General features: G+C 40.4%; 2 protein-coding genes across 2 annotated transcripts; one reads left to right on the top strand and one right to left on the bottom strand.

Annotated features, from left to right (window-relative positions):
• Nucleotides 1–8707: 8707 nt before the first annotated feature.
• Nucleotides 8708–13052, top strand: LOC139220297 (G-protein coupled receptor 26-like). The gene is made up of 3 exons (XM_070852373.1): nt 8708–9375; nt 10282–10395; nt 12824–13052. The coding sequence occupies exons 1-3, from the start codon at nt 8708–8710 to the stop codon at nt 13050–13052; spliced, it is 1011 nt and encodes a 336-aa protein (XP_070708474.1).
• A 9926-nt stretch (nt 13053–22978) lies between these two features.
• Nucleotides 22979–53300, bottom strand: cpxm2 (carboxypeptidase X (M14 family), member 2). Its single transcript, XM_070851546.1, has 14 exons — nt 52785–53300; nt 49614–49715; nt 44294–44403; nt 41595–41734; nt 37002–37086; nt 35799–35949; nt 35109–35197; nt 30695–30818; nt 30305–30501; nt 28537–28716; nt 27405–27702; nt 26938–27077; nt 25806–25905; nt 22979–23880 (listed from the first exon to the last, which is right to left on the bottom strand). The coding sequence occupies exons 1-14, from the start codon at nt 53065–53067 to the stop codon at nt 23624–23626; spliced, it is 2256 nt and encodes a 751-aa protein (XP_070707647.1). The 5' UTR covers nt 53068–53300; the 3' UTR covers nt 22979–23623.
• Nucleotides 53301–53859: the final 559 nt, after the last annotated feature.

Raw genomic sequence — 53859 nt, 5'->3', positions numbered from 1 at the left:
TTTGTGTGACAATAACACGCTCCATCAAATTCCTTCTGAGACTTAATAGAGCTTAACCTTAAGGGATCTGAGTTTCCAGCAGCAGAGCTTTGCATGTATCTTTAAAGGAAACGGTTACTTTAATGATGCATTAATGGTTACATCACTGCGTGAGAGCTGCATGCTGGAGAGGCGACGCCAGAGGTTAATTGCAGTCTCCTGCTAGCTAGATAGGGCAGCTCCTTGCAAAAAGGGAAAAAAACAAATTACACTCTTATATTCGTGTAATCATGCTGATATGAAATTAATTTTTTGAAGCCAAAATCTGCTGTCACCCGCTTGTTGCATTCTATCCATGCTGGCTGCGTTATATATGGAAATAAAAGAATAATTAGGCATTAGCGTTTCTAATTAAGGTTTCTCTCAAAGGTGAATGGAAGACTGATGAATTCTTTGAGGGATTTATTAAATTACTGTTAAATCAAATTAGGGGAGCAAATTAATCCTTGCCATGAATTAGATCAGTGAATGAGAAAATTGACTTTTCAACACAAAGCGGGAGATGAGAAGGCAGGACCGTATAAAACACAGACATGCTGCAGGTTGTTGAACTCAGATGATTATCAAGGATGGATGGAAACAGCTGTTGTCCAACTGAGGATGACCACATGGGCCACACTTACATGTGGGTGGGTGCGGAGCATCCATAAAAATTCCAGAGGACCAATTCCCAATTTCATCATATATTTGTCTCAGAAGGAGAGACAAATGTCTCTGGATCCTCAGTGCACATGGCTTTTATTCCTAGATGCTCCTGTAGCTTGATTTACCCTCTCAGCGACATACTGTACTTATTACAGATAAGTACAGTATGTCCCATAATGCACTCAGAAATATTTTTGCCCAAAGGTACGCTTTTTCCTGAGTGCACCAAAGCGTTGCAATAAACTGTTCTTGCCTTTTCACCAAGTACTGTATATAATAAGACTTTTTATAGACATAGACTTTTATACACTCTTTGGTTTTAACATTTTAACAAACACACTGTTTTAACAAGTTACTGCTTGAGAATGATGTTAATGAGGATGTATATGAGCTTGAAGGTAAACACCGTGCTAATTTAGCTTGATATGTACATGTCCGTTAAGTGTGGCATTTTGGGTAATACATGTCTTTGTCTTCTTGCGGAGGGTTAGATGAGGAGATTAATGCCACTCATTGAAGTGCAGAGCTTAGCTTAGCTTAGCTTAGCATAAAGAGGAAAGTTGACTCTGTTTACGCTTCAAAAATATGCCTTTGCAGCACCTTTTAAGGCTTTTTGATATCGTTGTTTGTTCAATGTTTATGTTTTCAGCTGCCTTTAACGAACACAATGAGACAATAAGTCCATGAACACGTTGAGGCGTCACAGTTAGTTCAAACACGACTGTCGTGACGGAGGAGTTAATTAAAGAAAGTTGATGTATTTTTTGAATATGGAGGAAACCAATTATGATGTGCCAGCACTAACAAAGCATTAACAAAATAATTATTAAACTTGTTTTGATTACAAAGGTTTCACTTTCTTTTAGCAACTGCTACAGTGGATGTGGATTTGTCTTACTTGTGAGTATACCTCCTGTACACACACACACACACAAACACACACACACACACCCGTCTTGCTCTCTCTCTCTTTCTTGCTCTCTCTCTCCCTGCTTGCTTGAAGCTGAGCTCCGCAGCAGTGGTGGATTGGACTAATTAGAAGACAAGTCAGGTGTTGGTGTTTTCAGTCAGCAGCTCCACAGAGATGCTGTGCCTCCACAGCGGTTTTCTGTGTGGTATTGTAGTCCTCGGGAAAATTGAATTGTGGGATACTGAGTTTGTTTTCACTTGTGAAACAGTAAAAATTTGGAATACTGATCATCAACTCCGAGGCACTCTTTACTGCATGCACACAATTTAATGTAGCCTGCTGTTGGCGTTTGTAATTTCCGAAAGTTTAACAGACTTTAGCAGCTCTCCTATTTGATTTCCAGGGTTGCTGTCATTTAATTAAAAATGTATGAGCCTAGTATTCATTTTGACTGATTATTTATTCAGGAAGTATCTGAGTAATCTTGCTGCTGCCTTATTACTAGGTTTGAGTATGGTGTGAACACTGTTGTTGCTGTGTTAAAGCTGAACCCTCTTCTGTAATTCAATTGCATGATTTTCTTTTAATTTAACTGTTCAGTCAGCATATTAATGTGAAGTAGACCAGTATTCATTGCCTACAGTTATATAGCACTTTTATTGTATTGTCCTGTTTGAGTGATTGTTGATTTTGTTTAATAAATGTACAAACCCTGGTGTATGTTTGCTCTCACTGAGGGGTTCTACTCAATGGAAAATTCCTGAGAGGCTGTGATTTGTTACAGCAATACAACATTGTATGGGTTTTTTTGGATGCCTGCTTTTACAGTCTATGAAGCAGGTTTCAGTTATAGTTCATTACTTAGCGTTGGAGGGTAGAAAAGTTAATATTGAAAAATACTGATTACATTTCCTGGACCAAAAATCCCTTCAAGGGGGAATTATTTTGCCAAAATCTTCTCTTTGAATTCTCTATTAGCTTTGGATTGCGCTGATTGGCATGGATGACTCATCTGTAAACACAGTGAGCCTATTAGAAAAGAGGGATGCCATTACCCTCTTCAAATCACTGCAACATGATATATTTCAGTCACATACAAATGATTTAACTGGTGTCAGGAAGAGAGACTTTAATTCACATTCCAGTGTGGAGGAGAAAATCAAGCTCAACTTAACTTCATTAGAAAAAATACCCTTCATGCATTTCAATACAATGAAAGCGTGTGCCCTGGAAACACAAGACAACATACGAATCTCTGCCGTATGTTTATCCAGATGTTACTGAATCCCAAACCTCGGCAGTTTCACGGCAAGTCTGACACTTTGTACCCTGCTGGAGAATTGCTAATAAGAAGATCAATACATTGCAAATTGGTTGCTTTTGCTGTTTGATGTAACGCAGGCTTCAAAGAACAGCTGATAATGACACTGTGAGCTCATCTGTGAAATAAAGAGATGAAAGACAGACGGCCTCATCTTTCAGTTGCTGCATGGCCTGGATTGACACCTTCAAGGGTGAACGTGCAAAAACATCTGTTTTTTATTTTGCAATGTGGCGAAAATCCCACTGGTATCAACCTCACTGGCTCTTTTTTTCCCCTCTATCAACATTAGCCAATAATACAGCTCATTCCAGCTCTCGTCTGTAAGTTTTAAATAATTATGTTATAATTGATTCTTAGAAACTGAATGGCAAATATTTGCACAAAACTATCGAGATATAAATATTAATTGCAGCCCTATATTTTATGGTCCAAATGTTAACAAGGAGGCTACGTTTGTCAGCAACTACAGTAAAACTGTAACACCATGTCATACTAAAGTCCTTTGGTTCTGTACCTGTGACAGTTGCCTATTTGCAGCATTGAGCATGTTGTCATGCTGCCCAAACCCTCCTGGATCCTTAATAAAAATTAGCTTGTGCTCCATAGTCTAGTGCCTGTATTAACAGTGTTCTGATTATAAATTGCTGATGGCGAGCTCCAGCCTCGGTGCTGGGTTTCCTCGACATCAACACAGCTAATGTGAAAAGACAGGGGCCTCGGATTGTTCAGTAGGGTTTTGGTGGTGCTCTGCCCAGCCAGGCATACAGATGGGGGATGTGGACAAATGCCTCTTATCAGGGAGGCTTTTCAAACATTCACATACAGAACTCACAGTTTTATATCATTACATTATTGGGTTTTTGTTTCTGATGCATTAACATGAGCAGCATTTTAATGTTGTAGCTGGCCCAGGTGAAGCTAATTTTAAGTACTTCTGGGTCATCAATACACTAATATATATATGGTGATGCAATGTAACTATGGCTGTCACAATGGAAATACTAACTCACAATTGACATAAGTTGGGTTACTTTCCACCACTGGGAAATGGATCCATATTTGAACAATGCAATGGGTACAATAGAGAAATATAGAAGTGCTGTAGGCTTTATATTATTATTCATTATATTATTTATTTATTTAGCCATAACATCAGCTTTGCTCAAGGAATGACAGTCGGTCGGTCAGTTGAGCCCCCTCATTGGTCCAAAAATGAAATATCAACAGCTATCAGATGGATTTTGGGGATATTTTGTTGAGATATTTATGGTCTCCAGAAGATGAAAGCTAATGATTTTGGGGATCCCATGGATGCCCTTGCAGCACCACTATGAGACTGACATTTTTGGTTTCTAGTGAAATATCTCAACAACCAAGTTATTGGTTTGCCAAGAGATTTAGTGCAGGCATTAGTGGTGCACAGAGGATGAATCCCAATGACTCTGGTAATCCCTAAACTTTGTAGACTTTTGACTTCCTTACTTATAATGAATTAGTATAGTAAATGTAAAAATATATCAACTAATCACCTGCCTTGTAAGGTAAGCCTTAGGACCTAGGACGACGCACTTTTGCTGAACATGAGAACAGCCATATTCAATGAGCTTTAATGGTATGTCAGCACACATATTTGAATACTCATAAGCCTTTTCATCTCCTGAAATATTTATCTCACTCTCATTATCAATGTAAATAAGTGCTTTTCCCAAAGTGTATACAGTAAGTGTGTAAACTAGAAACACAAGCTAGTGATTTTTTAGAATAAGACATCAATAAACGCTTTGGAAATTGTTTGGCCTTTTATGTTTTTTAAACATATGTGCAAGCTGGCATACCAAACTCTGTTCAGTATCAAACAGGTTGCATTGGTGATGACTAAGCCTGGGGTAACAGGAAGCTGGCATCTCCTGCATTATTGTTAGCAGTGTCAACACCTTCCCTTGCACTTGCAGGTTGGCATTTCACTCTCGTTTCTTGTGTGAGTGAGTCTCCACCCGTGAGACCTTTTTGAGCCATGAGATGGCTGTGCTACCAGTCAGCTCATACAGTATGTATGAACTCTCCTGAGTCACATAACACACAGTCTCGTGTCCGAGTTTTACAAGTTTTCCAATTGTCACATTATCACCAAAGTCCCCATACTGTTCCCTAAACCAAGCTCCTCTCAACACAACATAGAAATCCTGCGTCACTAGTTGAGATATGTTCAAAATATAAATGACAAGTCTATTCAGAAGGTGAGTCTGCAAAGCATAGGAGCTACATCATACATCTAGATTTAAAATTTACACCAGCCTGCCAATCTGAAAGAAGTCAAGTGTGGAATTAGAACTGGCAGCGAATTCAAATCCACACTGTCACAGCAAAAAGCAGGAGTGCTGCAGGCTCTCACTCTCGTCATACCGTCTCTCACAGTCAAGTCCTGCACTTGTTAAACCTTCTGACAAGAGGTATTATCTTCAAAGTGCAGATCTGTGGACTTGAGATGTGTTGACTTGCCTCAAAAACAGTAAACACGAAGGACTTCCCCCCAAAATTCTGATTTTAGGTGATACAAATTCTGTCTTTATAAATGTACACAGTTGAGAAGATAATCTCTAATGACAATGGTTGAGAGTTTTTCACTTTAATGAAAATGTAGCCAGAGGCATGTCCTCCTGTAAAATGGCATGCAGCAAGAATGTTTTTTTAAAATACTGAACAAACTGCTGAACATCAAAAATGGATTATTATCTAAGCTATTAATCATCCTTTATCATGCAAAAATACAAAAAAATCAGCTCTATAAACCTGAGGATTTGCTGCTTTGTTCTATTATTTTTCACTGTCTTTAGACATTTTATAGACTAAACGATTATTCCATCCATCCATTTGCTGCAACTTATCCAATAGATCACAGTCTGATGAAGCCAACAGAACCACATCATCTGCAAAAAGCAGAGATGGAATTCTGAGGTCTCCAATCCTGACACTCTCCTCCCCTCGGCTGCACTTTGAGATCCTAACCATGAATATCAGGAACAGAATTGATGACCTTGGTGGAGTCCAACATTCACTGAAAACGCGTTTGACTGTGTCAAGAATACAAACACGGCACTCACTTTGGTTTTTACAGGGACCGGATGGCTCATAACAAAATCCCTAGAATTCCATAGTCTCACAGTGTCCCCATAGGATTCCCCTGGGGACACGATTGTAAACACATGAGGATAATCAGGAAGAGCCTCCTCCCTAGCACCTTGGAATACATTTTCCCGAGAGGAGAGATTGACAGATGATAAAAATCATTGTTTGTTGCCGCCCTAAAGTCAACAACATTGCTGGTAAATAAACAAAGTGAAATATGCTGCTACACACAATATGCACAAACTTTCCACTCATCTGAAAGCTTCAGAAATACGTCTGTAACTCATCAGTGTTTTGTGATGAGTGTATGATGACATCAAGGAGTGCTAATGGCTTTTACCTGGACTGACTTCATTAATGATTACTTCATAGAAGTATCTATGTATTGTATTGTATCTCTATGCGGCATTAATCTGTGAGACATATTCTACCAACATCAGACAAAGGTGCTGCTGTGCTGTATTAATTCAAGGTGATATTACCTGAGGCCAGGAGGTGTCAAAGCCCATGTGTCCACCAAAAATCAGGCCTCATTTACATGGATCTGCATTAACATAATGTTCTCCTCAAATAAAGCCTCTTTCAGGTGGGATGAAAGAGGACATTCTGCTGTTTTGAAAAACAACATCCATATTTATCAAAAGCTATTTCAATGCATGTCTGTCTAATGTGGCATGATGCTTAATGGGGATGTTTGTGTGGCTTTGTTATGACTGATGTATCTTCAGCAAAAATCTTAATCTTTTTGAAGAAAATTTGCCAGCTAGAACAACAAAATCCATCAATCCTCTCACCCATGAACATTAAACCTCTTTCCACATCACTCAGTCCCCTTGAAGGTATATTTTTAGAATGACTTTGTTCACAGACGTTATTGTCTGTGGTGCTGGCATTTAATTATGAAAAGAATAATTAACATGATGCCTACATAAAGCTGCACTTGTGTCTGAGATCAACATGTGGCTCTGTGCTGATAAGTCCTCTGAACTGACAGGACAGAGCTTCACAAGCAGTTGCATGACAGCGCGTGAGTGTGCCTTTCTCTCCAAAGGCTGATTGGCCCATCACATGTGAAAGTATAATGCTGGGAATGCATCCATCATAGCCAAAGCCTTACTCGGGGCCAAGATGGAGCTGCATTTCAGCTTAATAACACCCAGCAGCTGGCAGAGTTGTCTGTCCTTCCCCCTGCAGCCGCCTTCTCTTTGCATCAGGAGCAAACATCCGCCAATACACTCCACAGACAGGATGGCATTTTAATGAGGCCCACATTTAAGGCAATCCTCCCTTTTTTTTTTTTCCTCCTCTTCCTGTTTTGCCACCAAGGAGAGACTGAAGAGTGGCCTGCATATCTCCACAGTCAAATACCCTGTGCATGTGTGTTGCAGTAACAATAACTCTTTCCGCCCACACACTCTCACTCTGACTCCCCCCCTTCGCCTTATTGCAACCACAACCACCACCTCTCCCTGCTCCAGAGCCTTCAGTAGCTCACGTGCCGCAGCACACTCCGATGAGTCCCACGCTTCAGAGGAAAAATTCTCCACAGTCAAGTCCAGAGGGGCAGCAGAGTGTGGGGGTGTCATCCGGCTTCCAGGGGAACGGAAGCTGTTACTCCTTATCAATCTGATGGAGCAGACTTAATTTATACAGATGTTTGAGTAAAGCAAGAGGGGAAGTGATGCTGCTGGAATGTCATGATGTTTCAAAGCAACGAAACTTAATATGACAATCCTAACATGAATTTATTTGTCTTTTATCAATCAGATGAAAGATCTAGAGTGAAAAAAGAATCACTTAGCTGTTGTTTTTTTCTTGATTACTGAAAACATAAATATGTGCTGGGTGTGTGTGTGACAGTTTTCTTAACCTGAATATGTTGGCTTTATGTGTTTATTGTCATTGCACTGCTGCCATCTTAGCCAGATCCCCTTTAAAAGAAATCTAAATGAGACTTTAAAGACGAAAAGAAAAAAAACACATACACCTTGATTTCATTAGACAGCGCTGGCAAAATGTGATGTGTATGAAATTCATGAATAAATTATGTATGAAAAATAGTGTTCCACATAAAAATAGCACAAAACAAAAGCATTTTCTAGATATCAGATCTGTCATTTATATATATTTATTTATCTGTTGGACTTTTTCAGCAGACATAAGTTTATATTATGTTGAAAGAAGGGAATCAACTCAATTTTCCTTTTCCAGCAGGAATCCCCACTTAACTCTTATCGTTATTCTTTGTCTTTTGCGGTTTCTCAGAGGAGACGGGGGAGAGATCAAGTAGCCCACACACTGTGCAGTGTGTGCGGAGGGGTGATGCCTCGAGAGCGCATCACAGGACGACAAAACCCCACTGCAAGACGCAGTGCCAGAATAGAGCAGCTCTGGCACGAGAGCTGGTTTCCCGTAGTTTTTAGGAAAAAGGGGGAGATCTTCCCCTGCAAAACCCCAAACATACTTCCTATCATGCCGGACGCCTCCTGATCATCTTTGCTGGCTGAGACAATGTAGTGGAGAGAAAACGGGGATCTCCACCGGTGGAGAGATCTGGGCATGCATGGACACGGTTATGGGTGATTAATGCGATCTTGCTGCTGCGAAACAACACTGGATATGCACACAAAAAGTGGAGATAAGTGAGTTTCGGGGCCCACATAATGGACACTGCGGAGGTAATTCTCTCTGTGTTGGTGGTTGTCATTATTATAGTGTCGTTGCTGTCCAACGTCCTGGTGCTGATCTGCTTTTTGTACAACCCGGAGATCCGCAAGCAGGTCCCAGGTCTGTTCAACCTCAACCTCACCTTCTGCAACTTGTTGCTGACCGTGTCCAACATGCCGCTCACTTTGGTGGGACTTGTCAGCAAGGCTCAGCCGGGAGGAGACGGCTTCTGTCAGATCGTGGGCTTCCTGGAGACCTTCCTGTCCACCAACTCGATGCTGAGCATGGCAGCTCTGAGCATCGACAGGTGGATCGCGGTGGTGTTCCCCCTGAGGTACCACTCCAAAATGCGCCATAAAGACGCGGCTTTCGTGCTCGGGTACACGTGGGCGCACTCCATGTCCTTCTCCACGGTGGCCACCTGCCTCTCGTGGGTGGGATACCACCGGCTTTACGCGTCCTGCACCCTGTCCAACCCGAGGGCGAGCAGTCGGACCCAGTTTGTTATCTTCACCGTGTTTTTCCACTCCTTCACCTTTCTGCTGTCTTTTATAGTGCTGTGTGTCACATACCTCAAAGTGCTTAAAGTGGCAAGGTTTCACTGTAAGAGGATCGACGTTATTACAATGCAAACTTTGGTGCTGCTGGTGGATATACACCCCAGGTGAGCTCCACTAACTTATTATTCCTGTTTGTATCACTCCTTCATCAGGCACCTACTGCTCTATAGCAACCTGCAATGTACATTCACCTTTAGAAAGAAAATAGGGACACTTCAAGATAGATGAAAGCATTTAGCAAAAAAGACCAAAATTGACACATCAACCCTCTGATCAAAACTCCCTGGGAGCAGTTAGTGTAGTCGGAGCCATCATTCCTTTTCATATTGATGTTAAAGCCTGAAATTGCACTGTTCTCTGTCTGGAGTCAGGACAAAACAGTACAGTTAATGATGCTCTGCCATCTTTGCACTGACATTTGAATTGCAACCTCAGTATTCAGAGGGGATGCAAAAACGGATTCTATTGAAATGTCATCCAGAGTGATTGCTTTACTCTGCCTCCATATGGTACAGCTAAGAACCAATATAGTCTGTGTGTGTGTCTGTGAGAGAGAGAGAGAGATCAGTCAGTGTCAGCTACATACAATAGATCACAGCTGCTGTCTATAAGGTGCACGGTGGTGTACTAACTCCTGCCTGTCTTTGCCCACACGCACACGGTGACCTCCATTTCATAAAATATTACTTGAAGCAGTGTGACATCATGGCATCACAGTCGTGATGCATTCAGGCTCACACACAAAGTCACACATGCACACACGAAAAGTGTTGAAATCGTTATTTTTGAAGTGGGGATTCTCACTTTTTGTTACACCGTCGGTCTTTTGGATGAATCAGTTATTTTACCTCTGCTCAGCCTCTGCTTGCTCCTCTTTAATTTAACCCCATAGACAATAGCAATAAAGAGGCATGCATCCGCTCCTTGCTGTCTTTTTTCTGAGATGTCCATGAAACACTTTGGAGTGTTTCCCACTGATTGTAATCAGTTTGAACTCGCTGTGTTTCTAGTGTTCGCCAGCGTTGCCTGGAGGAGCAGAAGAGGCGACGACAGAGAGCGACAAGGAAGATCAGCACCTTCATCGGCACCTTCATGCTCTGCTTCGCTCCCTATGTGATCACAAGGTGAGAGTTGGAGTGAGAGACCCATGCAGGCTGGGAGAGGGAAACCACGCTGGCACACTGCGGCGAACACAGCCCTTTTGTTTTGCTGGTGTCCCCCCAAACCTCCCTCCTCTGCTGTCAACCCCACTCCTTCCCCTCCCCTCTGCCTCCTCTCTGCTTCCTCTCCACACCGGCCGGAGTTGGAAGATGAGATTGGCTGACCTTGTGATAAGTAATATGCCTCTGCTCTGCTGCTGCTGCTGCTGCATTAGCACTTTTCTCCTCAAGTTCGTTGGGTGCATCGGTTAGTCAGGTAGAATCCGCTCGCATCAATCACCAGACAAACAGACGATGTCATGTGAGACCGAGTGAGTGAGACACACAAGTGATGTCCGTGTGAACATGTGAGGAGGAAGTTTTATTTGTATTCGTCAAAATCGTAAAAAAGGACATGATGATATCAATAGTGTGCAGCGATAGGAAAGAAACCCAAGAAAAACCCAAGAATGATGTGATTTTATTTCTAATATAAACTGTGTTCAAGATATCCAAGATACATGTAGAATACATAAACACACACACACACACACGCACTCACAAATCAAATTAGATGGTAATTGGACTGTACTTCCTAGTCTTTCTGACCACTCAAAGTTCTTTAGCACTGCATTCACACACCACGCTATCTGGAGGTTGACAACCGTGTCATCGGGAAGGAACATTCACGCACACTCACAAACTGAAGCAATGCTTGAGACACAATTTGTGGCTTGAAAAGGAAAAAAGAAGTCATAAAATCAACAGACTTAAAAAGAAAACAGACAAAAAATATTTGGTTAATAAAAGCCAAATAAAATGTCAGAAAAAAAATCCAATTATGAAGATTATTTAAAGGAAATAAAAGGCAGTTCAAAGGAAATAAAACTCACATTCAAATCAGGAAAGGTATGTTAAAGAAAGGATTTAATAAAGGAGATCACTGACTCAGTCGACCTGATTTCCTTGGGCAGATCGTTCCACAGCCTCAAGGTCCTGTCTGCAAATGCTCTGTCGCCTTGTATTGTGGGAAAAGAGTATCCATCAGCAACTTTCTGGTTTGACTATATTTCATTTTGTCACTTCCTCAGTTTGAATACACTATACACTAAAACCTCCTTTTGTTTTGTAATTTCAGTGAATTGACCCTTTAAGATACAATTTGAAATGAGAAAAAGGTTCCCTACATTTATATCTTAAAATGGTGATTCTTCTTGGAGAGATGAAGATGAAGATTAGATAGAAACGATCCAGAATATTTTGCTGTTGGAATTTGATGCTGTAAATATCATTAATCCAATGACATCTTTATTGAAGATATTACATTTGAAGAAGTTGGGCTCGAAGCTTGAAATGTAACCAGGTTGTCATCAATAAGGCTCCAGAGGTCCTGACGTGGATTTTCTTCATCCACTCGGACAGCAAGCCCTGAATTTGTGGTGCTATCAGTAAACTGTCAGTAATGAATGATTATAGCAGCAGTGTACATGCTCTTATTCTGCAAATGGCAGTTTACTAATTACAATCTGAATATATTACGCTAAAAGCTCCTCCACAGCATCGCTGGTGCTCATTTGCTGTCAGGGTCATCGTGTGTACAGTAAAAGTACCGCTGTGCCGTGTGGCAGCCGACTTAACCGTCTGATCATTCCGGTGCTGTTGAGTGTGTGGGCAATTGCCAGTGATGGCTACTGGCCCATGTAAGGCCAGTGTTAATGTGCTGACAGAGCTTGATTGTGGACAGAGTAATCATAAAGAGTGCAGGAGTAGAGGATCAGCAATCTTTTTATACCTTTTATGGCACCGTGTATGGTAAAACATTTTCACACTTGACAAAAACTAGTGTGAAGGCACCAGTTTTGTGTCTTTATGAGATCACCAACGTTGAGATGCAGACAACAGGCAAGCTTATTAGGAGCCCCTTTAAATCAAATATACCGTATTACGGAAGAGTATTGTATATCTATGGACTGCTGGAAGAACTCTCTGTCATCTGTCCTTTACAATTCTCTGTCTAATACTGTATTAAATAATGATCAGAGTTAATTGGCTTGTTTCCATATACTCATTACTGCTTAGACAGTCCCATTTTATTCTTCCTACGGTTCTGCATTTGCCTTTTTCTGACATGAAATGCTGGTGGCTGCAAATGAGAAGTGAGATGAAAAGTAGCCTCACGCTGTTAAGGAATGTCCTTCCGTAGTAGACAGCTGCCTACATTTTATGTTGTGGCTGGATTGCAGCCAATAACTGAGAACACCAATGCAACAAAGTCTTGCAAAATGTATTTCTATTTCTGCATAATAAGCTCAGGGCATGGATATCTTTTCCACTTTGTTGAGTTGCTTTTCCTCCACCCTCTCTCTCTCTCTCTCTCTCTCTCTCACCGCCCTCTCTTTATGCTTGCCTGCAGGATCGTGGAGTTATTTCCAGCGGTGCCTATCAACCCCCACTGGGGAATTGTCTCCAAGTGCTTAACTTACAGCAAGGCAGCCTGCGACCCCTTTGTGTACTCCCTGCTCCGACACCAGTACAAGAAGACGTGCACTGACATCATCAACAGGCTGCTGAAGCGTAGCTCCTTGAACGCGTCCGGGCGTCAGCACGAGAACCAAGGCAACAGCTTACCGACGGCAGAGTGACAGGGAGCAAATAGATGAGGGCTGACCTGGCAAGTGTCGGGGAACTATGAAGCTGATTTATCGTCGATGAAGAAGAGAACAAATATTGGTTGTTCCTGTCCACGTCTGCTTGAATTTGGTCTGACATGCCAAACAAAAAAAAGAAAAAAAAAGAGAAGTCACGACAGACAAGGGCAAATCCCAGCACAGGAATACCACTGTGCTGGCATACTGAGTGCCCAGAACAACAGATCAGTGCAGTGAACTTGTTTTGAGGACAATAAGCAACGGCAGACTTCACATCCACCTGGAGAGACAGATGTGCTCATCCAAGAAGAACGGCCAGTTCATAGCCTCATTATTTTACTAGTGTGGCTTTCAGTCTGATATAAGATATATTTGACATTTACTGTAGTATTTAGGCTATTCACATTCTCTTTTAACAAAAAGGATAGGGAATGGCTGTAAGTCTGTTTTAGTCTGTGCAAAGTGTTTGCAAGTGACAAGTTGATGCGTTCATACTGTATGTAGCACTGAAAACTAGTCTAACCAAAACTTGACACAAAACCATGTCCCCAAATTGTATAATGGATGACAACACACACACACACACACACACACACACACACACACAGCAGACGGTGCCACCGCACAGTTCGGCTCAGGTTATTTCAAACTTGACGGGGAAAAACACACTTCCAACAAACACATTTTAGGGTACTTTTATTTTTGTAGTACATTGCCTTGTAGGGTAAGGGCCAATGAAGGAAAAAAAAAGCAAGATTATGTGTTTGTTTTTGTGTGTGTGTTTCATGTGCTTAAACACATTGCCATCTTTTGTGCTCTCAGCACCCATTTTGAAGGTCTTACTGACCCAAGCAGAGTTTTAATGGTAAAGTGGGCCTTCAAACCGGCCGCCTTTGCTGTCATGACTGACATGTGCCCCTCAGGTTGTTTAGTCAAGTGGAGCATGATTGACTGTACTTACCCGGGCTTGTACTCACAGAGAGGAGTGACCCGTAGGGACTGCTTCATGCTTTCTCACACATTTGGGCAAGATGGACAGGGAAGGTAAATGTATACGATGGCTTTCTTTTCCTTCACGCTAACATGTAGACTAATGAAATCAAGTGATATTTAATAGCAGTGACAGCAGCTTAAGCATGGATGCAAACAGATCTTAGAACAAAGCAGCTCTGGAAGCAGAAATGATCTTTTTTACTTAAGTCAATTGTAAAGCTAAAGAATTAGTCTCTGCTATCTAACGCACACTAAATGTGAAAAAGGAGAAAAAGATTTTTCTGACAGCACCTCGAAGGCACCGATATTTGCTTGGGTAATCATGCCAAAAATAATTGAACATGCTAAATCTGTTTTTAACGCCAGTCACACTCATAATCAAGACAAATCCCCAAAAGCAGGACAAGATTTTAAATCTATGATCCAAGCAGTTATGCATTTTATGGGCTAGTATGCCTACTATGACTGTGAACGGTCAGTTAAGCTAACTAGCTAATGTAGACGTCCTCAGTATGGCAAGATTGCAATATTTAACGTACTTGTACGAGGACAGGATTAGATAATATTGACCATCTGCACTGATCCAATAGTTTCAAGAGTTGACACAGTAAGACAAACTAAACAGAGTAATAGATTGTGTTAAAAGTCATTGTTGAATTGGAACGATGATTACAGACTAAAACTCTCATAAGTTTATGATTTAAAAACTACTTAAACAACGGCATCGGTTAGAATGAATGAATGAATTAGTTAGAACAGACAGTAGTTTGTTGGCTTTATCTCTATTTGAATGATTTTGTTTTCAGAGCAGCTTTGCTTCCCAGGAATATCTCTAAAACTAAATCTCCATCTGCATAGATATAAGAAAAACAAAATTACACTCACGGTGTTTGTAAGAAAGATGCTCGGCAAGTAATGGCGATGGATGGCTACAAAAGGATGGCAATACCACCTTTACGTTCTCACACTGACTAGATACATGTTCTGTATATTTATTTAGTCTAAGTGCTTGTGCAGTACAGTAGTTTCCAGGCATTTCTTGAAGACATGCCTAAGCCCAAGAGCCTTCCTGACTGACAAAGTGTTAATCCAACCTACTACCTGTTGTACCTATTATCTTAATTTCTTTCTGTATCAGAAGACAGGCAGCTCTGTATCAGAGGGCTTTTGACTGGGCTCCACTTGTTATATAGTTGACACACTGTAGATAGAGGTGCTCTAACGCCTTAGCTCAGAAACGAGAGAAGAAAAACATAACAAATATTGTAAAGGTTTGCTTTATGGGGTTCTGTTTTTCAGTTTATACTGTTCAATTAGGATTTTTGATGGATTTAGATACACAATGCATTTGGACTGTGTATGCAAGGGGCCAACAGTGAGATACTGTGTGTATCTACGGTTAGTGCCAAAATTAGTAATGATACCCAGTGAGCCAAATATTAGTAGCTGCAGTTCATTTTCCAAAAATATCACAGAAGGTAGATACAAAAACTGTTTAAGGATTTATGATAATACAGAGAAGAAATTGTTGTCTTGGATACATGATGCATTGCGTAGTACTGTATGACGCTCCAAGACAACTGATGCCTTAAATTCTGTGATATATGATGGCTTAGAGATTTTCCATTCGCGATCACATCACATATGGATATTTTGAACAACATAGACAGAACATCAATCAATCAATCATTGCCTTATTCACTTCTGTTCATAACACATAATCATCTAGAACATGCCTCCGTATTTCTGTACCCTGATTTTGCTTTCAGTCGTAATTTCTTGCTGATGTTTTGCACTGCACTGAGTGGTTATTTTTCTCATAAATGATGACAATGGTTATTGGTGAAAAACAACTTAAACATGAAACAATATGTGTTGACAGATTTAGATAAATGACAATGTGAAAAGTATTTTTGTGTCTTTTTGATATACGTACATGTAATTTATGGACACTGTACTTGTTTGAGTGTTACAGAATGTGCTGCTTCAAATGCAAATTAAGTTTAAAGTGTTGTTGATAGTTGACAGTGAGTTGAGTGTAACATACCTCATTTTGTTATGGTGACTGACTTGACTGCCTGAAGTGTTTTTTGTTATGTACCTCCTAATTTATTAAAGCTTTGGCTTGACGCTGCTGCTGCTAAGACGGCTAAGATGACAAACAGTTGATGATGGTGGTGATGTGATGAAAGGTGATGGCGGTGATGATGATGATGATGATGATGATGATGATGATGATGATGATGACTGCTGTTTCCATCTGTTCATGATGAGATAATTTGGTTCTGAGTGTGATTGTAACTGTGATGTTGGTGAAAATGAGGATGATGACTGTTAGATTTTGACTATGATGATTAAAGTAAACCGTAGACTTTACCTAAGTGGTCTGGTGCTGCAGCTCTCACACTCTCAGTATTCAAAGCTGTGTTAAGCATTTTTTTTTTCAGTTTCGACAAATAGGAGGCACAGAAACTCCAAAACAGCTCCTGTAACAAGCCTTTGTTCTCCTGACATTTATTCAAACAGAAAGCTGAAACTTGTTCCAGACGTTTTGTGTCCCTCTTCACAGGTCGTTCTCAGGTCCTAGTGACAAAGTCTTAGTTCCTAGTACGGGAGACGTGATCTCGAACCCGGGTCGGGCCGAGTGGCAAGATAACACCTCTGATCACATAGTACATCATGATCACTGTAGGAGAAACTTTTGTTTTTTGAGGAGAGATGGATAGTGTGAACTGTGGAGTGCGGGGACAATGAGGATTCAAAATAACTTCAACGATTAACAGTCCACACTAAGCTGGTTACATTTTTCTGTGTGACCTCCAGAGCTTATACATCTTAAAACACAGGCTCAGTGTTTCTCTTGCAAAGACAAAACTGAGCTTTTGCTATCTCAAACCCTCTTTTTTTGACAAAAGAAGCAGAAAAATGTGGAAATCAAAACAACTATATTGTCATTTTAGCTGTATTAAAGCGTAGTTTAAGAGATGATGGACAGCAGCAGGGGACACAATGTTTGTAGCTGTTCAGTCACAGTGGTACCAAAGTTAAGGGTAAAGGCCTAAAGAAAAGAGAATTTTACAATGAACGCTGGTGTTTTTCTCAAAATAAACTGTACAGGTTGTATTCATTGTAATGAATTAATAAGTCACCCAAAAACAAACATCCAATTAGGTTTTTAATAGTTTTTTTGACACAGAGTTATAAGCTCTATCAGGCTGACACAGAAAACACCAGTTAGTGGAATTAATTTGTTCCTGATTTAAGTCTGTGTCGGAGATTTGGTGATAACAAAATGAAAATAGATCAAATAACACTGTAAAACAAAATGTACCATTCACTATTCAGATAAAGGTGTTGTTGAACCTGATCAGCTTCATCGCAACCATGGGCGAGTGATAAATCAGACATAATCACGTCTTTAACCCTCCATGGATTTAAGGTACAACAAATCAGTGTGGAGCAGGACGAGATAAACGCCTGGGTTGACTAGACTGATGAGACTTTCAGCTTTTGTATCCGCAGCACTTCTGACTGTTTCCACCTGCAATCAGTCTGAGCCAGAGGGAAGCGATTTTTGTGTTCACACCACAGCGCAGGTGGTAATGGAACAGCATCAGCAGCTGACTGAGATGGCCTCGTCTGTAAATGACTGAGATTCTGCACACTGATTCACACCCCAGGAGCCAGCGATTATCTTCAGGTGGGCGGCACTGACCGTAACACACAGCTTAATCATGGATGGCCTCAACCCACTCCGTCAACTAACAACCCCCGAGTGTGAAATAAACCACAATTCAAAGTGAAAAGTGGACACCCCGTTCTGTAAAACAAAGCTATGTTTGTTGTTTTTCTCTTCATAAATCTTTTCCTTGGGAGCCGGAATCAAAAGAGGTTGGAGCTTCAGCCCATGATAGATATCTGAAATCTGTACAAGGCTGTACTCATGCTTTCATGCTCAGGCTTTTAGTACAGTGGTGCAGTGAAGAGTTATTTCCTTCTTAAATGTGTGAATGTAAAATGTATTCAGTCATTGGTAAAAAAAAAAAAAAGAGTTGAATAACATTTCTTTTGACGGTTACTTGGAAAAACTCAAAAAAAACAAAAATAGAGTGTATAAAAAGATGAAGAAAGAATGTGTTTGTTGGATCACAAACCACAAAAATATCAAAATCCACAAAAGACTTAATAAAGACAATGAATGCTGCATTGTTTTTCATCCAAACTCCAGAGACCTCAAACAACCTCACCTTGGCGCTCGTCTCCACATCTGAATGACATGTAGTTGAATTGGTGAAAATCTGCTTTGTGTACCAGGAATGAACAAAAAGCATGTGGTGTTCGTTATTCCACTTGTACTCTTGTTTCTCTGCCATATGTCACCATGAGCTCTGCGTTTAACTCTGTGTACTAGGAAATGTGTGACGCACATTGTCACTGTTACGACATGAGGCTGCTGCCCCTCGGTATCATTACTTCACTTCCACCAAGCAGATTGATACATTTGGTTTTGTTTGCTTTCGGCCCAAACATCTAAATAAGCAATATATTTTAATGAAACTTAGAGGGAAGTCGTGCTGGTTAGTTTTTGGTGCAGATCAGGGTCCTCTTGCACACACAGCCGACCCACATTGGTGTCAGATATTCTGTTAAGACAGGACTCTCAGGACTGTGTGGGAGAGTACAGGCTGTGCTTGATTGACAGCTCCCTCCCTCTGGTTTGCACCTTTATTATTCTTTTGGGTTGTTTCCAATTCATTTTTATTGTAATTACGAGCATTCACGTCAATTTCAAAGTCATAATTACACCTGGGGAGCTTTCATATATTCAACTTGGAGCTTACTGGTACAGAGGTGCCAGAAAACAAAACAAATATGGACAGCTCACAACCACCAAAGATCGTCATCCAGTGTAATTAAAACCAAATTTAACGGGCATGGCGTTATATTATCAATAAGTATTTCAACCTCATACGACCATCAATTCATCCTCCATGACACTTAATATTTTATCGTAGACTGAGCCGTAAACTGAGATTTACACTTACATTCTTCACTCGTCATGATTTTGCATCATAACTGAAAGGTGCAGCCACACAGTGGAATGTTTCATATCTGGGACTGCTGGTGGAAAGTTTTCTTAGACACACCAGAGAGTAAAATGCTGGACTGAATAGAAATAGCGAGTGATTTCGGACAAAGCCAGGCAGCTAAATATTATCTACAAAACCTCCCATGTAGCAGCACTATCTCATGTTTCTGAGTCCAGAGCTCCCGCATGGACCAGCTGTGTGTGGTGACTCCCACCGCTCTGCTTCTGCTTTGCAGGCTGCTGGTGGGTGGAACTGGTTTGTTTGTTACCTAAACCTGTAACATCTGTGCTGTGCTACAGCTAAACAGGACTGTCTTAAGTTGATTTCAAGATTTTTAGGGTTTGCACCTTGGTTGACTTTTATTTGGAAATGTGATAATATTTTACCCGTTAAAGGCAGGGTATGTAATTTATTTTTGAAGTAGTTGTTGCTATATCTTTTGAGATTCTCATAACAGCCGGACAATGATCAATAAATCAATTGGTTTGACAAAAAAAAAGGAACAAATCAGGTGTCTTTGCCTGTCTTTCTGCGTGCACTCATTATGCTTGACTAGAGTCTTGCACTAGGCTAGGCAGACTTATGCTGCGTTCACATGGATTCAGGCAGACTGTAGACAGCAAACCAAATATCATTTAAGAGGACGAGAGCAGGATATTTGAATGTTTTGCCATCTTCCATGACAGAATTTACAGCTGAAAGTTACTACCAGCTCCCTCACACTAGGAGAAAACATGCAATAATGCAAGATATACTGTATAATGCTATATGATAATTATATGCATACAATTATTCTATGTAATATGTTTTACACCAGTTTTCGTAAATAATACGTCATCACCATAGCACCATATCATCATGCATGTTTCGTTTGCTTTCCCGCTATTCTTTCAGACTGTTGGTTTGTTTTTCCACAGGCTACATGAAACTGGCATCTCCTTGAGGTTTAACTGGAAACAATTTTGAAACCTTTAACCCTGTATAATGTGTCTAAACATAGCGAATTAATCAGAAATTACAGACTTTTCAGCCGCCGTCCCTCTCTTTACTGATCTGGTTGTCGTCTTTGATGTCCATTGAGCAGCAGTGAGTCTAATCTGTCTCAGGCTCCGGAGCAGCAGAGGCGAGGGAGGTTAAGAGCTGGTTTACCAACGCTGCATGGCGACTCACTCCTGTGATATCCAGACCGGTACTCTAGCACTTCAAAGGCTGGACCGACTTCTGAAGAAACATTGCCCTTTCAACTGCTGGCAAGGTCAGCTGGTGCCTGTGTCTTCCCACACATCTGAACGGTATCACAGCTGCAGGTCACAGCGGCTTCACTGCACAACCTGCACACTTTACAACCTCCTCCACCCATCCCACCATCCATTATCACCATAACTCACAGGGATTGTCTGAAGTCCATATGGAAGATGTTTGGACCTCAGTTTGTCTTACATGCTCTTCTTTTCGATGAACATCACCGGTGTTTAACGATCAAATCTGCCCCTCCATTTTTTTCCCTAAAACTGTAAGTTACTGGGGAATCACATGAATGTAAGTGAAGCTAAATCTAGTATATTTATATGAATTTTATAACCTACTGTATCAGACATTTTCTGATTTCTCAAACCTCTCATATACACTATAACAAGCAAAACTGCTTACTACATCTCTTCACCACGCTACAAGAAAATGACACGTCACCAGTAATATTAAACCATCTGTGGAAATTGCTTATAATCTACAGGAAATAACTTTTATCTTTTCAGCTTTCTAAACCAGACAAAACAGGCTTTATATTTGTTATGTGTGCTCAATTCTCCCTGCCTCTTCAAAGTAAAGAAGCAAAGTGGTTGTTACACTTTTTGGATGGATAAGAAACTCATGTATTAGCAACATAAGCTATTGTTGTTTTTAGCCATGCTGGCAGCACTGATGTCAGTCCACTTGGATCCAGAATGACATATTTCAACATCTATTGGATGGATTGCCGTGACATTTTGGAAGGACATTCATGCTTCCCAGATAATGAGTCCTGATGAGGTTGGTGATCCTTTTACTTCCACTCTAGCTCCACCGCAAGGTTGACATCTGTGGTTTTGCATTAAATGTTTAAACAGCTATTGAATACACTACGGCACACTATGCATGGCACGCTCCCCACACCTGATGTTTCATATAGCACCATTATTTAGTCTGTGCATGTTTATAATAGTGAGTTTATTCCAGAATCTGACTCCTCTTGATCATGACATTTCAGTTCCACAGTCGATGTAATAGCTTTCATAAAAGGTTTTGACTTTAGAGGTCGATTAAGATGCACCATGATGAGGTGGTTGTAGCTTTCCAGAATATCAATAGCTAATTGTAAAGCTAGTTGTAAGTTAAGTTTAGCCTGACCTCATTACTTTACTTTCAATTTTTTACATATTCGTACATATAAATACAAAACTGAAACACATGAAAACACTACAGCACTATCTACTTCTACATTTTGCTGATTGCAAAGCCAATACACAAATATAAGATGCTTGCCTTCCCTTTAATGCATCACAAAGAAGACTAAACAATCCCTGCATCGTCCTCTCAGCTGAAACGTATCATGAGAGTAACCTTAATAGCAAAAAAATAAAGAGTTCTGGAGCTAAAGTCAGTTGTTTGTATTTAATGTATTAAAACCCGTAAAATCCGATGTAACCCATATGTATCCTATATGTCACACCCCCGTCTGTATGACTTACATATACATTTCCTCCGTTTCACATGCAGAGTCACTGACTATGGCATAGAGCTACAGAAAACATGGTAATTTTAACACTCCGTGATGTGTCTTATAACGTCGGTGCTCTGAGATGATGACAGGTGTGTGAGTCTCTGTTCAATAACCTTTGGAGGAGGAGATAAGAGGCTGAGGTCTTCCTCTAATTGCATGTTGGCCAGACAGGAGGAAGGCTGGTGCTGTTGTCAGAATAAGCCAGTGATCTGTAAAAGGCCCGGCAGAGCCCTGATAATTAGAGCCTTTCCTCCTCGGCACTCCCAAGATCCAATCTCACTGCTGCAGAAATCAAATGAGACGATGCTTAAAATCAACCACAGTGATGATTAAGTTATGGGATTGAAATGGAGTTTATTTTCCATTAGGGACTTTCAATCAAGCACGAGTGAATGCAAAATCAGAGTTAATTTTCGCATTGATCATACAAATGACCAAATAACAAAATCCTTGTAAACCACTTCCCACTGCGAATGCTTTGACTTTATTCTGCGTGTTGACTCAGCTGATAATTCTTCACTGCCAATGCATTTGAGGGAAAGCGTGTTGACACTGTGCAGGAACGACATATCCAGGGTGTCTTCAGCCAGATATGCTGCAGCATCCTGTGGCTTTGAAAGAGATCAATAGCTAAAAAAGAGAGCAACCCATATAACTCTACTGTATATATTGCTATTCTATCATATCCACCTCTCAAGAAAGCACAGAGATGTTGTAAGCGCTGATATTTTTTGTGTATTATTAGGTTGCTCATTTAATTGCATTTAACTGTTTAACTATTTAACTGAAAGTGTACAAATGTTTTCTTTATAATCAGCACAATGTGACGTAGTTCTTTCCAGGAAACTTCTTGGAAATCATAAGAAAATAAAGTAATCATAAGATAAAGGACTGTCATGAATTAATGAGGAAATGACATACAATGCAGCATTGAAAGTCGCCATACAAATAAAGCTTGAATGATTTCAAGAGTGCTTATCATGAATAAAAATCCACACATTTCCACCTCAGCAATTAAACAATTTCAATTTGTGCAAACATAGTCTTTATTTAATAACTTGCCAAAAGCAAAGTGTATAAAAATCTAATCGATGAAACACAAAATCACTGAGTCCAGTTTAAAGGACCGGAAATCATACAGGTGCAGATAATAAAGCTTTTGTAATGGTTTACATAACTGTGTTACATAAGTTAATAAGTATATACATAATGACAGTCATGGCCATTCCTCACAGTGGCTAAAATTAGATGCTAAGGCAGATTCCTTATTGGTATCTCATATTTAATTCTTTTCTTTTATTTAAAAAAATAAGTTCTAAAGTGATTCGATTCTGTTATCTGCTATATCAGCTGATGTCAGAAGGAAGGTCTTAGGTCTTAATATCTCTTATGAACTGGAAAAAAGGGGTCATAAACATAAACTTGGCCTTTGATAGAGTAAAATGCTTAAATGTTTACAGTGGATATGAAGAGAAGATGAGATGAGAACAGTGAACAGAGACAGCTTATGCCTTGGGATGAAACAAAACCGAAACCAAACAAAAGAAACCAAACAAAGCATCCCATTTAAATTAATCCACATTTTCAATCTTCAAACGCTAATTCAACTGACAGCTCCTCTGGAGGAATCTGACAGCGGTCCAGACCCAGGCTTGGAGTTCACCCCAGTCTGATCAGAGCAGATGTTTGTTTTTAATTCTTCCTCCCTCTTCTTCATACAGTCATTATGTTCCCAGACGTCTCTCTCTGGACCTGCGAGCTTGGAGTTGCCTGACTGGCAATCTGATGGGCTGCTTGTTGAATTTTTCCATTATTTCTTTGATTCGTGACAGGTTGGTACGGCCAATGACGAAGTCGCACCTAGTGGCGCCCATCTCGTAGCCCACTTCACACTTCTTACTGGTGAGGCTGTAGCCTTCGGCCCTGGCTGTTACTCTGTACTCTCCGGGGTTCAGTAAGCGCCAATAATCACCATCGGCAGCTGAAAACACGCAGGAAACAATGTTTTTAGCACCCATGTGGGCCATGTGATTTCACTGATTTTTCACTGACTTTTCACTGAGTTTTCACTGCCAGATATAAGTTTCAACTTTATTAGCAGTATCCTAATAAAACATTTTGTGCAGTGCAAAAGGTTTTTGATAAAAAGGTGTTAAAAACTAATGAGCTCCATGTTTTAATTAGGGATGTGCATCGCAAGCAAAAACACTATTTGATAGTTACTGTTAACTATTCGAAGATTATTTGAATATTGTCCAGTAGCGAGAAGATCGGCTGGATGAAATGGGTCTCAGGCTGCCTCAGCAGCGTGAAATCAGACACAAACAGGTTGGGTTACCCTTTAAATCTAATTTGAATCCTAAACCTATATGCGAAATCTAATTACTATAACAAAAAGATACAAACCGTGGATTATTGATGGATTATGATTATTCACATGGGCAGTTATGCTGGCGGAACAAACATCATCAATACCCACTTTTCTCTCAGGTAACACATTGAATTTAAGTTAAACCACAACAAGCATAATAGTCACACATTATTGTGCAACCGCAGCAATATGCAAATCTTGTCCTAGAAAGCTGAGTTTAAAGAGCCCACTAAGCAGTGGCAAAAAGCAAGCCTCGCAGAAGCCTTCATCTAAAGCCTGAAATAAAAGTTGGAGAGTTCTTTGTGTTCTACTTTTGAGAAGGGGGGGTGCTCTATAGTCCCATTTCGATTTTTAAAAATAGCTCTGCTTTGTCATGTTGGATTTTCTTGGTCTCTCCCTGCTGAATGCTGGCTTCATGTGACCTGGGAACACGAGTGCATTTGTGGTATTTTTAGCCTTTGACTCACTCACAAAAACGACAGTTTCGCTTCCATTCGGTCATCCAAACACCCACCTGACACGTCTGAATGAACACTGAGACAAATGAAATATGATGGCCAGTCTGCCTCTGCTGCTGATCTATAGTCGACCCAAACAGTTCCACACGCACATCTGTGCTCAAATTACTCGCGTTCAGATGGTAGAGGGGAATCTAATTGTTTCCTGAGATGTTTCAAAATAAAATGCTAATGAGCTGATCATTTCTCAGTCTGGCAAAACATCTTCCAGATAGCGATGCACATCAGTAGCATCCAGACTGTCTGTCCTTCCCTCACGGTGACTACAGCTGATGGAAGAGCAAATTGCAAATGTCTGCTTTTGAAGGTTTGTGCGGTTCCAAAGCAAATTCAAAGCAGCTGAGAGGGTATAATTTTCAAAATGAATACCCTAAAATCTTTCTGGACTGCAAGTGAGAATTGCAAGGGTTCTGAGAGGAAACCGTGACTTATACTTACTTCCAGGAATAATAATGGCTAATGTCCTTTTGGACATTCGATTTCACGCTCGAAGTACAAAACTACTTTGCCTTTGAAGGCTGCATTTTTTAGACATCAGCAGAGATTGCCTTGAGGACTCCCAATCAATAGTCAAATTCAGAGCTGAAGGCCTCCCTCGCACTTCCTGTGACTGAGAATTGAGTCTGACTCCAACCTACAGCTCTACTTAGATACATCAGCTGCCTTTGTTTATGCTTTGTATACCATCTTACACTGGAATATTAACTTTCTTTAAGAGTGACTCATTCCTGAGGAATAGTCTGAAGTGTAGAGACAGTCGAGTCAATGTGCCCTGAGGTAGCTTCTACTGCTTTGATTGTAAAATCTAAGCTTACTCACGTAAAATTTCAAAGATGAAGGGACAAAAATATCCACATGCTGCTGTTGCAAAAAAAATAACTACTACTGCTTGTTTCCAGACAAACTGACACTGAACAAATATTTAAAGTGAGCCTGTCTGTTTTCCGTTGGTTGCTTACTCCAATGAACCCTTAATAGCTGAAATTATTCATAAAAAGATGAAATGTGATATTGTACCTGTGCGAATATCATGGCTGATGCCCTCCACAGAGATGATGGCATTGGCTATTCCGCGACCTTGCATGTCCCTCACCACACCTTTGATCCCACGATGCACCTGCATACGAAAAGCATGACCCACGCAACCATGTGTGCATCCTGTCCCATATTTCCCCCTATCAACTTTTAATTTGAATTTAACGCATAAGTACATTGCATGACGTGATGATATGATGTATAATCTATGATCCTCGGTGTAACAGAGCAGTTAAGCGTTGTTTCATATTTTTTCTCTTCATCCAGCATCAATATTTAAATACAGGCTGCAATCAAACATGGGGCTGAATCATCTGAAGTTCATATCACCAGAGAGAATACAATATAACAAGCTGACAAGCCTGTCACATTCATGTCTTCTCAAAATATGGCTGAGAATGCAGAATTATTTTGCCTGAATTTGGAGGACAAGACCTTTGAAATCCTCAAAACCGATTATTTAAAGAATTTTTGCAGCCACCTTTCTATAGACGAGTGTCTGTTAACTGTGCCTAAACTGTGCACTTATTTAGTCTCATTAATAAAATGTGCAAATTGTTATCGATGAAAAGAGATAAACACAATGAAACTGCCTCTGAATGCATTTATTTGGTCTTTTTTATAAATCATTTAACATGTGTTAATGTTTTCAATAATGTGCATGAAGCAAAGTTGTGATCAAACAATCAAATGTAGCCTGTATCTCTTCGAAATGGCTTGTTTATCTATTTAAGATAATATAAGGAGATGTGGGAATGGCAGTAAAGATGGTCAGGGACATTCATTTCCAAAAATCAACTGCAAAAATTCGCTCCTCTCACGATTTATAGATAAAGCCTTTTGAGAACTGGATTACTATGGTTTGTCACCTTTAAAAAAATAGGTCCCCAGAAGGAAAATCGAGAAACGCTGGGTTAGACAGCCTTGGGTTTAATCAGCTCATATGTTGATGATACAACACTTTTAAGTAAATACTTTAGTGAGAATAACAACTCAAACAGGGACTATAATATTCCCAAAATAATAAATAGCATATATTCATGTGGCTTGTTTGCATGCGCACTGGTTTTCTTGTGTGTATGTGTGAGTTGCGGGGGCTGCTTTGCCTCTGTACCTGCTCCATGAAAACAAGAAGAGACTCGCGATTGTTCTCCCACTCCTCAGGCAGTTCGCTCTCATGAGGGAATTTGTCACAACCCACATACATCGACAACTCAAAGCAGTTGGTGTGCAAATAGCTGAAATCATTCATACCTGCCAAGAAAGAGAAAGATATCTGTAAGTGAGCATCAACTTAGGTCAGCATTTTGTTCAGAGTTTGTGGTGATAATTAAGAGTGAAACGGATGTGAATCACTCTCACTTTCGCCTTTATTTGTTTGCCTTTGAAATCTTACATGACGCCTCAAACTAAACCCTAGAAGCTTTGAAAGAGCCAAAGGCGTTCAGTGCCGAATATGCAGATGTGCTCATGGGTGCTAAACAAAGCTACAGCTCAAAGGCTCAGAGCTGAGCGGAGAAATCCTGCATAACACAGTGTTAGGATCCGTGACAAAACACCCGGGCAGCTATGGACACTAACTGCCAGCCGCAGTATGCCAGGACGCTCCGTTGATGGTGCCATCCTCCTTGGCAAAATCCTCTGTGTGGCAGACCCTTTGGTTGGCATCAGTCATCAGGCGGTGGGTGGACGCGTACGAGAAGGCCAGCCAGCGGAAGACGTGGTCATCCGGGGTGGGGGTCTGCTCCCTGGTCACCCCTTGGGAGCGGGTTTTGTCATAGGGGAAGGTCACCACCAGCTCTCCTCCCTGGAGATTGCTGCCAAGCACAAAGGGCATCTTCTCCATCCATGTTATCAGAGCCCGTGTCTCCACGGCAACCTAAAGCGGGGACACAGGAGAGGGGAGGATAATGTAATTTGTGCAATCATCTCAGTACAGTGGTTGCTAAATGAACTCCCTCATGCTGAAGACAATTTCAGTGTCTCTCAAGAGGGAATGAAGGAGCTATCAAAAATCCTGTTCACACACCCACATGGATTAAACGAATTTCACAAATATTCTGAAAAATTAACACATTTTCATCAAGAGGCATCAAGACAGCCAGCATTCAAAGCATTGTATTTGCATTTTGTAATCAGGATATCGATAAAATTGCCCCTGCTGTTTGTCCTCACATAATTAAACCAGCCTTCCTATCTCTAAGCACTGGTTGGACCAGTCAGTGAGGCGAGCGAGGACAGTTGTCACAGCTTCCTGAACACAGATGGGGATCCCAGCTCTGCAGCTGCAGCAGCTATTCTGGAGGCTCTGTGTGACTCACTCTCTGAAACGTCAAAACACTCGTGAGGATGAGCTTTTAATAGATCACTGGGTATATTTTAGCTCACAGCCTCTTCGTCACAAATAGCAAATGCATCCGCTTCTCCCAAAATAGACGGCGCTGATAAACCCACGCGGCTGTTTTACCCTTTTCAAGAGAAGGATGCTCCACACTGTGTGATTTGTTTGTTAACTTGGAGGAGGTGCAGAACAAGGGGCACAATTTGTAAGCTGAAGATTAAATCACTGGAAACTGAACGGCAATTACATTAGTAAAGATGCGGTACAAGGAAGATAAGATTTGATGATGTCTTTATCTGTAGAGATGCTGAAATTTACGAGATAAATTAGTTTAAAATATCATACGACAGTCAACTGAACAGAATCAATCACCGAGGCGTTTTTGGCCTGGTACCACTCTGGGATGGGCACATGGTGGTTGAACATTTTGCGAGGGATCCACTTCTTGGCCTCTGCTTCCCACAGTATGGAGTTCAGATCGGGGAAGTTATGGTGAATGTCTATTCCATCATTGCTCCATCGACCCAGAGACCAGCCGCTGAGCTCCGAGCCCTGCGTGACAGAAAAAGAACACGAAGGAAATTCAGTGGAAATGATAGTTATTAGTTCTATGATCGCAGAAGGAGCCATGTAACATGGGTGAGATGACTGGGTGGGAAGTGTGGAGTTATCTCCCTAAACGAGGCCCAGCAGTGGTATCAGGTCAGGGACAGGAGTTCAGACATCACAGTTTGGATGCTTTTCTTTACATTAACATGTCTCCTTGCTTCCCTCACTTGCGTCCTTTCCTTGCTCTAAGTTCCTCCAGATACCTCCTCTCTCCTCGCTCCTCGTCTCCTCTAGCTGCATTTTTAAGGGATTGGAAGATGCTCCATGATGGCGGAGCGGGAAAGATTTCTGGGTCACGGGATTACAGAGAGTTAAGTTAACGTAATGAAAAGCACATTTTGCCATCACAGCTCATCCAGCGGCAACATTTGAACAAATCATAACACTGCTGACAAGACTGATCATAAAGCCCAGGGGTACACACACACACACTGTAGAGTACAGAAGGGTCAACTGGTGCAACTGAAAAGCACTTAAAGCTGCATTAAGTCATTTTGGATCACGAGGGGCAGAAAAACTCCAAACAAAACCGAAAGACAGAAAGACAACCTGGATGAACTGCTGGCTAATCATTGTTATGGCTAACTTTTAGCAAATCGTACTTATGTAAACATCCAGCAGACACAGCAGATCTGAGTCTTTAGCTTGTTCGAGCCAGCCACTCCTTTACTTTGTCTGCTTGCCTTCTGGTGCTGGTTACGTAGCATCCACCCTGGGATTGTTTGCTAGAAATAACTGGCTATGGTTTTATATGCGGGGTTGGTGAGGGCCAACTCAACCTTAAAGTCTGTGTGCAGCCGGAGAGCCAAAGCAATAAGCCTAAAAGCTGTTAAAGAGTGAGTCGTGGTATTGGGCATTTATTCTGACAGGCTGCAGCATGAATACTCCTACACTACACAGAGTGCTTTGACTCTTTCAGTGTTAATATCAAAAACATACCTGAATTAAGCTTTACTCATTGAGTTTGATTATTTCTTTCTGCTGCCTCAAAGGGTTGAATAGGTTTATCTCTTTTAACTCTTCACATACATGCAATTTTCAGAACAAGCTGCCATGGAAATCAGTTGTTAGGGGCGCCATTCGCTTTTGTGTGAAACAGAGCATTACAGTACGTACAGTGCACTCACACATCAGGTCACCAAATGACATGATGTCATTGACTGTATAGAGGCCAAGCTCTGTCGGACTTGCTCACGACCCCCCTCCCTTACTTGTCTTTATCTATTTGTGTCTTATTAAAAGTGTGCCTTTAATCTAGCAGGCCTGCAGCTGATTTAGGACCCAATAACATGTGTTTCAGTGGTATTTCACAGCCGACCAGGCAGCCCATGTCCACTCATGTTCACTCATATACAACACATACATTGCTCATGAGGGCTTTTCATATACTCCAGACTATCAAACCAATTTGCCAGCGTGCACCACATGCGCTCTTATCAGAAGAAGACCTGCCACGCAGATATGGTGCCTTTTTTTCCGCCAGAGGCCAGCGCGTGATATGACATCACTAATGACCGGCTTGCAGACCTACCACTTCAAAGGCTTTCTCGTACCCATCGGGGTTGACAGATGGCAAGAGATGGATTCTGGTCTCCTCCACCAGGTGACGTATCCGCTGGTTGCCAGTCAGATACTCCAGACACATGAACTGCATCAGCAGGAGGAGCAGCTCTCGTCCCAGCACCTCGTTACCATGGGAACCTGCTGTGTAACGAAACTCTGGTTCACCTGGTCAACAGGTTCACGCGAAGGGAGGGATGGGAGGTTAAATATGCAATTACTGCAACTGCATGTACAGGCGCACAGAGAAAAACACTGTGAGGAACACTTTGTGATGCCTCTGTTGTTGTTATTATTGTACATTAAATTGACCAAATTGAGCTGTTGCATTAAAGCACACTGTTGCCTTAAATATACTCACCAACTTCATGCTCTCCTGGGTTGTCAGAAATCTCAATGGCATACAGCTTGAGGCCACTGTGGCTCTTTCCTATGTTATAGATCCGGGTGATGTTGGGGCACATTTCGTTAACAACCTTCATAAGCTGTAGAAGATAAATGATGAAGCATCAGCTCTTAAAAAATCATGTGAAATTCGAGCTAAGGGTCAACTTGGATGCTGAGGTAGACAACGTACATAAAAGCATTTGGTATTAATCGAACAAGTGATGTATTTACAGCAGAGATACATGTCTTGCAACTTCAATTCTAAACATTTAGGGTTTGAAGTTTAAAAGAAAATATGGCACCTTTTACTCTACCTCGCCAAATTTTTGAGCGCTCTAATTTCCAGTTACTTCACAAATAATTATATTACACACAAACCTTATAATGCGCTCATAAAGTATAATATGTTACAGATTAAACTACCTAATTGTATGTAAATTGATAGAACAATCTCAACCCAAGCTTCACTTACTCGCTTGTACCTTATTTCACTGTCTTCATCAGTAGATTTACGAGAAGTCATAAAAGCACTCAGTATAATGAGCAAACTCCGCCTGCTGAAAGCTCGCAAACATACGTGAAAGTGGACTTTGAGTTGAGATTGATTTGTTAATGGCTGCTTTTAAGGTAGAGAATAAACTGTGAAGTTCACAGCAGAAACAGTAAATCAGATCATTCGCTGCTCCCTGGATCAACTGTAAGGTAGAAATGCATCGGTAGTCCAAGTGATAACCGTATCCACAGCCACAGCTTTACCAGCTAGGCAGAGCAGCTGCAGCTGTGCTCACAGCCGGTGGCTCTATACTGTCAGCCTCAGCCTTTTGAAAGGAGTAATGTGCATTAAATTAATAAAGGAAAATGTCACATCATCTCTCTTTTCTGGGACATCTGCAGAGCACTTCCCTAAACTGGCAGAGTTTGACTATAACTGGACTGGACCAACACACTAAAATTTAATGTGGGTAAAAATTGTTTTGGGGTTGTTTATCCATTTTGCCACTATCAACTAAAACTTTTAATACCTCACCCACACAGTCCTGAGAAAGCACATTCATTTTTGTGTTTTGAAATTGTAATAAATAATACGCACCAACCAAACTTAAACTATTGTACATTCAGTAAAGTATATTTAATGTTAAAGAGAAATACTGAGGATTTGAAACCATTTTCAGGGGCATTAAGAACAGGTTCTTCCCTTATGTTCAATAATGAATGAGAAAGAGTTTTAGTTAAAGGTCCTAAAAACTTAATGAGCCTCTTAGTATTGGCAGGAGGTTGAAAACAAACAAAGTTTGAACACTTGATTATTTTTCATGATTTTTTCAGTATTCTTCTTATTGTTTTTAAGGGGGCGGGGCTAATTCAGAAAAGCTGAGGTCACATACTTCTATGCACCAATCAGGATTTAATAACATTTGAATCAGAATCTGATGACGGTTGGTGTCAATCAAGTCTGATCAAACCCCACATCACAATCCCAATAAAGGAGATACATTCTTTAGTTTCTAAATTATGAATACATAATACCTAAAGGTTTTTTTTTTAATTCAGGTTGAGTTACTTAATCATTAGATTATTAGATTTTATGGAGGAAAACTTGAGTAGATTTAAGTCATGAAATCCTTGTTATTAGAAATTTCAAAAACAATATCACCACGGCTGTGTCACAGACCTTTAATAACAGTGCCAGTGAGGGGAGCTGCGTGAAAAACAGTGAAGGTAATTATGAAGACAGGCTTGTAGAGGAGCTGATTAAAATAGCAACTACCATTTACCCATATGGGCAAGAGTGGACACACACAGAGAACTGCAGCAGGAAACAGACTAACAAGCTGTTAAGTAAAGCAACTGCATTCATCTGTGTTTACTCGTTACTCCACGGCTGCAGAAGTCATTAAACAGTTTGGAGTGATGGAGTTTTAATTGAGTCCAGGTTGAATCTTGATTTTAACCAAGTAACTCATTAAACAAACAATAACGGCTTGCAAGTCTGCAGTGAAATTGTTGCTCTCAATTTAATAAAGCACAACATTCCCTTGATAAATATACCTGGATTGCGCAGGATCAATGTAAGCAGGATCACTGTTATTAAAAAATGAAATTTTAGTCATAGGTTTTAAAGCCCAGAAGGAGAAACTGGTCACAAAATTAAATTCCCTCGGACTTACCTCTCGCCAACAAGCAAGAAACCTTGGTGTGGTCTTTAACTTGCATCTGAATTTTGAACCTCATGTAGAGTTTGTCGCCAAATCAGCTCTTCACCTCAAAAATACTGCACAACCATTTCCCTCTCATTGAGTGACACGGAGAGACTAATGCAAGCTTTCATATCAAGAAAGCTGGACAACTGTAATGCTCTGCTATCTGGTCTACCCAACGAATGAGTGAATGAATGGATGCCTTCATTGTCATTGCATGTTCACATACAATGAAATTTGCTGTCTCTCACTAAAGAAAACTGTCTCCATTTGCTCTATTTCAGACACACACTCACACACAATAAAATAAGGTAACTGTTAAATAAATAAAACATGTTAAAGAAAATATGTTAAAGTGCTGTAATAAAAAGAATAAGATAAAAAAAAAAGTGTGTATGCAGTTATTACACAATATAACTTGGTGATATCATTTAAAATTATTGTCCTGGAGTGTGGGGAGCTACAGCTTATTCTGAACTCTGCGGCCCAACCAGAGAAGACATTTCACATGTCCTTACATTGATTGGCTGTCAGTTTCCATACTTATTTTGAAATTCTTTTACTTGTTTTCAGAGCTCATCATGGTTTTTCACCAGCATATACAGTATGTCCAACATGTTTACAGTGTATGAACCGGTACGGCCCCTCAGGTCCCTCAGTTTTTAGCTTTTATACTCCGAGCCGCTGCAACAGTCGGCCTGAGGATCTGAGAGCAGTTGGAAGTGTTGAAATCTTTAAATTTAAACCTAAAACCTACCTCCTCATCCTGGTATTTGAGTAAGAGTGGTATAAACATTATTCATCCCATTTGATTCCCTTATTTTAATGTATTCATGTTGTAAATCATGTTCTATTTTATCTGCTGTTTTATCTATTAACATTATCACAGTCTACACTTGTTCTGTGTTATTCTCAGTTTGTCAGTCATCTGTGAAGCACTTTGAACTGCACTAACCTGTATGAAATTTGCCATACAAATAAAAGTTGATTGATGGATTGATTGAATGTAGAATTGCATTCTGTCTTAAAGACAGTCTTTTACACACATTACCTGCCACTTCACCGCCACTTAGGAGTGATTATTTTTCCTTAAAGACTCATGATAAAACTGGACGCGACAGACTGCTTTTTTAATCCTTTTATAGTAACTTTCCACTTAGGCTAATGTTATCATTAAAGAAAAGCTTTTTGGCTGAGATATGCCAGGGTAATGGGAAGGTAATACACCATCTTCCATTTTGAAGAATGTGGAAAACGTTCTTTCCACCTACTTTACAATTTCTTTCAACTACACATGCTCCTACAATCAGTATTCCCATGGCTATTGCATTACAATCAGTTGTGATCAAAGAAAAGGACAGTCCTTAAGCGATATAAGAGATATCTTTTTCATTTCTCTCATGGGGCATGTACTGTAATGGGCTACTACCACTTTCAGGTTGTGGCATATCACTATTTAAACTGCTGCGGACGAGGGAGAGATAGGCTACCAGGTACCTGCATGGAGGAAGAAGAAATGTCAAGAGTGAAAAGGCTTTCAGTTTTAAAAATAGTCCTTCCTCCCTTTGTGAAGGTGTATTGAGGCTGGACACCCTGCGTGACACACATTAAGCCTCAAAGGTACAGAAAGAAAAGAAAAAAAACAGCCCATTTAATTCACTTCGATATTCCTGGAACAGCGTTTGATGATGTCACACCACAAAAACAGCAGCTTTTTTTTTTTTTTTTTAAACAATGAGCCATGCATTCAGAGCATTAGTTGTAAAGAGTCTAATAGTGGATCACAACAGCAGTTTATAACACCTGTAGTCGACTGGCACAAGAGGGCTGCTACATTACAGACAATTGCGATTCACAGCACTCGTACGTTCACGACCACTCAGTCGGGGTGTAAGCAGTGACAAATACAGCTGTCTTCGGTCTCGGTACAAACAGGGTACTGTTCATGACAACTATATGAATAAGTAATGACACAACCTAGGAGATGCTTAATGCATTTTCATGCGGCTGGCAGCACTCGGTTCATTTGTTACTGTTGCACCTCTTGTTCTTGCAAAGGACACAACTTGTCTGGTGTTGGCTCACAGTTACACAAAATGTTTTATTGTCCCATGCTCTGGTGTCTTTGCTGAATAAGAAATAAGAGCTGGGGCCTCTGTAAGCAGGCTGATATCTGTGGTTGTGACTCACCTGCCTCATTTCTTTGTAGCTGTGATGTTTGAAGTCCAAGTCATCTGTTGTTATGACTTCATTGCGTCTGTGGTAATAATTATTTGGATCTGTGAGGAATCAACAAAAACATGTTGTTATTAATATTCAGAGATTAAAGGAGGTGGTTTAGTTATTGTATTTGTAATGATACCATAGGAAATGAATGATCAGTCATGTCAGGTGTGCCAATGCTGAGCACTGGCTCTCTTTCCTTGTAGGACCAGTCCAGACAAATTGTAACACACATATTTTCTCTTTGTATCTAGCCGTGCAGAAAGTCTTATATTTTGTGCCAAGTTTTGGGCGCCAAAGAAGTGAAATATAATTTAATTTGTTGTGCTCCCGGCACTCAACCATTACACATTAATAACGCAACGGCAACCTGTCTTTCCAGAAACAATGTACCAGTTACTGTGGATAATCTCAACAGATCTCGCTTTGCAAAGTTTTCGTTGGGACTATTTTTGTCCAGTAGAAAATGTTCCAGTAAAAATTGTCTCAAAACCTCAGCACATTAAACTAAAACTATCTGCATGGCAAAATGCCAGTAGATGTAAGAGCTGATGGCTGTATGAACAAGGCTTTAATCCTGTATCATCCTGACATTTCTACCCCCCCCAATTGACAGGAATTATTCATGTGTCTGCTTTGTCCGTACAAACCCGTCACCTGGCATAGGACAGCCAAGGATCTCCACTCTCATGCAGATGCTGCCGCTGGTAAACCAAGAGCGAGGGTTGACTCGAATGTATCGGGCGACCACTGGCACTGGGAAGATGTTCCGGACCGGGATCTCCTTTTCTCTGTTGGCTCTGAATATCTACTGAGGCAAACACATTCATCCCAACGGTGAATAAGGAACAGGAGCTATTTTGTTTCATATATTATTGTGTTTCTCAGAGAAAATGCCTTTTGATCATCAGCTATAAATAAGCCAAATGCAGGCTAGAGTGGTAATTGTCACCCTATAAATCTAATACAATTGCAGCTACCATGTATAAAGGACAGAACATACAGCAAATGTTTAAGAAGCCTTTGGATAGAAAATTAATTCAGAACATGCATAGACCAATAAAAAAAAATCCACATAAGCCTTAAACAAACACCTGCAGAATGTCATTAAACCTTGATACCAATTGGGAGTTTATTGTAAATTATAACACTCGCGGTTCTTGTTCTTCCCTGCACCATTTGGCATTTTAAAAGACAAACAGTGCAGTTTGGCATTTGGCATAAAAAGGTGAACGAGTGGGTGAGCGAGAAGCTTGTAGAGGAGACTAAATTACTGTAGGGGCATTATCTCCCACATCGATGACATCAGCAGCCAGGGGAGCGTACAGTTACACAAAATGTCATTAGTTGGGACGAGAACGACAGTAAGGAGCAACAAGGCTATGATTCTCCTCAGAAACATAATCTCAATCAGATCTGTTCATTGATAATAGGATTATTAATATTGTTATTTTTCTAAAGCAAAATGGATCAGCGATCAGTTGCTGCTTAAGCTTGATCTCAAGGTATTCCTGTATTTGGTTTCTGTGTATTCAGTAACACCAAGTACATAAGAGACACCGCTCTCTGACAATGAGCCGAGATGAGGTTCCCATCTGGTTGAGGATCATCAGTATTTACTACTGCCTCTCAGCTCATTAAGCTTGGAGATAAGAAAAGATCTACATCTTTCTTTGTAATTGCTCTCGAACAAGAATTCATTTCCCCATCTGGTTCCAGTCCATCAGGGACACACAAAACTCCTTATGAAGCTGGTTTATACAGAAAAAGAATGAGAAGCGTTTCTGTGTGGTAGTAATTGCCTACTTTGTAGATATATGTCAGGAGATAATAGTTGTAATTGTCATAAGTGTTACTCACCAAGTCTTCTGAACCGTTCTTCAGTGTGATCCAGGTGTGACTGTCGTTGCTCACCATGACCTTGTACGAGGTCACCCAATCACTCCTGTTAACACAAGAAAATCGAGATGAGAGGAAGAAAAGAAATGTCCTCTCAGGCAAAATTCAATGCAAATGGTCCAATGAGGAAGTGAATGAGGAAGTTGTTAAGTCATTTAATTCAGACACGCTTCGTTCTCACCGGGTGAAAGTCTATTTAAAAAAGCAAAATGGGACAGGAGGTCAATGTATTTATATTAGAGGTTTTACTTGAGCCTTTTAGTACTTAAAGTTTTGGAATGGGAGCAAAAGTGAAGTTTGCCTTGCAGATGATTCTCAATTAAATTGGGTTGAATTTTGATTCTCAGTTGTAGGAAACTTTGCTGAGGCAAAGCATTGTATCATGTATATGAGTGATGCTATTATAAATTCAAACCACCATTAAGGTTTTCCTACATTTAAGAATGGCAGTAAATATTAAAGGAATAGTTTATTTACATTTTTACATTTTAGGAAATACGCCTACTTGTACTGTTGCTGAGAATTAGATGAGAAGATTGATACCGCCCTCACATCTATAAGGTAAATGTCACACTAGCCAGTAGTCGGTTAGCTCATAGCTTAGCACAAATACTGAAAGCAGCTAGCTTGGCTCTGTCCAGTTTTAGAAATGCTGCTGCCAGCCCCTCTAGATTTCACTGATTCATTAATTAGGTTTTGTATGCTTTAGTACATTTACTACAAATTATATATACATTACAGCACAACTGATCATTCTGCAAACCATGTGTTTTAGTAATGTAATCTATTTTCCCTCCCTTTTTCCAGGCATTCATTGGTTTCCATTAGTCTCCATAGGGTAGAAAGTCTATTAGCTCCTTTGTGAAACCGGCTTGAGAGTTGAAATAATGCAATGCTTTTGATGTCTGTTTGCAAGAAGACTGATGACTTAATGTCCCACAGACAGAGCTCTCTCTGAGTGCAGTATGTACGCTGGCAGCGAATCTCGTGCTTCTGGATAAAGACATCAGCGCTGAGCAGTTTGGTAAGAATTCCCAGTTCTGCTAATTAAAGTGCTGTTACAGACAGAAACCCCCGAGCTGGCACCGCAGACAGTTGCATGCCCTACAGAGCTAATTGTGGAGAAATTCTGTCTCAGGCATCGGTGTCTTCTGCGCCCTTACATCGTGCTGGTCTTGAAGGGAAATTACAAACACAGCCTGATAAAGTATCTCCCCACGCTCTATAACTACACAGCAGTTTCCAGAAGTCTGTGTCACCCTTTCCAATTAAAAAGTACAAAGGCCAAAAGTTGTCAAATATAGAGCAAAGTCGGAGTAAGTAGGTGGTCGGGAAAAATGTGAGCAGAAGCAGTTGTTGATTTTTTTTGTGGTGAATAGTGAACCATGGTTTAATGCAAATAACAACAACTTTTCCCTTCAGTTTACCACTTTAACGTGGCCAAAATTCCTTTTAGTAAGAGGTTTATCAAACAGTTATTTGAAGCATATGCTTTAATTGCCACTTTGTAAAGCACTTTGAACTGCACTAAACTGCAGATGCATTGACTCATTGACCTCTTACATGGACAGTTTGTCACCTTTAGGCTGCTGAAGTTCTTATTAATGGATTATCGCTGATTTTTAAAGCACAAGTAAATAACTGTATAAAAATTTGAAAATGCTACCTCAAAGCCATTTACAGCCACACAGCCTGTACAGTGAGTGTGAGTTTTCTGCATTGTTCCCCGACACAATAAGAGCTTAAAGTCAGGGAGGATCCGGTCTTGTTGAAAAGTGTGGGCTGAATAATTCAAGGCGAAGTATTATTATGAACAGGTACCTTTCTCCATATCAAATCACACATAATCCTCTGTAAGCCCAGACTTGATTCACGCAGAATCAATCATGCACTTTACAGCATGTGTTTGTGTGCGTGCCGACCCAGTTTCAATATGGCATCAACGCAATACTGGGTTAACTTTACCCAGTGGCCAGTGGGTAGAAAACTACTGCGTTGTCACAGACAGTGAGATGCTTTGACCTAGTTTAAGTGACATTTGGATGTTGTATTGTTTTGTTTTTTTATTAATGTTTAACAAGCTGATTGTTCAAAATTATCTTATCAGTTCAACATACATTAGATTACACAGTTTGGTGAAAAGATGCGTTATAATTCATGATGATAAATTAAATTCCAGATCAACAAGATAAAAATCATCTGGTTTAGTCGTTGTGAAGAATGTTGAAAGTTCTCCCCATTGAAACAGATGTGCTATCTGTGCTGGATGTGGTGTTGACAAGCCTTTCAGCCTCCTCAAAAAATGTCTGTAGTCCCAACTTTAAGAAATGTACAGAACGCTGTGTGAAAAGATCAGGGCAGCAACTTTTTTCTTGTATCTTCTCCAGCCAGCAATAGCAACTGGCAGTTAAAACAGGAATGGCTCAATGCAGTATGTGTATTCTTTGGAATTTTGAACGTCATGTGTTACATAACAGTTTTAAATTAAAGCATGAGCTTGCTGTGTCTTACACTGTCAAAATAAATATATTTTAGCTTGGTAAACACAGCTCTACATATATAAAAGCTCTAATATGAAAAATAAAAGTAACACTGGGTCAAAACAACCCATCGTCTTGAGTTTGATTGACCCAATGGCTTCCTACCTAAACAAGGTAAGTTAAAGTTAAAGGGAGGTAAACCCAGTATTGCATCAGTAAAGGTGCTCCTCAAATCATACATGATTGGATATATTTTGAATTTACCTTAAAACCCCTACTTTTTACACAGGAATTAAGTCTTTTACACAGGAATTGAAGCGATGGCGATGCACAGTTTAGTTCTAAATTTATGCAAATGTTTAACAAATGCCTGCATACTCAAAAAAGACCTAGCAGGTTTACGTCCTGATGAGCTGAAGCTGTGGGAGGTGAGATTATACATCCCTTTGTATCTAGAAGTTAAATACATGAGATGCCATGGAGACCTGATTGTAATGTATTTCATTTCTTAACAAGCTACAGACACTTACAGCAGCTCACAGCTGCCAGTGCCTGCAGCTGGATGACTCATCCCATATCCTCGTCAGCAAACACTTACTGTAAATATAATTAAGGTATTAAAATGTGATCAGTTTGAAAAAAAATAATCCAGACTTGTTTTACCCCTCTTTTTTCTTCATCATCTGAGTGTAATGAACAAGCTTACAGTGCGGTGAAACTGTATTTCTTCAGTGTTATTTTTATAATGTAGTGACCTTTTAAGAGAGATGAAAGAATGAGGCTGCACTTCAATCAATCAAACTCATAAATCCTTAATCCCACAGTGAGGGGATCAGAAAAGACTTGTGAAAAGGGCAAACACCAGTGAAGGTTCAGCGCCATTTGGACGAGATTGAAAAGCTTGTTTTGTTTATATTTGCGAAGTCAATTTTTCCAGTTGGGTTTTAAGGAAAATCCAAGAGGCATTTAGACTTCTGGAACAATTATTGCTGTCTGTCTACTTTCAGTTTTCATTTCCCGTTAGTGATTTGGAAACTCATGCCATATGTAATTAGACCGGATTTGGCAATTTACTGTATTTGGGTTTTTATTAACCATGCTGGTAACATGGCTCTTTGGATGGCAATCTGTCCGTTGGTCCACCACTTTGGTCTAGACTGACTTTATCTCTACAGATATTAAATGGATTACCAGACATTCATGCCCCATCCAACCTGACACACCCCTAGAGTCATCTGGAAAGTCCGAAGAAATTGTTTGTAAAGGGGCAGACACTTTAAAAAAATAAAAATAGATAAAGAGATAATAAAATACTTGGCATGTGGCTGGATGCACTATCTGTATTGACAAGCGATTGAGACCATAAAGGTGGACCATTAGGAAAGTAAGTAAGACAGTTTTTCTGATATTTTCTGATAAACTCCCATACAATTTGAAATCTTTTTACAACCAGTAGAGTCGCCCCCTATTGCTAGCCTATAGAAAGAATAAGGCATTTTACCACGGGCTCCTCTTTTCAGATGCCGCCATTGTTTTTGAATCAACAGTTGCTTTTTGCTGTTGTCACACCTAAACCCCGCCCATAGCTTACACTGATTGGTCCAAACCACTGTGGTTCAAACACACATACATAACTTGGAGCCTGGTAAAATGGATATTTGCTTGATGGTGACCTTGCAAACGCAGCTGCCTGGAAAAGTAATGTCCCATGAGTCTCAAATGTGCTTTGTGTTTAGTGCTAATTAGCACACGTTAGCATGCTAACACACCACAAGAAGATGACAAACATGATTAACATTATTTCCATATATTAATAATCCATTTTAAATGTGCTGGATTATAAAGCTATGTGAAAGGTTTCTCTTTGTGTTCAACAAAAAAGGGAATTCCACTAATGGTTTAAAACAACCTTTGAACAGACATCAGAAGATATCAGCAGGATATTTTAGGTAACTTAAATAACTGGTATTAAATTCATCCCCCACAATTATCCTTTAAAGTCAGCCTGGAAAAGAAAATCCTCGTCCTCAACCATCTGCAACTCTGCATGCATGTCTGCAGGGTTCCTACTCACGACCAGAGGGAGCTCCTGCCTTGTGTGATGACCCCTGTGAATTTTGTCAGCCTCCTGGCATCCACCTCGAACCACTGCAGCGGGTCATCTCTCCCAGCGCACCAGGCCCCGTCATAGAGGTCATCTTCATAAAGGCCTGCCTGCGGGCCAGAAACAGCCGTACAGAATTTTATTTCACATGTCCATGTGGAAACACAAACACACAGTACATGTATGGTACAGCACACTGACTGGTAATGCTGAAAGTATTTGCTTTTCTTGTTTTTGTTATCAAATATTACTGTAAGTGTTGACAGTGGAGAGAGTGAAGTATGCGTCAGCCAGCCAAGCTGAGATGTTTGGATTTGGACAGTCTAAGATAAATTCTCTAGATAAGAATCAGCTAAGCCAGATAAACGTGTCCTCTAACATAATAAAGACAGCGTAATAACAGATACATCACTGCATTGCTACATCACTCACGCTAGACTGGATCCTACTAAAATAGTGTGACCAAGGGCAAAATAAAACCAGTGAAGTCAAGTAACAGGAAAGAATGCAGGACACATCTGTGAGACACACTGAGTCTTTCTCCATTTCCCAGCATTCCTGAATTTTCTTCTTCTATTGATGTAACATGAGGACACTATTTTCTTGACACTTGCTTAGTTCGACATGAAAATGTTAACTTTAATGCATAAAATGTTACTCTTTCCTCTTAAAGTGCTTGTTATTGCCACTGACAGGCTCTGATGTTATTTGAGCTATCTGACCTGTAAGATCCTCTTTGTTTAACCACAAACAGGCGTTGTCTTGTGCTACTCAAACCCACCAGGCTCCATTGACAGAAACAATAATTCAACCTCGCAGGACACCAGAGTTTACTGCTGCCTCGAATCTGTTAGTTTGTGTTATTGTGTGTTACACAAGTATTGTGTTGGATCCAAATTTACTATTTAAAACACGCAAATCACACATTGCTGTTTGTGTCAATTGAGTTTGGGTGCTTTGAATTGAGTGGTATAACGGCTCTTTCTGGTGAAACAAAAAAGATCTTACAGATCAGAAAAGTTTTCGCACCTGTGCATCATATCCAACCCAAAATATGCAAAACTAAGGCCCATTTTTAAAAATATCAGAACTGTGCCTTTAAAGGTACATCATGTACATTAAGATTGGAATTAGTGTGAAATCATTAAACAAAAACTGTATACCCATAACTGAAACAACCTAATGATCTGACAAACGTGTGATTATATTTTTTGTTAACTATTTAAGGTTTATTTTCAGCATCACTGTATTGCGTTTGATTCATTTTTATAATTAAAACATGCGCACGTGTTGCGTGGCTCTGTCCGTGATAGAAGCTGTTTGGTTGATCTAACTTCCTGCCTTGATGCAGGTTAGAAACGGAAAAGGAAAAAATATGTTAGCGTGCCTACAAAAGAAGCTGTGAATATCTCCGTGTGATATTCATTCTTTCATCTATGTGCAGGTAGGAGGAGCGTTTCCCAGCCATAAGGAGCAAGTGTTCAGCTTCCTTGAACCAAATTCCTAAAACAAAAATGAATGTCTACGTCTACTGTTTAATGATTTGTGACATTTGCAAATTCTGCCAAGATGGGCCTGTTTTATGTCCTATTTGTCAGTCAGACAGCAGAATATCTTAAAAACCTGTCGACAGATTTCAGTGAAATATGGAGAGGTTTTAGTCCTGGAACAAGTGAATGCTTTTTATTGCCAGTCTGGATCCGTGTGCATGACCAAGACCTTTCATGAACTATAATCCTAGAAATGATGCTTGGGACGTGGATACATTTCTTAACTTTCTCAACATTTCTTTTACAATTATTTTAAATTCAGAGGGGGACTTTGTGTTATTTCATTGCATTCTTGAAAGTATGCATCGCCTAACATCAAAGGAAAGTTAAATTCATCACAGAACTGTGTGTGTCTGGAATCTAAACAAACACACACAAGTGGAAATAAACCAAGTTCATTGGCCAAAGGCCCGATTCAACAGGCAACATCTGCTTTCTATGTGTTGCAGATAACTGTTCTCTAAAATGGACAGTATCTCTGCTCTTCTATGATCCCTGACAGGCGCTCACATACACAGGAGTGCACACACACCAAACAACAAATCCTTTGTTTTGTTGGTTTCCTGAAACATAATGCTCTGCTGTCTTGAATGAATTAAGAGTGTCGATGTGTGTGTGAGTGTGTGTGTTTCATTAATTGTGCAGTTGGATTCAAAGCCGTGCAGCATGCAGAAGATGAGGCTGCTGCAGACTGTACACAGGCTAATACCCTCAAAGCACAGCTTGCACTAACAGGAAATACCTCTTCTCCCAGATGCCAATCCTTTTTATTAGGTTTGGGGATGTACCCCTGGTTTGATGGCAACACTATTACTTTCTCTGTTGAATATTAAAATATGCTGCAAGCTGAAACAAAATGATAATGTCATCCATATTTAAGCGAGCCGGGGCCAGTTATCACAGCCGACATCTTTCCATGGAGCTTGAACATGACCTTATACTGATCCTGAAATTAAAATATACAATCTCTGAGATCATATTTCATTTGTATTGCCGCTTTATGAAACAAAAAAAAAAAAAAAAGACTTTCCAAGAAAAGTTGCCGAGGGTATAAAGCAAGCCCAAACATTTCTGGTAAGCTTGGCCAAGCTATGTCGACACTTTACGCTCCCGTCTTACCTGAATGTTAAGACGACCTCTGTGTGCACCAAGGCCGTAGCGTTTTGTAGTTGAAGCGTGAAGCTGGAAATCATCAATCTTTAATGTCTCCAGTCCCATGGGAGGGCATTCTAGGTAAAGAGAATGACAAATTGGCCTGTGATGGTAATGTCATGTATCGTGTGTCGCTTTGCTCCAGGGGCATTGCTTTCACCACAGTATAGCTCCTGATTCAGGGTCCATGCTTTTGTGAATAGCTTGACTCAACAGTAATGAGCAATTTAGACTTTGCACAGTGAGCTCAAATGTGTGAAGCAAACAAGAGAGCAGCTGCACTCTGTGTTTGTTACTGAGAAGATCTAATAATAGGTGCGCTATCCAGAAAACCTAATATAGTCAAAATATAGAGAGCAGTGAACAGCTTCATTCTAATAATGTGAAATGTCCAAAATAAACCAGAATGTGACTGTTATGATAGTGGCCATTATTACTGTTCATGTTTCTTCATTCCGCCTCCCAAACAAAAAGTCAGGATGGAAACTCTTTCATCAAACAAACCTCCTTTGCAGCTAATTCGATCACCTGCAGTCCCCTCATTACATGAGACTGCATATTCTTAACAGCCCAACTGAGGCTTTGATGTCTAAAGAGCTATGAATTTCAAAATGTGTAAATCATGATGGGTGATTAATGACTGTATACTGTGAACGCTTTCTTCTTGTAATTTTTGCAATGCACACGTAGCTCAGCACCCTGAATATATGATTATTATCACACTGTAGCAATATCATTAAAAGGAATGAAATGAATTTGCAGCAGGCACAGCGGCAAACCTGCCAAGCATATTTAAAGGTATCGGTGAAAAGATGTGGAAGGTATGTGAAAGGTAGATCAGAAAGGTTTTTGAGCTGATTTAGTTTTTCAGATGTTATGAATCACAGGCTATAGAATTAGAAAACAGCATAGTTGGGTCACTCAAAGATTTATTCCCATATTGCTAATCACATAAATTCAGTTAATCGATGCTCACTGGTATGAATGCGAAACTGAGAGGGCTTTGATACCAGACCTATTAACCGATATTGGATATAGTGACAAACGTGTCCAAATCCAAAAAAGTTGCATGATCCTTCAAAACCTTTTGTAACATATCGATAGTTCCCTTGATGCAATCAAAACAATTTTGAATTCTGTTTCCATTAAGTTGTGAGAGAGACATATTAATCAGAGCAGCAGAGGCCCAGACATCCTGATTCTGGTCCATAGACCTTTGGCCAGACACTACATTTCCCACACTGTAATGCATCCTAATAATGCAATAATGTGGATTGACTCTCCCTAATGTGTTTCAAACTCCGATGTAATGCAGACATTCTGTTTTATTCATTCTGTTTTTATTCACTAACCCAAAGTACAAATAACCCAGATGACATCATTTTGACCTGATTGGGGTTATTTTCTTAGACTCGACTTGTTTCCACTGGCTGAATAGCATTCCCTATGACTAATAAACTGATTCTGATATGTAATATCAGTGGAGACAAAGCCGTGAAGCACAGAGCTGTATGTGACGCTGGGCAGTGTGTCACCTTGATGTCTCGCTGTAGGCACGTTATGTGGCTCCATGTTCAGTCATGTTGAAATGCAGCAATGTAAACAACAGTCATCCTAACGCAGAACATGTCTTGTAATTGTAATTGTAATTGTAATTTTTTTTAGACCTACTTTGGAGAGGGAGGATTTATACTGAAATGATGTTATTCCATTCAAACAGAAGTTTGTACTATGCTGTCATGTTGTTGTCAAAAATTCTTAAGGGGTTTACATCTTTAAACAAATAAACCTGTTTTAAAAAAGTTAAATCATTTTATCTTATTATTTTAATTATATGTTTTAGAACTGATATTAGTCCCAATGATGATACAATACTTTACTGTGCAGGTGTTCTCCGAGCTCAAACCAAAGAAAAAGATGATGCAAGAAGTCCTACACTTAATATTTTTACTGGCAGTACTAATGATGGCAACTAGCAATCATCAGTATGAATAATCATCTTGTAACTAACTTCTGTGGCAGGCCAGATATTCATTAACACCCACTGATGCCACAGCAATGGTTTGGCAGGCATGTAGTGGTATTCAAGGCACCCTGCCTTTACTTTGGAAAAACACACAGAAAGAAACACATCAGTTAAAAATGTTCTCATTTGCTGCAGGAGGGACTTTGCAGTTCATTTGAACAAATGCCTGTTTTTAAGTGATTGCAGAAACTACGATGGTCTTCACTAAATAGAGCTCTTTGTGTGAGATTGGCTCTTTTACATTACAACTAACAGTATCACCCAGCAAGGACCCAATAGACAAATCGAGGTCGGCATGTGAAATCCCAGCTGCCCAGAGCCTCTTTGGGTCAGATCAAGTTGTTTGCAGACCGCCCAGGATCGCACTGATGGAATTTCAGAGCAAGAATTTCCGATTGGGCATCAGTGTGTTTGTACATGCAGCATATGCTGCACATGTCGCTGTCATACTGCCAGGAGTGCCTTCACAAATGAACACCCAGAAGTGTAACAGGCACAGAGAACACAAAGGAATTTTCTTACTGTGGATCTGGACTTTTGTTTATACAGGATATATGCATGTGAAGGTGAACATATATTTTTGCAGTGAAGTATATTTGATCCAAAAAGGTAGCTGGCTTCACATTGTTTAACTGCTCTAGCAGCCTGTGTGAGGCCGTGAAGGCTATAAGTCACATGCACCAGGATTTTCAGAGACGCCAAAGACAAAGAAGATCAGCATCCAAAATCCACATGTGCATGAGACAATTTATGTTTGGTGCATAAAGCAAACATAGCTTGAGACTAAATTGATTCCTGCTGTAAAACTGAAGCGTAAAAATTGTTAAACAAGACAGAGGCGAAACCTCTGGTTAGACGTTGTGCTGTATTAACAGTAACTCTATACAGCAATAAAACACATGTGTTGATCTATTTGTGACCCCGTATCCTTATATTTACAGTCATCTTGGAATCAGACACACATTGTAAGTCCACAGGCGTTCTGAACGGAGCAATCACAACATGTTAAGGACAATGCAGTCTTCGAAGCAGCACAAAAAATCAAGGTTAGCATGACAAAAATATAGATGTTTGCCTGCCAAGTTGCAGAGCAAACCTGAATCATTATCACCATCTGCATGCAATCATTCACAGGAGGACCCACACAGGAACACAGTATCTGGCTTCAAAGTTTAACCAAGCCTTTTTACCGTGTTCACAATAAGAGTCCATGTAAACGCCCCCCTCTTGTGGTATCCATGAATTGGGAGGCTCTGAATTCACAAGTTATGACATGTTGACATTTTCAGGAGTGGCAGAGGCCATAGAAGGTAACAATTTGGTGCATGGTGAGTTAATCATTTGTAATTTTAGTCTTTTGGAGTTTTAGTAGTAAATTTTATGTCTGAGGAAAAGGTTGAAATTCTCAATGGCCTCACATTTCATTGATTAATGTTACTTTACCCGCTCGCCAACTAGCTAAACTGCCCCACCATATTGTTATAAGTAATGACTGCAAACTGTAAAAACTGAGTGTTACAACAACATTATGAAAACTTTAACTATAGCACTTGATTAAACTTTGGTCGTGGCATCAATGTTGCCTGGCAGCACTGCATAGCAAACGTTTTTTTTTTGAGGAAACACTTCGAGATTTTTAGCAACAATCTAAACAGAAGTGGGGTTCTGTAAACCTGAAACATTAAAGCAGTACAAGGTCATTTTTGCTGCACACAAACTCCTTATCAGCATTTATTATTTAGCATTTAAATTAGGCAGCTAATTTAGTTAGCATTAGCTACCATAAACTATTGGTCATACCCCACGGAGTACAGCTGAATGAGAAAATCTCATCTGTATTTAATTGATTTCATTGATTATGACTTCAATTTTTCATTTGTAAGAAGAATATTGTGTTATTTCTTCTTTCAAAAGTGTTAAACAGTCTTGCTTTAGAAAAAGCAGCATTAGAGAAAGAAAAAGCAGTGATGTGACAGACTCCACCACGAATCATCGCTGTGCACCAATCCATGCTACATTTTTTACTTTGCAAGAGCTCGATCTTCTAGAAAATTGTTAGCATTTTATCAAACTCAGCCTCTGCAGCTTGACTGTACACATGTGACAAACTGTGATATCTGAGCGGAAACATCCTGTTTCAACACATTTCTGTCTGATGGGAAAATGAGTTGAATGAGCTGTTAAAACATCCGTTGAATCAAACTTCGAAAAATCCCTGCTGGTTTTATGCCCCAGTTTAATGAATTCCCTATTGCTTTGGTATGTGTGGATGTGGCAGGCACTGAAGTGCTGCACCTCCAACAATGGCTGAATAATCAAAGATTTGGAGGCTAAATAATTTCTAAAGCTGCGTAATGGAGCTATTGGTGTATCGGAAGTGTACGATTTTTATATTGTTGAAGCCCTCAGTGTGTGACCCTGATGAGTCAGCTGCTACCAGGAGACGCTGAAGCAAATTTGGAAAACAGACTGGTGTTGAGTCACAGTTCCAGCCGTGAAAACATGATTTTGGGAGCCTGAGCCCTCCAGATTTTAACTGTGTGGGCTTCTTTGTGCCAGGCGTTTCAGTATGGTGTTCCCATTTTCCAACATGCGAGATGAATCAACTTTCTGCTCCCATTCCAAAGTGCCAAACTAAGAACGGCGACCTTTCTGTCTGTCTCGACAGGATCCTTACAATAGCTTCAACATAAATTCACAGTCGGCCAACACAGACACTCTTAGCCTCCCACCACTATTGAATACAGCTTCCTGTTATGGTAGAAATGTTCGACACTGTGTAAATAAGACTAATAAGGGCAATATTGGCATGTTCAGAGCTGTGGAAAGTCTGAGGTCCAAGCACATGTGCTTTGCCCCGATTCACAGTTTCAGCCGAGCGAGTTTAATCAGTTACCAACATGACAGGAAGGCTACTGGGGCATCCTGGCCTCAGTTTAGTAAATATACTGTGATCCATGGAAACCAAACACAATGCTTTGTAGGCAAAGAGGCACATCAGTGGCTCTGTGGCATGACTCTACTTCTGAGAGCATCATCTTATATTGCCAGACTTTTCCTCTCAGGGAAAATATCCTCTCTGAAAGGTCTTCTGCTTTCCAAAATATTTGTCATCTCTGAGAGAGTTTGTTTCTTTTTTCCCCATTGTAATGGCTCCCATGAAAGCGGAGAAATTATCCCTGCACGCTGGGGGGAAGATGAGTTTTTATGAGATCACAAATTTCTCATAACAAGTGAGAGTGACATCGGTTGTTCACTCACCCTGTTTTACTGAGCTGTATTGTTCGTCTCCTTCTGAGATGCTGTTTGGGGTTTTCAGGGCACTCTTCTTGTTCTTCTCAGCCTTTTTGTTGGCAGCTTTCACTAAGGAAGGAAATGACATTAAAACAGGAACAGAAATTAAACTTTTTTTTTTTTTTAAAAGCCTTTGACAGGTCAAAAGAACTTTAGAACTGCTGATTCATTGTTGGGAAAAGCAATAGTGTTGACACAGAAAAGAGAAAAAAAAGACTTTGGCTGCTTTCACATCTACACATATGGATAGATTCAGGATTGGGGACTGAACCAAGAGACAATCTCTGGGCACAGAATTTGAAAACTTTTAACTCTTGTGCCTCTTTCATTCAGTTACAGTACGTCTCCAACACACAGCCGCTATGCCAATCACACTTTCAATTTGCACTCTAATTTCTTTAATACATTGATATATTAAAACATGTATAGAATAACTGCCACAAGGTTCAAATCAGTCATAGAAATATCCAGGGGTGGGAGCAGGGAGTCACATGCAGCAACTGAAGATGGAAGTGAGGCGTGTGCTTTTTATTTGACTGAGTGTCAGGTCAGGATAGGCCCCACGTGATAACAATCCTTCAATACTTCTCCCATCTGAAAGTCTTTATCCTTGTCTCATTCTGGGGACAGGTTAAATATTCAGCAACTGAGCAGCACATGTGGCTCGGTGTAACGGATCTGAGACGGATGATAATTTACACACCGGTGAGGTAATACAGGCAATACACGTAGTGACTGCAGGTTCAAAGTAGTAACACAATAAACACAACAAGTAAATGTCTTGTATTAACCTACATAAGTAAAACACCTTTAAGGGGTCAAATGCACTCAAATATGTAAAGTTAATTGCTTTAACATGTACCAATCATTGCTCAAAAATAAGAATTTAAAAAGAAAAATGATATAGATGTTTTCACCCTTAATTCACTACATGTTCAAGTCTGGAATGAATGCAAATCTCCAGTACTGAAAGGACAGGATTTTTCATACTCTGTACCTTGCTTCTCCAAGCTTTAAGCCACTGGAGTCACCATGTCGTGCTTTCAGATCAGTTGAGGGTCTACATGCTATTCTATGGATTAAGAAATTTCTTCAACCCGTTTCCCTTCCTTAAACATTTGGATAATGTCAAAAATAAATTGTACCATCAAGCTGAAACAAAGCTGAGATGCAAGTTTTAGCTTAATAAAATCTCCAAAGTGGAAACTTTGACTGACTTTTTATGATTTCTTTATTTGCCAATTGAAAGAAGTATAAACACAGCATAGACATATCATCACCTTTTAAAACACAAAAGCAATTGCCTATTTCTATCCAGCACAGAGCAACATGAGCATTAAACTGGTGTCACGTGGTTTCAGCCTTATGGAAAATGAATAACAAATATTGAGTCTTTTTATCTCAGTTTTTGTCTCCATAAACTCCCATGGGATGTGTCTGAAACAGGTACCTCTAGCTGCTAACTTTCTTTGTCTGCCGTTTGGTGATGAGCAGGTAGTGCACAGTAGGTTAATAGGAGCTCTCTGCTGAAAACATCTGTCTGATGATCTTGGTATTAGGTTCATGAGAGCAGTGACAGTGAACCAAAACAGTGAAGCTGTGGGTCACAAAACCAAAATAATGAGCTGAAAGGTGCTAAAATGCTCTGCAGAGCTGAGGAAAACTGCAGGGTAGGGTGATGATTATCTGTGACTTTATCCCTATGGTTGATCACATTACACCTTTTCATTTGATCCATTGATAATATGAAAATATTGATTTGTGCAGTATTACTGTAAGTTCAGAGCTTCAATTAATCTATTTATTTACTTCCTGTCTCTGATTAAGAATTTCCAATTTTGTTCCACAACCAACTAAGTCCATGCAGTCAGTGTTCATGGACCTATACAAAAAAAAAACAACAATATATGTATTTAATATGATGCAGTGTGATGAAGGTAAAACAAACAACTCTTTTCAAAGAGAACCAGTGTCTTCAATAAGTTTCACTGTTATCATATTCCTCCTCTAGTCCCACCTGCAGCAGGTATCCCTGCTGAGACACGTGAACGCAGATGCCTGAAACATGAGGTCACTGTCGGCACAGCTGCTCTCCATTATCTGCCACCAACCAACCGAAACCCTCGCGCCTGTTACTGTCCTCCAATCACCTGGCAGGATCTCAAACATACCTACAAACCTGCTTCTGCATGTGCTGATTCCCATACAAAGAGCTTTGAGCAGCGCAGTTCTATAGGACCAGAGCAGCACTGCTGTGTCTCTCCTCTTTTGGGAAAATGTGGATTTCATGTGTTCTGGCTCCTGATGCAGTCGTGACCTCAGCCGTGCGTGAGGCTGTTGATCCCGACTGCTGTGCAGAAGCCACACAGTAACAAGGCTCTGATCTATGAGTACGGGGGAGTGAGGAGGAGGGCTACCTGTGGAGGTCATTGTTGTTGTTTTTTTTCTCCTCTGCACATCCACCAGCATGTGAATTGAATTCAGCTGCTCCTCAGAAGCGCCTAATTTTCTGTGTGGGCTCATCAAACGGCTTGAGTGTCGGGAGCATGTTAGCTGACTCTGAGAAAAAGTCATTAAACAGCAACTTTTTAAATGCTAACCTGCAACTTCCAACTTTGATCTTTCGTTTTTTTGTGGTCCTACATGTTTCTCTTGAAAAGCAACAGCTGATACAAATAGCCACAGAACCAGGTGTTAGTTTTAACATAATCTTTGTTTTACTATTTACATTTTCTATACATGCAATGATGCTGTGCTTATTTTTATTGAAATGATAAATCAAGATTGGCCTTAAAATGCCATGATGATAAGCTGAAACGATTAGCCACACACTGTCATCTAGAGGAAACACTGACCCACCAGGTAATTTCAAAAGTTTCAGCACAACTTAAGTTTTCTAGCTTAGATGTTGCAGCCACGCAAACCCTCCATTATCTGAATATATATTTTTATTTCAAAAAGTCATCATTGTTGTCTGATTGCCCTAGTTAATGATGAGATGATTTGGTGATGGATTTCTAAAGCAAGGATAAAGTAGTATAAAGTAGTAAAACTGTATAGGCAAAGAGAGCTTGTGACTGAAACTGTAAGAAAAGCAGCACTTTCTGAAGTTGTCCAAAGAGATGGCACTTCTTTTACCTGGTTTTGCATCAGCTGTGGTTTTATCCGTCTGCCTGCTGCTGTCTGCCTTTCCCTTGGGCACTTTCTTGGCAGGGTTTTGGTTGGGGTGCTCATGCCTGTCAGGTATCGAGGCCACAGGCTTCTCCAGCACTTGGACCTGGTTGTACTGCTCTCTTGTCAGCAGCTCCTGCATGTAGTAATCCTCATCCTCACCGGCAGAGCCTTGGCTGAGGACTGCAAGCCCCACGAGGAGTCCCAGCAGAGCCAGGGGAGTTAGGAGGCTGAGGCGCTGTCTTGTCATGACCCAGGGGATTATCTCCAGCCGAGAGTTCTGATGCTGTCTCCAGAGGAGCCTGCTGCTGCTGCCGGGCTGCGTCCCATCAACTGCTCCCCTTCTTCTCCCTTCTCACTCCAACACGGAGAGTTCACAAAGTTCTCAGAGCACTCCAAGTCACTGACGAAAGCAACGGAGCCAGAGGGTCCATGGACACCTCAGCCTGGGAAAAATGCAGTGAGGGAGGGAGAGACACACAGAGCAGGGGATGAGGGAGAGGAGAGGGAAGAGGCAGGGAGACAGACAGCACAGTTCTCTCCTTTAGCTGAGGGCAGGTGACTCAAAAAGAAACCAATTTTCTTTTTCTCTTTTAGATTCAAAACAGTCCAGGCTGCTGCCACATTGCAGAGTCATTTTTTCAGTGTGGGTAGAAGTGAAATAAGGATAGAAATCTCTCTGGGAAACAAACATTGGCACAATCAGGATCTGCTTTCATCTCCATCTCCTCCCACTCTGTCTGGGGCAGGCGCAGCTTTGACCAGAGGAAAGTTTCTTATTGCCTGCAGGGGAATCAACTCGGGGACTTGAACGGCTCTTAACCAGTTTTCAGTACAGTGTGTCCAAATGGGAAACAGAGGCGAGTCTCCTGATCCATGTAGGGGTGTTTTTAATGTCGAAGCTGACACGGAATATGCATTTCCAATCAAACAGTAGCAGTCATCTGCCCTTTTCAGTTTGAACAGTAAATCGCACTGGGTGCACAGCTGTTATGGCGTTGAGTGTCAGCTAACACCACATGATATCCCTTTACTGGGAAAG

Source organism: Pempheris klunzingeri, chromosome 20 (genome assembly GCF_042242105.1).
Source record: "Pempheris klunzingeri isolate RE-2024b chromosome 20, fPemKlu1.hap1, whole genome shotgun sequence".
Classification (NCBI taxonomy): Eukaryota; Metazoa; Chordata; class Actinopteri; order Acropomatiformes; family Pempheridae; genus Pempheris; species Pempheris klunzingeri.
This window is presented reverse-complemented; position numbering and strand designations above follow the sequence as displayed.

Bases quoted from the DNA above. Each gene is read 5' to 3' on its own strand.
- LOC139220297 (XM_070852373.1), top strand. From the start codon at position 8,708: ATGGACACTGCGGAGGTAATTCTCTCTGTGTTGGTGGTTGTCATTATT. The intron at 9,376-10,281 runs GTGAGCTCCACT...CTGTGTTTCTAG, and splicing joins CTGGTGGATATACACCCCAG to TGTTCGCCAGCGTTGCCTGG. The intron at 10,396-12,823 runs GTGAGAGTTGGA...GCTTGCCTGCAG, and splicing joins GCTCCCTATGTGATCACAAG to GATCGTGGAGTTATTTCCAG.
- cpxm2 (XM_070851546.1), bottom strand. From the start codon at position 53,067: ATGACAAGACAGCGCCTCAGCCTCCTAACTCCCCTGGCTCTGCTGGGA. The intron at 28,717-30,304 runs GTAGGTCTGCAA...TCTGTCACGCAG, and splicing joins ACGAGAAAGCCTTTGAAGTG to GGCTCGGAGCTCAGCGGCTG. The intron at 27,078-27,404 runs GTTAGTGTCCAT...CTTTCTTGGCAG, and splicing joins CTGGCATACTGCGGCTGGCA to GTATGAATGATTTCAGCTAT.